A 53,272-nucleotide genomic window follows, 5' to 3' on the forward strand; every position below is an offset into this window, starting at 1 on the left:
AGTCGAGCCCTGCTCCTGGACTTTTCCATCTTGTGTCCCAATGAATGACTCTTTGGCTTAAGCCTGTTCGATGAAGTTTTCTGTCACTTTCAAACCCTCCCAGCAATGTGGTGAAATAGGCCAGGCATACGTTCCTCTCACTGTTTCATTCATGGGCAGCCCCAGGCCAGAGGACCTGTGTGATCACACAGCAAGCCCATGGCATGCACAAAACTGGTATTTGTCCAGTGACCTCATACAGGGAAAATCTTATTTTTATAGTAAAACAAACGCAGATACGTGAAACAGAATGGCATGGTCACATTAATTCAAGATAAAATAGGAAACTTCAGAAATAGTCTGTTGTTGTAGTGACTGCTACAGATTATAAACAAGGGCCCAAACTGTTAAAGGAGTTAGGGAATGCAGTTGGGACTAGAGCCCAGATATTCTGACGTCTAGTGCAAGGGGATTCTGTACCCCAGCCTCCTTCACCTTCCTCATCATCCTTGGGAGATTACAAAATTTTCTCACACCCATTTTCTCACCCATACAGTGATCCTGCAATCAGGCCTGGATTGTTATTTAAGAAACTCGGGCCCAGGAGAGAAGTGACTTGTCCCTCCAAGCTATAATGCTCAGATCTGATTCAGTGAGGGCTTGAACTCAGATCTTAACAGATGGAGTCCACTTTCTGCTCTGCTTTTCTAGCTGGGCAAAAGGTAGAATCTGTGGTCACAGAGCAGGACTGTCTCACCAGAGCCTGGCCTGCCTGGCACCGTGCTCAGACCACAAGCAATAAGAGTGAAGGTTTAAGGCAGAGCGAGAACATCCATCAGGAACCCTCGCTCATTTTCTCCACCCTTCTCCCTGCCCCCCCCCACCCCCGCCAAAAACAAGGGGCTTATTGCAGTGCTAGGAGGACATTCGGAAGGCCACCTTCAGCGGCATCAAGTAAAGGGGCTTGGAAATCAGACCAACCTATGTTGGAATCCCCATTCTGCCGCTTAGAAGCTGTGTGGTCTTGGGCAAGTCACTTTACCTCTCTGAACCTCAGCTTCCTCCCTTGAAATATGGGACCCTTGTGCAAGGTTTTGTAAGGCTTAGATTAGGTAAGACATGTGAGTGCATCTGATGTATATGTTTGGTGAGTGTCAGCCTCCCTTTCTAAGAAGTTCCTGCTCTGACCCCACTTGGCAGAGGAAGTTACTGGAGAAGTACAAACTGTTGTCGTCTTAGGAGGAGATGATAGATACAGCCCTCCTCGGCCAGCACTCCCTCCTCCCTGTTGCTGGGACTGTCAAACCCTACCTGTGTGGGTCCGTTTTGTGCTTCTCCTAGGTAAGCACGTTCATGTTTTTCAAATCCTCACCGCATTGTTGCAAAACAGACTGGGCACACGTTTCTCTGCCTGGTTCACAGAAGAGCAGGCCCCGGGCCTAGAGACTTCCATGGCTTGTCCAGGGTCACACAGCAAGCCATAGCATGGCCTAGAACAGGCTTCCTCAACCTCGGCACCACTGACGTTCAGGGTGGGATAATTCCTTGTTATGACGGGCTGCCGGGGGCCTTATAGGATGTTTAACAGCATCTCTAGACTCTCCCCACTACATACCAGTAATACCCCATCCCCAGCCAAAAATGTCTCTGGACATTGCCAAATATCCCCTTGGTAGGCAATACCAGCTCCACTGAGAACCACTGGCCTAGAATGCTGTTTGCTCAGCACACCAACCTAATCTTTTCTATGAAAACACAACTCCAAGGGCCGACAACAACATTTTTCTTCTTCCCCTAACACATAACATAATCTCTTAAAAGCAGATAGAAGCCGTATTTCAATATCCACCTTTGGCATTTTTTCAAAGTAGTGCCAGGGTGACAGGTGGGGGAAATGGAAAAAAATATTTGGACACAGGCCATTTTTCCATTGGGCTTGGAGAAAATCCCCATCTTGCATTCCTAGTGTATCTCTGGCAGATAAGTTCACTCATAAAACCAGGGCCTTAGCCAGGGCCACACATATCGGACTCCTACAGACACACCGTGATCAGAGCCCTACTGCTGCCTACATTGGTGGCTGGAGGTAAGTCCTGTCACCCAGAGGCACATTTTCAGTCTCCTGGTGGGACTGGGGATGGGACCTCCCTGTACCCACTGGACTCAGTCCTGTGGTTATAAGAAAGCTGGAGTGAAGTTCCAAATAAGTGGAGCAAAGGGCAGGACTCTGCAACGTGTGGAGATCCTTCCAGAACGGGGATTCTCTATTTGGGATTTGGGAATTCAGCAAGTGTAGGTTACATCGTTTGGGTCATTGCTTCCGGGGCTCACGACCCTTTCTCTTTTTACGGCCTTCAGCTGTGGGCTCCCCACCTACCTGCCCAACCTGCCCAGGGTGGTTGGAGGTGAAGATGTGAGAGCCAACAGCTGTCCCTGGCAGGGGAGTCCCCCCACCCCTCCACTTCTGCCCCCCTGCCCTTACCTACCTCACATCACCCCCTTTGCCCTCCACCACGGGGTCTACTGTACTGGCAAAGATGAGGATTGGTGGGGACTCAGAGGGCAGGATGGGAAAATTCGCCAATAAAAAATACATTTCTGTTGGTCAACCTTGGGGGTGGAGGGAGAGGTGCCTTCTCCAGCCTTGATAAAGACCTGCCCTACCCCACAACCCATACACACAAATTCACAAATACAGTCTTGCTCTGTTAACCAATCAGATGCTTGCTTACACATGTACTGTTATCCTACGAATCATTCATCACCCCCTATGCAAATATTCCTTGCTTTAAGGAACCAACCAGTGCAAATTAATTTTTTTTTTTTTTTTTCTTTTTGGCTGCGTTGGGTCTCATTTTTGTGCGCGGGCTTCTCCTTGCGGTGGCAGAGCACGGGCTCTAGGCTCATGGGCTCAGTAGTTGCAGCGCACGGGCTCGGTAGATGTGGCTCGCGGGCTCTAGAGTGCAGGCTCAGTAGCTGTGGTGCACGGGCTTGGCTGCTCCACGGCATGTGGGATCTTCCTGGACCAGGGCTCGAACCCGTGTCCCCTGCATTGGCAGGCGGATTCTTAACCACTGAGCCACCAGGGAAGTCCCACAAATTAATTCTTAACTACAGACAAGTAGATGTTACCAATGAAAGTAAATGCTTCCTTACCTTAAAATAATCCTAGTGATATGGAGACTAAAAATTCTGGTTGGGGCACAGGCACAAATTACCAGGACCTGTTAGTGGTACGACTCCCGAAGAAAATACATGACGCTGACACTGACATAAATAAATATTGTAAAATCTCTCTAATCTGACGTGATTGGGACTGAGTAATTGAAAGGTTGGTTATAGCGAAATTATTAGAAACCACACATACATTTTTTAAACAACTTATTTTAATTTAAAACTTGTACATATATATTTGTTCACCAGTCTGTCTTGTGTAAACCACCCCCCACAACACATCATCTATAATTCCGTTTCTTTAGAGTAGAGCAATGACTGTGAGACATTCAAGAAGCCATCGCAATGAGCTCTTCCAGATTTTTATGACCTATTTTCTCAATTTTTCCGTTTTCTCTTCGATGCCTAATTTCACAGCAATTTTTCAAAAGTCAGGGTTATCTGGTCTCTTCCAAGCATTTAACTTAGTTTCCATATAAATCACAACTCACTTTTTGAACTCACGTTTCATCGGTTACATGTTTAATCAATTTACATAATTACAATACAAGCACAACTGGCATACGGAGGATTGGGAACAAAAAGGTTGAATCGGGGTGAGTGCTAGTGGTGAGTGTTCAGGGTACCCCATACAGCCGTCAGTATGTTTCACGGAGGGAATGGCAACATCTGTTCATCTTCCCCTCGGTTAAGAGAGCTTCAATCATAGATGGTGACCGATAGCTCGCAATTTATACACTTGGCTCTGTGTATTTTGCCAATTCTTTTGGCACTTCTCTCACACTCACATAATATATTTTTTCTGGAAAGTTGGAAGAGCGATCCTATACCTCCCCCTTAAGCAGAGGTCACCCTTGTGCTGAGAACCAATCAGTGCCGCCTACCAAAATATTTCCTCATCCTCTGGACCCGCTGACACTGCTGGTACAAAAGCATCCTTGCCTTGGGAACTGATTAATGCTGGTCTTGGAAGTGTCTCTCTACACTTCCTGCTTCTGCTTCCCTGGGAGATTTTTTTATTGGGGTTGGTGGGCAGGTCAAGCAGGGTGGGGACCAGGGTGAGGCAAGCAAGGCACTCACTTTGGGTGCAAAATCTAAGGAGGCACCACAAAACTCTGTAACCAAAATGAATATTTAAATGCAATATTTTTTAAAAAATCAAACTTTTTCATAAAGAAAAAAATAACAAAATTTTAAACAGATATAATTTGCTCTGAGTTGCCTGAGAGGTCTCTTTTGTTCCACACTCACCCCAAGATTATGATCCTAGATCATAACCCACCAGACACTCGAAGATAAAGTGCTATGTGATTCAAAATTAAAGTAGGATGTGTCAAGTTTCCAGACAGATTGTGGAGCCAGATGATCCCTGCTCTACCACATAGTAGCTGTATGAGTGGAGCAACTCAATTTACCTTTCTCGGTGGGTAATATTAAAAATGTACAACAGCCCTTATGGCGTGGACCACATTGTACAAATTTCTATTGGTTGCCTTAGTTTACTCATCTGTAAAATGGGAATAATAATAGTGCCTCATGGGATTGCTGTGATTATGATGTAAGCTGATTCACACTCTGAGCTCAAAACAGTGTCTAGTATATAGTAAGTGTTCAAATTATTAGACATTTAAAGTGTTAGCTATTGTAATTGTTAATCATCCCAAGAGCCCCTGACAGGCATTATGGCATTATGATCCCCATTTTCTAGACAAGGTAACTGGGGCTCAGAAAAGTTACATAATTGCCCAAAGTCACCCCGTTAGCCTGGCGGAAAGTGGAGATTCAAATTTGGTTCAACCTTTGCTCTTTAGCTACCCACAAATTTTATGGCCACACTTAGCTACCCACAAATTATGTTTCCATATTATTTCAAATTTTCACATCTGTAGGATGGTTTCAGCCTATTTTCAGATTTTGGGGGTGGGGACATCCTTTTAGGTGTCTTTTTTAATTTTGTCTAATTTTAAGCATTGTTTAAAAAGCCAGTTCATCTAAGGCCCCTTAATGTCAAGCAAACAAGAAAATGCCACGTGGATAATCAGATGTGAGGATGTTTGGAGAAAATCAGGCATCATTCCTGCTTTTCCTCCACGGGAACCCTGGTCAGAGCACACAATGCTCTGCTGTCACCTCCCTCCTCTCTGCTTGGCCTTGGCAAGGACTTGAAAGGAAGGGGAAGGAGATGGGACAGCTTTGGCAGAGAACCAAGCAGTGCCAAATGCAACCGCCTTAAAGTTCCAACCCACACCTATTAAACTATCAAATCTAAATAGAAACACGTTTTTCAGGAATAAAGACACAGACTTACTGGAGAATGGACTTGAGGATATGGGGAGGGGGAAGGGTAAACTGTGACAAAGCGAGAGAGAGGCATGGACATACCAAACATAAGGTAGATAGCTAGTGGGAAGCAGCCGCATAGCACAGGGAGATCAGCTCGGTGCTTTGTGACCACCTGGAGGGGTGGGATAGGGAGGGTGGGAGGGAGGGAGACGCAAGAGGGAAGAGATATTGGAACATATGTATATGTATAACTGATTCACTTTGTTATAAAGCAGAAACTAACACACCACTGTAAAGCAATTATACTCCAATAAAGATGTAAAAAAAGATAAAAAATTTTAAAAAAAGAAACACGTTTTTGTTTAAAAAAAAATGAGGGACTACCCTGGTGGCGCAGGGGCTAAGAATCCACCTGCCAATGCAGGGGACACGGGTTCGATCCCTGGTCCGGGAAGATCCCATATGTTGCAGAGCAACTAAGTGTACACACCACAACTACTGAGCCCACATGCTGCAACTACTGAAGCCTGCGCGCCTAGAGCCCATGGTCCGCAACAAGAGAAGCCACCGCAATGAGAAGCCCACGCACCGCAATGAAGAGTAGCCCCCACTTGCCGAAACTAGAGAAAGCCCGGGCACAGCAACTAAGACCCAATACAGCCAAAAATAAATAAAATAAAATACATTTTTTAAAAATACAAAAATATTTTTTAAAAGTTGAGGAGCTGTAGGGTAAGGTACACTTATGTATGTTCATATTCCTATCAGTGGGTTTAGTCCTGAGGGAAAAGCTAGAGCAACAGGTGACAAGTTCCGCAGGAAAGACCAGACCCTTGCCTGGTGAGTCTACTTTCATTCATTCACTCACTCATCCATCCATCCATTCATTCATTCATTTGCTGATTCACTCACTTGTTCAATTTATTAAGGACCCACCATGAGACATGTACTGTTCTAGGCACCTGGAATACAGCAGTGGGAAGAAAATTCACAGAGCTTATATTAAAGTGGGAGAGACAATAAACAATTGAATGGGTAAATTCATAATGTCAGGTGATGATAGATACTATGATGAAAAATAAAGCAGGACCAGAGGAAAGGAGACGTGTGTGTTCATACGTGTGCATAGGTGTGTAAGGATGTACGTGTGCACATGAGCGTGCATACTCTGTTTTAGGTAAGGTCACAGAAGGCCTCACAGAGAAGAAAACCTTGAGCACAGACCTGTAGGAAGTGAAGGAGAAAGCTATGATAATACATAAGAGAAGAATAGTCCAGGCAGAAGGAACAGCAAGTGCAAAGGCCCTGAGGCAGAAGTGGGCTTGGTGTATTTCCAGAACCTCGTGGAGGTCAGTGTGGCTGGAGCAGAAGGGAGTGGGAGCCTATAAGGTCAGGGAGGTCATGTAGAGACTTGTAGAGCCTTGTTCAGTTTGGGGTTTCACACTGTGTAATAGGGGGAGCCACTGGCTGTTAGAGCAGAGAAGAGATATAATCATGCTTACATTTTAAAAGGATCATTCTGGCTGCTGTGTTGAGAAATGGGGTGAGGGAGGGGCCAGAGTGAGAGCAGGGAGAATACATAGGAAGCTACAATAATAATCCAGGTGAGAGTTAAATAAAGATGGTTGGGACCAGCAGTTGAGGTGGTAAGAGGGATGCGTTCTGTCTACATATTCTGGAAGTAGAGCTGGCAGGATTTGCTGGTAGTTTAGAATGAGGCATATGAGAGAAAGAGAAGCATCAAATTCACTGCCTAGTGTTTTGGCCTGAGCAGCAGGTACAGTGGGGTTGCCATTTACCAAGATGGGAAAACACAGACTTGGGGCGGGGCGGGGGGGAAATCAAAATTTTGGTTTACACATATTAAATTGGAGGAATATGTCCTAAAGAAATAGCTCCCAAGAAGGGAAAAAACCCAACAAGTCAGGTTGCCCAAAGATGTTCAAAACAATCACTTTTTATTTATTTTATTTTTGGCTGCATTGGGTCTTCGTCGCTGCGTGTGGGCTTTCTCTAGTTGCGGCGAGCAGGGGGCTACTCTCCCTTGCGGTGCGCGGGCTTCTCATTGTCGTGGCTTCCCTTGTTGCGGAGCTCAGGCTCTAGGCGCGCGGGCTTCAGTAGTTGTGGCACACAGGCTCAGTAGTTGTGGCTCGCGGGCTCTAGAGTGCAGGCTCAGTAGTTGTGGCGCACGGGCTTCTTTGCTCCGTAGCATGTGGGATCTTCCCAGACCAGGGCTCGAACCCGTGCCCCCTGCAGTGGCAGGTGGATTCTTAACCACTGTGCCACCAGGGAAGCCCAGCAATTACTTTTTAATACTGTCTTTATTTAAATTTTTGACACTTTGTTCATCAGAGATTTTTTGTGCTAATTTTCTAAAGATTATTAAAAATGTTATTTATCCTGATTACCGAGTTTCTTGGTGCCCCCTTAGATTTTGCACCTCAGGTGAATGCCTTGCTCACCTTACCCTGGCCCCGCTCTCAGGGCTGGGAAGCTGCAGAGCAGAGGAGCCTGGTCCTTTCAGTGACCAGAGCACCTGCACTTCTTCACAGGTCTCCCTGCAGTACAGCTCCTATGGCCAGTGGCGCCATACCTGCGGAGGGTCTCTGACAGGCCAAAACTGGGTCCTGACAGCTGCCCACTACATCAGGTAAATGCTTTTCCCCAGTCTCCCAGCCCACTCACCCCACTGGCCAATGCTCATCCCTCAGAGCTGGAGCCCAGATGGCCTGAACCACCCTGTGTAAAGGAGACTTGCACATAACCACTTCCTCAGCCGAGAAACAAGTTCTCATCAATGTATAGTTCAGTCTGTTGGTCAGTTGATGGGCCCATACGTGACATGGGTTAAGTATCCCTTGCGGGGCGCTGAGGGGGACTATGGAAAGGGAGGAGGCCCATTTCCTATCCTCTTGGGGGAACTAGATGTGGCCTCAGGATCTGGAACTGGGTTCCCTTGAGCAACTTGAACTACTACTCCAAGCCTCAATACCATCACCTGCTAAAAATCAGGCAACAGAATTTAGTGTGGATTAAATGTGATGATGCATTAAAGGGGCTGGCTCTTAGTAAGTGCTCAATAAAAGTGAACTGGTACCATTATAAAGGCCCACAAGGGACAGGAAAGGCTCTGTGACATTCGTTGTTCACCTGTCCTCTTCCCTCCCTACAGCCTCTGCTTATCTCACACCGGTTGGTGCTCACTGGAGTTTCTGCTGGGCCAATGTAATGCTTTCATAGCCAGGAGAGGTCCCTTCTCCTCACCTGATTTACAAGTTCTAGGAGGCAGGCGGGGGGAAATAATAGAGGCCTGGGCATCCGGAGTCCTGGTTCTAGCTCTGAATTGTCACTAATGAGCTGCAAAACTCTGGACCATTTCTCCTCCCTGAGCTTCAGGTTCCCCATCTAAAAATAGGAGGTGAAGGGTTAAATTAAAAGATGCCCTTGAGGGTAAATGACTGCTGTTATCTCTGTATGCATCTCACTTCCCCCATAGTAACACAGAGTTTATATTATTATAACTTTTATTTTATATCATAGTTTACAGTTGGTATAATATAGTTGCAATTACTGTTTGGTTATAGTTATTATAACTAACCGATTGCCCAGAGGGAAGAAAAATTCCCAGCGCCAACTAGTAGCTCTTGGAGCAGGCACTGACTTGGGCCCATCCCAGCATTGCCCAGAGCCAGGCCTCCAGACAGTGCATTGATTGGGGTGTCCCTGCCCATAGGGGCCCAGAGAGAGGAAAGGACAGCCCAGAGCTTACCTTCTCCGCTCGGCCCCCTTTCCCAGTTCCTCCAGGACCTACAGCGTGGTGCTGGGCCAGCACTGCCTCGCCACCCATGAGCTTGGCTCGCTGACCGTCAAGGTCTCCAAGCTTGTGGTGCAAGAGGACTGGAACTCCAACCAGCTCTCCAAAGGGTGTGTTCTGTCTGGGTGCACTTGGGGGGTGGGTTGGCAGGGGTGCAGAGCGGGGATGGGGCGTCTCCCAGAAGGCAGTGGGTGCAACCCTGCCCCATCCTTTGCTCCTTCTGTAGGGAGTGGGGAGGAGCTCTCGGCCCCAAAGATGCCTGGGCTGGGCTGTGACTAGGGGAGGGAGAGGCAAAGACTGTCAGAGCGACCTGAATCTCCTGCCAGTTAAGCCTGCAGCTCCCCTGTCTACCGCAGGCACTCACTGACCGTGTATTTATTCTGTGCCAAGTCCTGGGGACACAGGGATAGGTCTGCAGGTCCCACTATAAGTGGAGTCTATGAGTGGAGTAGGACAAGTCCCTCTGCTGTTCCCTACTCTGTGTCCCCTCCCAACACGCCTTTGACATTTTTCAAAGATTCCCTGATACTCTGCTGGGACAGCCTGGGGTAACACACACAGGAAGCTGGCAAGGGGCACAGAGCTCTGCAAAGCCCCCCAGTGATTGTTCCCCGACCTGCAGGGAGATGGCAACTCCGCTTCCCCCAACCCCTCGTAGACAAGCACATACCATCCTATGTTCACCCGCCATGTCCCACATGCCGTGCTGGGTGCTGGACGCACAGAGATGCACAGGTCACCACGCCAGCTCTCAAGGAGCCCACGGCCAGAAGTGTGGCTGGGAGGCAGTGCGGGGTGGCGGTTAGGGGTCGAGCTTCTAGAGCCTGGAGGCTTAGATACATTCGAATACTGACCGCGTGGCCCAGCACGAGTTCCTTAGCCTTTCTGTGCCTCAGTTTCCTCTTTGGTAAAATAAGGACAGTAATAGTGTCTACCTCTAGGGTTGTTGCGAGGATTAAATGAGATAATGTATGTAAAGCACTTAGAAAAAGTCCTGGCACACGATAGAAACCACATGTGTGGGCTATTAGCAGTAATAGTACAGTAATGGTGCAATGAAGAGGTGTAAGTGCTGGGATCTATGTCTGAGCCATCAAAGTAGAGGGGAGTGGTCCCAGGAAGTGGAAAAAAGGAGGGAGAGGAAGAAGAAGCAGGGAAGGTTCTCTGCCCGTCAGAAAACTGGCGGAATCAACCCCTTCCTCCCGCCCGGTCCACTCTCAAGGTGCATTAGAGATTAATTCACATCTAATTCCCCTTCTAGCCGGAAGTTTGCAAGGGCTGGGCCATGCCTGATTCAATTTGTTAATATGGTGTATCACGTTGATTGATTTGCGTATATTGAAGAATCCTTGCATTCCTGGAATAAACCCCTGAATCTCCACCCCCTATCCCAGGGAGCGGGCACATGTAGGGGCAGGGAATATTTGCTGGAACATCAGACGTCTTTCGTCATCACTAATCCTGAGATCCAGGTGGTGTTAAACAAAATTCAGAGCCATGGGTTCACTCACGCCTTCATTCCACAGGTATCTGTTGAGCACCTACTATATGTCAGGCCCTGTTCTAGGCACCAGGAAACAACAGTGAGTGAAACACACAAGGCCCCCAGTCCTGCAGGGTTTAGGGGGCCGCCTAAACCCGAGCATCTCATTGCAGCTCAGGGGACTCCCCCTTTCTGATCACACAAGCAAGAATAGGCACTCCAGTGACCAGCAGAGACTGTGCCCAGCCAGCCTGGTCTTCCACTAGGACAGGCAGGAGTGGCGGGGGTCGCCAACCCTCCAGAACCTTACAGTCCAGGTCGCCTTCCCAGTGAGCTCTCTTCCACCCCCAGGAGTTAGTTTGCACAATCACGCCAACGAACACTTAGTGCCTTCTTTGTGCCAGGCAATGTGCTAGGTGTTTCCTGAGCGTTATCATATTTATTCCTCACAACAGCCCCAGGCGGGAGGTACTGTTATTATCCCCAACTCACAGGTGAGGAAACCACGACCTGGGAAGTGAAGGAACTTGCCTGAAGATACAGATCCAGAAAGTAGCATTAAATCAGGTGTTATGTCCCCAGCAGAGGCCTGATCTGAGCACATCTTCAAAACACTTTCATCATCGTCGTCATGACTGTCCCCACTTTCTGGGGACAGAAAGTTGTCTTCCCTCTTCCTCCTTCCCCATCATCTTCCCGAAACCCAGAGGTATCCCTCATCCTCTCCCAATCCCCAAGAGCAGATCTGCAGTTCCAGAAAGGCCTTTAGAAAGAAGAACCCCAGCCATCTCTTCAAATCTGCATAATTTATCCACATGCAAGGGCTCTTCTGCAGCCCAAGATGCCACTCTTGAATGGCTGCCCAGAACGTTCACTCTGCCAAATCTTCCAGAAGACTCTGCATCACAGCCCTGGGGAGAGCGGGAGGATGCCCTGTGGCCATAACACCCTGTGATCCTTCATCCAGGCAGCCTGCTGTGGTCCAGCACCGATGATGGTGCACAAAGGATGCGGGGTGTCCGTGAGTCATGAGTCAGTCTCTGCCCCCAAAGGGACTTGTCAACTAGATGAAGTACACACAGACAAGACACTGGAAAGCCGTAAAATGACACAGAATGGGTCCAGGGAAGCCTTAAGAGATGGGGAGGAGATGGGTGGGCAGAGAGTGGAGAAGGGCCTTTTCACATACATGTGGACTCTCTATGTGGCCTGGGCTTCTTCACGGCACGGAGGTTAGGACCCAAGAACAGGAATCCTGAAGGACCAGACAGAAGCTGCATTTTCTCATGCCCTAGTCTCAGAAGTCACATGGTGTCACTTCCTCTATATCACAGTCCCCCACCCCCCAACCAGAGGGAAGAAACCCAGACCCCTCCTCTCAAAGGACAGGGTGTCAACATCACATTGCAACAAGCACCGATAGGATGGGAGATCTCACTGCGGCCATCGTGGAAAATGTAATCTGCCAATCACTAAAGGTTTCCTAGACAAGGACGTGAGACTAATGGATAAATCTGGCAGCAGAACTCAAGGTGGAAGGGTGAGTAAAGGCAAAAAGGCCTTTCAGCCTGAACATCTACTGTTTTCTAAACCAAACATAGGAAGCATACGGCTGGGACAGACATTACCAAGCAGTCATGGATTTATTTCCTTGCTGACCCTGGACAGAGCCTCAGAATCCTTGTCAACACAGCCTGCCAGGCAGCCACAAACTAATCCATCAGAGTGGACATTGCAAGACAAACCTATTTGCCCCCCCTGTTCTGTACAGTCCCCTGAAAGACCTCGGGGGAATTTAGGGCTCCAAGCTCCACCAGGGACAAAATGCAACCCTGGGGTTTAACCACAGCTGCTCCCCAACCCCTCATAGCCCCAAAGAAGGAAGATTCACCATCAGGCTGGCCGAGGAGGGGGTTTGATGGTCCCCGCTGGGGCTAAAATCAGAAATATAATTGGGGCAGGACCAGTCAACCCTCTCTTTATGCTCTGCCTCTTGACAAACCCAGGAACGACACTGCCCTGCTCAAACTGGCCAACCCCATCACCCTGACTGACAAGATCCAGCTTAGCTGCCTACCGCCCACTGGCGCCAATCTACCAACAACTACATCTGCTATGTCACGGGCTGGGGAAGGCTGCAGAGTAAGTGGGTGCTGGGAACCCCAAGGATCCCAAGGGAGGGAAGGGAGGCGATGTCACTCCTGTCCAGTCAGGGGCTCTCTCCCCACTCATCATCCAGGGAGTCTGGAAAAACTGGCTGCTGCCTTGGAGAAGCAGGATAGCGTAGATGGATAATCAAGTGGGATTTATCCCAGGAATGCAAGGATTCTTCAATATACGCAAATCAATCAACGTGATACACCATATTAACAAATTGAAGGAGAAAAACCATATGATCATCTCAGTAGATGCAGAGAAAGCTTTTGAAAAAATTCAACACCCATTTATGATAAAAACCCTCCAGAAAGTAGGCATAGAGGGAACTTTCCTCAACATAATAAAGGCCATATATGACAAACCCACAGTCAACATCGTCCTCAATGATGAAAAACTGAAACCATTTCCACTAAGATCAGGAACAAGACAAGGTTGCCCACTCTCACCCTCTTATTCAATATAGTTTGGAAGTTTTAGCCAAAGCAATCAGAGAAGAAAAGGAAATAAAAGGAATCCAAATCGGAAAAGAAGAAGTAAAGCTGTCACTGTTTGCAGATGACATGATACTATAAATAGAGAATCCTAAAGATGCTACCAGAAAACTACTAGAGCTAATCAATGAATTTGGTAAAGTAGCAGGATACAAAATTAATGTACAGAAATCTCTGGCATTGTTATACACTAATGATGAAAAATCTGAAAATGAAATTAAGAAAACACTCCCATTTACCATTGCAACAAAAAGAATAAAATATCTAGGAATAAACCTACCTAAGGAGACAAAAGACCTGTATGCAGAAAATTATAAGACACTGATTAAAGAAATTAAAGATGATACAAATAGATGGAGAGATATACCATGTTCTTGGATTGGAAGAATCAACATTGTGAAAATGACTCTACTACCCAAATCAATCTGCAGATTCAATGCAATCCCTTTCAAACTACCACTGGCATTTTTCACAGAACTAGAACAAAAAATTTCACAGTTTGTATGGAAACACAAAAGACCCCGAATAGCCAAAGCAATCTTGAGAACGAAAAAAGGAGCTGGAGGAATCAGGCTCCCTGACTTCTGACTATACTACAAAGCTACAGTAATCAAGACAGTATGGTACTGGCACAAAAACAGAAATATAGAACACGATAGAAATCCCAGAGATAAACCCACGCACATATGGTCACCTTACCTTTGATAAAGGAGGCAGGAATGTACAGTGGAGAAAGGAGAGCCTCTTCAATAAGTGGTGCTGGGAAAACTGGACAGGTACATGTAAAAGTATGAGATTAGAACACTCCCTAACACCATACACAAAAATAAGCTCAAAATGGATTAAAGACATAAGTGTAAGGCCAGAAACTATCAAACTCTTAGAGGAAAACAGGCAGAACACTCTATGACATAAATCACAGCAAGATCCTTTTTGACCCACCTCCTAGAGAAATGGAAATAAAAACAAAAATAAACAAATGTGACCTAATGAAACTTCAAAGCTTTTGCACAGCAAAGGAAACCATAACCAAGACCAAAAGACAACCCTCAGAATGGGAGAAAATATTGGCAAATGAAGCAACTGACAAAGGATTAATCTCCAAAATTTACAAGCAGCTCATGCAGCTCAATAACAAAAAAACAAACAAGCCAATCCAAAAATGGGCAGAAGACCTAAATAGACATTTCTCCAAAGAAGATATACAGATTGCCACCCAACACATGAAAGAATGCTCAACATCATTAATCATTAGAGAAGTGCAAATCAAAACTACAATGAGATATCACCTCACACCAGTCAGAATGGCCATCATCAAAAAATCTAGAAAAAGGGCTTCCCTGGTGGCGCAGTGGTTGAGAGTCCGCCTGCCGATGCAGGGGACACGGGTTCGTGCCCCGGTCCGGGAAGATCCCACAAGCCACGGAGCGGCTGGGCCCGTGAGCCGTGGCCGCTGAGCCTGTGCATCCGGAGCCTGTGCTCCGCAACAGGAGAGGCCACAACAGTGAGAGGCCCGTGTACCGCAAAAAAAAATCTAGAAACAATAAATGCTGGAGAGGGTGTGAAGAAAAGGGAAAACTCTTGCACTGCTGGTGGGAATGTGAATTGGTACAGCCACTATGGAGAACAGTATGGAGGTTCCTTAAAAAATTACAAATAGAGCTACCATATGACCCAGCAATCCCACTACTGGGCATATACCCTGAGGAAACCATAATTCAAAAAGAGTCATGTACCAAAATGTTCATTGCAGCACTATTACAATAGACAGGAGATGGAAGCAACCTAAGTGTCCATCATCGGACACTTTTATGGCTGCAATATTACTCAGCCATAAAAAGAAACGAAATTGAGTTATTTGTAGTGAGGTGGATGGACCTACAGTCTGTCATACAGAGTGAAGTAAGTCAGAAAGAGAAAGACAAATACCGTATGCTAACACACATATATGGAATCTAAGAGAAAAAAAAAAGGGTCATGAAGAACCTAGGGGTAAGATGGGAATAAAGACACAGAACTACTAGAGAATGGACTTCAGGACACGGGGAGGGGGAAGGGTAAGCTAGGACAAAGTGAAAGAGTGGCATGGACATATATACACTACCAAACGTAAGGTAGATAGCTAGTGGGAAGCAGCCGCATAGCACAGGGAGATCAGCTCGGTGCTCTGTGACCACCTAGAGGGGTGGGATAGGGAGGGTGGGAGGGAGGGCGACACACGAGGGAAGAGATGTGGGAACATATGTATATGTATAACTGATTCACTTTGTTATAAAGCAGAAACTAACACACCATTTTAAAGCAATTATACTCCAGTAAAGATGTAAAAAAAAAAAAAAAGAATTCAGACTGCCTGGCTTCAAATCCAGCTCCTCCACTTACTTGCTATGTGACCTTTGGCACATTACTTAATTAGCTTTTCCACACTGAAGTTTCCTCATCTGTAAAATGGGGATAATAACAGCACCTGTATCACAGAGTTGTCAATAATCCATGGGAAGCACTTAGCCCAGCGCCTGGCACATAGTAGGTGTTGTGTGTTAATTGTTGTCACTGTCAGTATGACAGAATGAGGGTTACATTGACTACATGACTTCTGGCACAGAAGTCCCTTTTCTTTTTCTCCCCTTTTTTGGCCATGCCACGTGGCATGTGGGATGTGGGATCTTACTTCCCCAGCCAGAGATTGAACCCATGCCCCCTGCAGTGGAAGTGCAGAGTCCTAACCACTGGACCGCCAGGGAAGTCTCCAGAAGTCCCTTTATATGGCCCAAAGCCAGAGTCCAAAATAGCATTCACTCTGTGATCTCAGGATTCCAGAGCTCCACAAAGGTCCCTGGGGCCCTCATCGGACTCTCTGCTCCCCATCTCAAAACTCATCTGTCCCACGTGCCTCCTGACCTTGCTGTTCAGACCCTGGCTACATGTGGGTCTCCTTTTGACGTAAGCCCTAAGGGTCAGAGATCCAATGACAGTAGGCCACCAAGAAGGAACAGAGGACCTGCCCTCCCCTTGTAAAATCACCAGAGGTTTGGAGAACTCTAGGAAGGCTCATGCAGATAAGTGGTTTTTTTTTTTCATAATGACATATATCTATAAGTGACACGTTTTCTCAGAGGTACATCAACACACATACACTCAAATTAGTATCACCCTCTTGCCTGGCTTATCTGCAAAAACATGGATACATGGAAACTCAGGAGAAGTAAGAAGTGGGAAGTGTATCTCATGCTTACTGAGATACAAGCACAACCACTGGTTCATTTATCAGAAAACACCCAGGCAGAAAGTATTTCACTGGAGGCAGCAAGAGCCAGGGAAGGGTCCAAATGCTTGGCCTTATCCCCAGCTCTGTTGGTCACTAGCTGTGTAATCTTAGCTTCAGTTTTCTCATCTGTAAAATGGAAATACGGTTGGCAAAGGTTAAAAGAGATGACAAAAGAGATGTGAAAATGCTTATACACTTGCAAAATATAATACAGGTTAGACTAGATTTAATTAGGATGGTCTTGGGGAAGCTGCTTAACTTCTCTTGGCTTCAATGTCGCATCTGTCCCAATGTCCAAAATAGGAATAAATACTTACTGTGAGGATTAGCTTAGTATTTTGAACGGTCTAATAAAATGCAAGTGAAGAATATTATTAGTCTTTGACATGAGTAGCAGTGATGATAGTAATGAAAGTGATGGTGGCAGTGTCGTTGGGAGCCATTAGGAAAGCTCTACTTTCAATGCATTCAAATATTTTTCCCAAGCTGGGTCTCCAGATGCCAGCAGGCTCACCGTCATATTTAAGGTAAGTGGTAGAAACCATGGAGCCAGCACAACAAAATGGAGTTTGTTATAAGGATTTAAGAGACTCAGCCAAGGACAGAGACAGCCAGGCTTCAGGAAGAGGAGAGAATCAGGGGCTGAAAGACTATGAGAAACTCAGGAAACCCTCTCTCAGAATTTCTTTTCTTCGTGGATCTACTTCATCCTTCTCTCCCTAGAAGAAAATGGCAGCCACTACCCACAGCTCCCAGATTTATATCCTCTCTGGCTGGGATTTCTTAGTCCCACCCCCAAATTCTCAGGAGAAGGAGCTCATTGGCTTAGCTGGGGTCAGGTGTTCACCCCTGAACCAATCAGCTGTGGCCAGAACACTACCCAATCAACTGTGAGGATACAGTATGGGCAAACATGGCTGCTCTCATGGCAACCCTATGGATGGAGGAAAGTAAGAGGGACCATAAAGAGGCTGGGCATCCACTACTTGCTTTTTCTCAGGAGTCCCTTTGTCCCTGTAACACCTTCTCTCTTGTCTCATGCAGCCCGCGGAGCTCTTCCTGACATCCTGCAGCAGGGCGAGCTGCTGGCTGTGGACTCTGCCACATGCTCCCAACCTGGTTGGTGGGGTAGCACTGTGAAGACCAATATGATCTGTGCTGGGGGTGATGATGTGATCTCCAGCTGCAATGTGAGTGCAGGAAGTCAGGTGACCCCGCATACACACTGACAAAATGAGGCTGAGGATGGGGAGAGTCTCTCAGGGTCCTGGACTCCATCCTCCCAGCTGCTAGCAAAGCACTGGGAAACAGCTTCACACATTTGAACCCTGACCTTTGTCCTTGCAGTCTTCAGAAAAGATATTTTGAGATTCTCCTTGTAGTAGTGTCCACCCTCTCACTGCTGGGAAGTCCTTCCTTGGGTCTCATTGAGGTCTCTCATGACTGTCATCTCTCTTATTCTTTCCTCTGTGTAGTAAGGGAGCCAAGGGGACATATTTGCTGGGTTAGGACCTTTCTAAGGTGATTTCAAGTTTATCTGTTGAATTAGTCCCATTCATGACCCAACGTAGCCCTTCATGGTAGCTGCCACAGAGCCTTTCTGATACAGTGTCTTAACCAAAAGGACTTGCTATGTGGTGGACTTTGAAGCAGAGTGGGGACAGAGCGGGAAGGAGCTTCACGCATCCTTCAGATCACACTGGGCCCCTACACTCTCTGCCCAGGCAGACGGGCCCCCAGGAAACTCCGTCAACGGGAGGATGTGGCCGGTGGTGATTGAGCGCGTGGCATTCTAACTCTGGGTCACGTCCCAGCTCCTCCACTTTACTGCTTGCACAGCCTCAGTCTGAGGGCTTCTGTTTTCCTCTCTGATGAAATGGGGATACTGCAACACTTACCTCATAGGTTTTGGTAAAGATTAAATGAGATAAGGCCTATAAAGTGCTTGGCACCATTCCAGGCACACAGAAAGAATAAATGCTAGCTCCTGTTGGTATTATGGTGCCATCTTGAGCTGTAACCGCAAGGGCTGGCCTCTGAGAATATGGCAACCCACCGTAGAACAATATAAATGCACTGCCAACATGTAAAACACAGGGCTCTGAAGGGTAGCCCCTTCCCCTCCCCTCCCATCGCCCCACCCAAGCTCAAAGGCCCCTCCTGACAGACCACTGGCCTTCCCCAGGGGGACTCCGGCGGACCACTGAACTGCCAGGCGGCTAATGGCCAGGGGCAAGTGCACGGCGTGGTCAGCTTCGGGTCCTCCCTTGGTTGCAACTACTACCACAAGCCCTCCGTCTTCACACGGGTCTCCAACTACATTGACCGGATCAATTCGGTAAGAACCGGACCAGCCCTGTGCCCCCCAGGCCCTGCCCTGGCCCTGGCCCCATGAGGGCCATGCCCACCTGACTTCTGAGGACCCTCTCCCTCCTCTTGAGAGCTAGGAGGCTGCAGACCTGGGCAACCCCTGCAGGATCCCCCATAGGCCCCAACATTTCTGCGTGAGTTGAGTGAAAAGGCACATAGAGGGTGGACTTATCCAAAGAGGTTGAAAATAAAGGTTACTCCTCCAGCATTAATAGCAGGTTCCCTAGGATTCATGGGGTATTTTGGTTTTGCTTATCTACGTGTAGGCCCAGACCCCACTGCCCAATGCTATATTCATCTGCAAAGCCCAAAACCTGGTCGTTTGAGATCCTCACAGCCTTAATTATTGGAAATTAGTCATTCTAAAGGGCCCCCCAGCTGTTCTGCAGGGTGACCAATCATCTCAGTTGGCGCTGGACTGGGAAGGTGCCTGGGATGCAGGACTTTCTGTTTCAGACCAAGGCAGCCCAGGTAAGTGGGGCTGAGCTGATCCCACTATGACTGTGAATGTGTCCCCAGAGAGCTTTAGCCTGTGAGCTCAAAACCAGTGCCTCACAAACTTCCACACCAGCTCAATTCCTATTTTTAAAAAACAGTGAATAGGGCTTCCCCGGTGGCGCAGTGGTTGAGAGTCCGCCTGCCGACGCAGGGGACACGGGTTTGTGCCCCGGTCCAGGAAGATCCCACATGCCGCGGAGCAGCTGGGCCCGTGAGCCATGGCCGCTGAGCCTGCGCGTCTGGAGCCTGTGCTCCGCAACGGGAGAGGCCACAACAGTGAGAGGTCCGCGTACCGAAAAAAAAAACAAAACAGTGAATAAACATTCATTTATGATGAAAACCAGAAAAACATTTTATTTAAAAAAAAAACCAAAAACTGGCACCAATCTTGGGAGCAGCCATGGATACAGGGAGAGTTGTCACAGGAAGGGCAGGCCTTGGTGGGGGGGACCTGGGGGAGGGTGGAGGAGGCATCGTGCCTGGTAATGGATGCTGGAGGGGAAAAGGACACCGTGCCGATCGGGGGCACTTTTTTACCCACCTCCCAGCAGTGCCACCACCTGGGTTTGCTCTTCTGTAAAATGGGACTTGAACTAGACCAGGACTCATCCACTTTTTTAGGAGGCAGAACAAGTCGGGGTTGTGGTGTTTGTGACAGAGCCCCCAAAGAAGGGAAAGCTGGCATCTGGTTTCATTATTTCAAGTTGAATTTACAGAGAGCTGTTTAATTAAATCAAACCGACACTCTATTATAAAATCAAATATGATGTCACAGCCGTGAGCTTGCAGTCCCAGGACAAAAACAACGCTGTCAAATGGGCACTGTCAAAATAAGCAGGTGGCTGCCTCCGAGTTTTCCCATTAATACTTGAGGGCTCCTTGTTCATTTGTCTGTCTGCTGGCATTTCTCTACCAACAAGTGGTTACAGGCACCAGAAGTGCCAGAAAAGTTTGTTGGAGAAAACGGTAAAATCAAGAAGAGAGTGGCCATTAACTTACCAGGTTTTTTCTGTCCATTGGGGGAAAGCTCTGGTTCCCTTTTGGCAGAGGAAAACCTGAGTCCAGCTTTGGAGGTGCCACCAGCATTTCAAAAGAGCCTGGCCCGAGACGGATTAGATGGGAGGATGCTTATGGCCTTTTCCCAGCCAAATCCGAGGGTCCTTTCCAGCCCCAGCTGCCGCGTGAGTCACCATGCGGCTGGCCCTGGCAGCACCTTGGGGACCCCGAGCAGGGCCAGGAGCAATTGTCCTATCTTTTGGTCCCAGCATCAGCTGTTCCCAGCCACAGACACAAGCACAACAGAGCAGGTCTCAGCCGAAAGCCTGGCCAGATGTCAGAGGGGATCAATGGGGAAAGCAAGCCTTTCGAGGCAGCCGGGCAGAGGCCCTAGGTTCCCGGGACAGCAGCCAGGGCAGGCTCATGTGCCTGTGACAGGTTCCAGGAGCAGCAGAGCCAAGCTGCCAGCTGTCCTCTGGTAGAGGCCGCCCCGGCAACTGCAGAGGGGCCAGTGGAGCCTTGCAGTGGTCCCAGCCCAGGGGCACACCGTGTGTAGCTTGGAGTTCCAAACCCAGACAAGTGACGAGCCAAGGTCAGGGGCTGAGAAGCGATAGGAGACAGGTGGCCAAGGGCATTCATCCTCTCAACAGGTGTTCGCTGAATGACAGCAGTACATGAACCTTTAGCATTCACCAGCTGTGCTTTTATTTTTAGTTTAGGAGGTAATACACACTCTCGGCAAAAAGACTAAAAGCATAGCAAGTGTATTAAAAGTATATCAAGGAAAAAAGCAGACATCCCCCTTGTATGACATCTGCAGTTCTACCCCCCCAGAGATAATCATAGCCAATGGCTTGGTGTGTGGTCTTCTGGATTTATTTCGGTGCATCTATAAAATATCTATGTACATACATATAAACATACTGTCTTCTAACCAAAAATAGGATTTGACTCTCCATTACTGCTCTGCAGCTTCGTCGTTTCACTTAACACCATATCATATTATACATGTGAGCCCGTATATCTATGTCATTCTTTTGAACAGCTAAATAAAATTCCATAGTATGAATATAATGAATGACGATTTCATCTGTTTCCTATTTTCCACTCTCACATGGCTGCAGTGAACATCCTTGGACGTATATCCTTGCACACTGATGAGAGCATCTATGCTACAGAGATCCAGCAGCGTCACTGGATCATGGAGTCGGCATGTTAGGATGTTCAGTAGATGCCAAACCGCCTCTGAAAACGGGTTACAGCCCCACTCCCAGCACGTGATGGTGCCTTGACAACAGCAGGGATTGTTACCAATTTAGGGGCTCTCAAACCTTTTGAGAAACAAACGAAATCTACAAACATGCCCGTCCGTACGTTCGGCGTATAATTTTTTAAGAGTTCCCAGGCCCCCCGCCCTGAAGTCCAAACTGAACTCCAGGCTAAGACTCCTTTTTACAGGAAGCCCCAACAGGTCAGTGTAAAGCTGTGATGACATCTTTTCTCTGGAGCATCATTAGAGCCCCTAGGGAGAGCTGCTTCAACGCGGGCCGCCTGATTCACACGGGCAGTGCGGAGCCGGGAGGGGGAAAGCTGGGAACCTGAAAGCAAGGCTCTGCTCTGCTGGGTTAACCGGATTATTTTCTTGTGTGTGTCCTGCAGGTGATTGAAAATAACTAACCACCAGAAGTCCCTGGGACTGTTTCGGACTTGGAAAGGTCACAGGAGGAAAATAATAATAAAGTGACAACTACATGAATCACATCTTGGTGAGAGTCTTATTAGCAAATCGTCCTCATATCTAGGGCCCTGAAAGCAAGAAACAGGCTGGGGTCGAGGCAGCTTAAAGGCCTTGGCGGCGGGGGTAAGGGTGTGGGTCCTGCAGCCAGGAAGGCACCTGGAGGGACGGGATGGACTCAAGAAGACCTGGGCCTGGCCAGGTCTCTCCACTGGTTAATTGTGTTCCCTGGACAGGTGACTTAACCTCCCTGAACACACGGCTCCCACCCCAGTCACCTTCCTGTGATGGGGTAGGGGGGAAAGTCAAAAGAAATAAGAGCTGGGGAAATGTTTCCCAAAAATCCGAAGTCCCCTTTATATAAGGAAGAATAAAGAGTTAGAGCAAACTGAGGGGGGGCAATAGGTGAAAGAGAGTCCATATTCACCTAAGGTTTTGTTTTGTTTTGTTTTTAAGAACACTGCAATATAGACAAAACTTGATAATTTTTGAAACTTCATTTAGGATTCACAGATTCTAACTCTTCAGACTCTAGCAGCCCCAAACTGCTGACCTAAAAGAGATGCTGGTCTGTTTGTCACCAAAATGTCCTGTAGCTCAGTGGTTCTCCAGCGGGGGCCCACCAGGAAGATTTGGCAACGTCTGAAGACAGTTTTCGTTGTCACGACTCAGGGAAGGGGTGCTGCTCGCATCTAGTGGGGAGAGGCCAGGGATGCTGCTAAACATCCCACAGTGCAAGGACGGCCCCACAACTAAGGATTCTCTGGCCCCAAATGTCAGCTGTGCTGAGGTTGAGAAGCCCTGATGTGGAGAAAACACAGAGGTCACAGGCCACAGCCACTAGGCAGGAACGGGCCACTGGCGAAGAGCCCTGTGGTGTCCACGGCATTCTGCTCTCCTTCCTCCAACGCCGGTCATTCGGCTCCAGTTTGAAAGCTGCTAGGAGCCTGTCTGCAGCCCGGGGGCGGGGAAAGAGCAGACCTCTACAGGCTACAGAATCTTTCAATGGGTGTCAGCCACAGTTGTAGGAAAGTCCAGGCCTCAGCCGCCACCAGGGCTGGAGCAGGAAGGTTTGGGGGTGAAAGGTAAGGCAGGGTGAGAGACCCCAGCCTCACTACGTTTTAAAGAAAAGTTTTTTCCGGAGGAAATTAAAACAGCCAGGAATCTGTTTGTAAACTCCTTTCACTGAAACAGCATTAGCAACCTGTGAAAACACGACCACAGGGAGGCCTATGAGTTCTCTTGACTGAAGTAAGAATTCCAAAGAAGGGCTGGGGGAGCGTCCACCAAGTCAGAATTTTATTTTATTTATTTTTATTTATTTATTTGGCTGCGCAGGTCTTAATTGTGGAATGCGGGATGTAGGTCTCTGACCAGTGATCGAACCCGGGCCCACTGCATTGGGAGCACAGAGTCTTAACCATTGGACCACCAGGGAGGTCCCCACCGAGTCAGAACTTTAAAAACAACTCTAGGGACCTCCCTGGTGGAGCAGTGGTTAAGAATCCACCTGCCAGGGCTTCCCTGGTGGCGCAGTGGTTGGGAGTCCGCCTGCCGATGCAGGGGACACAGGTTCGTGCCCCGGTCCGGGAAGATCCCACATACCGCGGAGTGGCTGGGCCCGTGAGCCATGGCCGCTGAGACTGCGCGTCCAGAGCCTGTGCTCCGCAACGGGAGAGGCCACAACAGTGAGAGGCCCGCGTACTGCAAAAAAAAAAAAAAAAAATCCACCTGCCAATGCAGAGGACACGAGTTCGATCCCTCGTCCAGGAAGATCCCACATGCCGCGGAGCAACTAAGCCCGTGTACCATAGCTACTGAGCCTGTGCTCTAGAGCCAGTGCGCCACAACTACTGAGCCACGTGCCACAACTACTGAAGCCCACGCACCTAGAGCCCATGCTCCACGACAAGAGAAGCCACCGCAATGAGAAGCCCACGCACCGCAATGAAGAGTAGACCCCGCTCACCGCAACTAGAGAAAGCCCACCTGCAGCAACGAAGACCCAATGCAGCCATAAGTTAATTAATTAATTAATTTTTAAAAAAAAACTCTAGCTGCAGCCTCCTTGAGTGTGTGTATGTGTGTGTGTCTGTGTGTGTGTGCACACACGCGCGCTGGGCGGGGGGGGGATGGGGGAGGGGTTAGAGAACAAGCATCTCAACTCTAAGTTTAGAAAACTCAAAATTCAGAATTTCAAAACTCAGAAATTCACAAAGTTCAAATCAGACTGAAAGGTTTGCATGAAGGAAAGCTGAGAGAAGAGACTGGGCCCAGGAGCCGAGTGCACTGCTTAGCCCTGATGGGCCCCCAGCTGCCTCTGAGACCTGCTCATCCGTGGCCATGGCTCATGGCGCCCCCTGGAGTCGGGCTGCGTGGTGGCCCTGCATCTGCTTTTCTTCTCTCCTCTGCTCAGCAAAGCTCAGAGCCAGAGCCTCCCCAGGAGGAGGTCCCAGCCCTTATAGCTCCTTCTCACGGCACAAAATACCTGAGCAGAGCAGGAGGGGCCCATGCGTGCTCTGAGTAACTGCTCTGAGTGGGGCCCTATCCGGCTGTCATTCCCTGTTTTCACTGCGGCCTTCCAGAAGGGGAGACACTAAAAGGATTCATGATTCTCGAGGGTCAAGAGTAGAAGGCCGTGCAGTGGGGAAAGGGTGCAGGCCCCGCGACCTGCCTTCATGGCCACGCTCAGGCACTGGGCCATCCCACCCTGGCGCTGAGGACTGGCCCCATCAGTGGGCACACTGAGGTGTCAGCCTGGGACCTCAGAGGCTGGGGAAAGCAGTCTTTTGCATAACGGGCAAATGTCACTGAAGGCAGTAATTTCCCGCATTAGAAGAAGCAAAAGCATCAACTCTCGGGGCAAGCCCGGTGCAGAAGAAACCTCTGGCTTGGGCTTGGGGCCCTGCTCAGCCCCACCACCTGCCCTGGGTAGGACACACTGGCCCTCCCACCAGCCTCACCCTGAGCAAGAGTGTCTGAAGGTCCTCGCAGTGAGCCCACTGCTCAAAAATGCTGTCCAGGGTCTCGATGTACCAGGAGCCACTCTTGGTATCCCTCCAGGAGACAAAACCTGCCGAAGGAGAAAGGCTGAACTTCATTGGGAGGCTGCCCCTCCCCACGTATGCAGATGGGCTCACCTCCACACTTTGACTGATGTACACAGCCAGCAGCAGCCCACATCTCTGTGCTCTGTCCCATCGTGATCTTATTTCATCCTCACCACTACCCTGTGACTTTGGTCACGGTTCCCATTTTCCTGACAAGGCAACCAAGGCTCGGAGAAGTCAAGTGACTCTCCCGAGGGATAAGAAAGGAAAGAAACTAACACTTGTCACACCTGCTATGTGCCAGGCACTGTGCTCAGTGGGGGAGCAGCCACCTTGTTAAAAAGGTACAATGAATATACCCATTTTAAAGATGAGAAGACTGAGGCAGGGCCAGGATGAGGGTGAAGCCAGTGAGGCACACCAACGCAAGAATGCATGCTTCCTTACATTTTGCATTCTAGGCACCTTGACTGCCTCACCCTGAGCTGAGGCTCAGAGAGGTGAAGTAACTTACTCAGGGTCACGAGAGGCAGAACGAAGTCTCACACGCAGGTCTTTTCTTCACAACACAGCTGCTTCTAGGGCAGATGGGGGGACCTGCTGGCTGGAAGGACAAGCTCTCACACGATCCACTCACCTGGGAAGGTGGAGTAGGACACCAAGATGTCGCTAGGTGTGGGCAAACTAGACACGGCATCCGGCTGGTCGACGGTGACTGGGCCTTCCTGGAACGGGGTAGCATCTGGCTCAGGGTCACTGTCAGGGGTCCTGTCTTCAGGGGAAGTGGAGGCCACCTCAAACCCCTGGTCTTTCTGCTCTGCAGGAAACAGAAACAGACAACACTTGCCAGTGAAAACACCCAGACCAGAGCTCCCACGTCTTGGTGCCACCAGCCTGAGAGGCCTGGTTTCCTCTCGAGCCAGGGGCCTAGTGCTGGACAAACATGGGCAGGAAACCAAAACAGGAGCTTTACTTTTACTATAACAAGAGTTTTCCACATTCATTAAGCAAAGCTGGAAGTGAGGGCAAGAATGCAGAAATGTTTAAAACGGCTATAAAAATAAGTTACAAGGTATACACCCAAAAGAATGGGAACCAGGTGCTCAAGCAAGAACTTGTGCAGCAACGTTCATTACATTATTCACAACAGGCAAAAGCTAGAAACCACTCACGTGTCCAAAGACAGGTGAATGGATAAACAAAATGTCGTATAAACATCCAATGGAATATTGTTCAGGCTTAGAAAGGAATGAAGTAATGATACAGAAAACAATGTGGATGGGCCTTGAAAACATGCTAAGTGAAAGAAGCCAGACACCAAAGGCCACAGAATATGATCCCATTTATATGAAATATCCAGAAGAGGTGAATCCAGAGAGGAGAAAGCAGATTGGTTGCCAGGGGCTGGGAATGGAGTGACTGCTAACGGGTAAGGAGTTTCTTTTGGGGAAAGATGAAATGTTCTAGAATTAGATGGTGATGATGGTCACACACATTGTGAATGTACTTAACGTCACCGAATTGTACAATTTAAAATAGTTAAAAATGCTAAATTTTATGTCATTAAAAAGTCACACTGGCAGCTTCTCTGGTGGCGCAGTGGTTGAGAGTCCGCCTGCCGATGCAGGGGACACGGGTTCGCGCCCCGGGTCCAGGAAGATCCCACATGCCGTGGAGCGGCTGGGCCCGTGAGCCATGGCCGCTGAGCCTGCGCGTCCGGAGCCCGTGCTCTGCGATGGGAGAGGCCACAACAGTGAGAGGCCCTACCGCAAAAAAAAAAAAAAAGTCACACTGGGACTTCCCTAGTGGTGCAGTGGTTGGGAATCCGCCTACCAATGCAGGGGACATGGGTTCAATCCCTGGTCCGCGAAGATCCCACATGCTGTGGAGCAACTGAGCCCATGCGCCACAACTACTGAGCCCACGGGCCACAACTACTGAAGCCCATGCGCCTAGAGCCTGTGCTCTGCAACAAGAGAAGCCACCACAATGAGAAGACCGCGCACCGCAACGAATAGTAGCCCCCGCTCGCCACAACTAGAGAAAGCCTGCGCGCAGCAACAAAGACCCAACGCAGCCATAAATAAATTAATTAATTAAAACAGCATATAGATTAAAAGAAAAAAGTCACGTTATACAGCCTTATAAAGGAAGGAAATTCTGACACATTACAACATGGATGAACCCCGAGGACATTATGCTGAGTGAAATAAGCCGGTCACAGAAAGACAAATACTGCATGATTCTGCTTACATGAGGTGCCTCGAGTAACCCAATTCATAGAAACAGAAAACAGAATACTGGTTACTAGGGGCTGGAGGAACGGGGAATGGGGATTAGTGCTTAATGGGTACAGAGTTTCAGTTTGTTTTGTTTTGTTTTGTTTTTGCGGTACGCGGGGCTCTCACTGTTATGGCCTCTCCCATTGCGGAGCACAGGCTCCGGACGCGCAGGCTCAGCGGCCATGGCTCACGGGCCCAGCCACTCCGCGGTATGTGGGATCTTCCCGGACCGGGGACGAACCCGTGTCCCCTGCATTGGCAGGCGGACTCTCAACCACTGCGCCACCAGGGAAGCCCCAGGGTTTCAGTTTTGCAAAACGAAAAGAGTTTTGGACATGGATGGTGGTGATGGCTGCACAACAAGGTGAGTGTACTTAATGCCACTCCAGAGCTATACACTTAAAACTGCTTACCACGGGAAATGTTATGTTTATTTTATCACAAGGTTTTTAAATTAGAAAAAATTACCCCCCAAAAGGTCACAGAATAGTATATAATGTATGACCTGTTTGGCATAGATATGATGGATAAATGGACAGGAGAGAAAGAGAAAAGCCTGGAAGGAAACAGCAATTGTTAACAGTGGCTTTTCTGAAGAACAAGAATGGGAGTAGGGATGGGCCCGGGACTTTGACTTTTCACCTTTATACACCTCTGAGGACTTTGATTTTGTTTGTTTTTTAATGAGCATGAACTTTTTTTTTTAAATAAATTTATTTATTTTATTATTATTTTTTTTTGGCTGCATTGGGTCTTCAACCACTGTGCCACCAGGGAAGCCCCAGTGGGGGCTACTCTTCGTTGCGCTGCACAGGCTTCTCATTGCGGTGGCTTCTCTTGTTGCACAGCACAGGCTCCAGGTGCACGGGCTTCAGTAGTTGTGGCACATGGGCTCAGCAGTTGTGGCTTGCAGGCTGTAGGGTGCAGGCTCAGTAGTTGTGGTACACGGGCTTAGTTGCTACGCAGCATGTGGGGTCTTCCCAGACCAGGGCTCGAACCCGTGTCCCCTGCACTGGCAGGCGGATTCTTAACCACTGCACCACCAGGGAAGCCCAGCATGAACTACTTTTGATCTCATGAGTTTACCGACCAATTATTATGCATTTTGATCATTTTGTCCTGTTGATTTTTTTGTAACCATATTTGTGGCTTCTTCCCCAAACACACATTAAATCTCAACATTGTGATTCAAAACAAAACAAAGCCTGGCCATGTTGGCAGCAGCCAAAGACAACCATGGCTAATGGTTTGCTGCACCTCCTTCCAATCTTTTGTGTTTTGTTTTTACCTGCTTATTTGCAGGTTCAACTAATCATGCTTTATTCCCTTATCAGGGCATCGTGAGGATTTTCCTCAGGTTACGATAAAGGCTTCTTTAAAATCATGGTTTATGACACAGATGGCAGAGACACATACACACGGACTACCCCTGGGGTACAGAGCACCAACATGGGCACTGAGGAAGACAGAAAATAAGAAGATGGGGGAATTCCCTGGTGGACCAGTGGTTAGGACTCCGCACTTCCACTGGCGAGGGCCCAGGTTCAATCCCTGGTTAGGGAATTAAGATCTTGTAAGCCAAGCAGCGCAGCCAAAAACAAAAGAAGAAGATGGGATCCTGTCTGGGGAGCTAAACACCCAAACTGAAATAACTCTGCCCTCAATTTACATTGAGACTTGGATTTTTTTTTTTTTTTAATTTAAAAAAAGGACTTCCCTGGCATTCCAGTGGTTAAGACTCCGTGCTCCCAATGCAGGGAACACGGGTTCGATCCCTGGCTGGGGAACTAAGATCCTGCATGCTGTGCGGAACGGCCAAATAGATAAAATTTTTTAAAAACAAAAGATATAAAACTGATCTCTTTTATTTTTTGGTAGGTATACAGTTGCGGCACCTGTCCACTATCTTACAGTGTCCCCTATTAAGACAACCCAGGGGAGAAAAACTGCCATTCTTGGCAATTCTGTCTTACGCGTACCAAATAAGGTGGATCTTATTAGCGATTCTACCTCACCCTATCGTGCCTCAGCGGCTGGAAAGCACAAAGCCAATCTGCGGGCCACCTCTAGCAAGCATGCAGAGCCTCACGAGATGCACTTCTAGATGCCAAACTTACTCCTCTTCTTTCCTTGCATTTCTATTTCCTCCTTATTTTCTTTTTCTCTGTATTTTGTTCTACTACATCACTTGTACTTCCTTAAGTTACTTCAAACCCTTTTATGGAAACCAGAGAAGGCATTAAGTCATAGGTAATGGGATCCATGGAGATGTTTACACCCCTGACTCTGTAATTTCCTAAGGAAATAATTCAAGTGAAGCCAAAAGCCCTCAATACAAAGACATTGGTGGTCATGTGAGCCAAAAATTGGATACCACCGAAATGGCCAACACTAGGGAATGGTTTAGTGAGTGAGTGCGTATCACTACAATGCAAGATCATAAGCCATTTGAACAGTGACAGTGGAGACTGTGGAGACGTGGGGTGGTGCTTCAGGGATAAGGCTCAATGAGAAATGCAGACCGCGCCCCTCGGCCAAGATCCAAAGGTAAAAGGCAAAATGAGGCTGCCATGTCGGGCTCGTAGGATTCTGGATGTTTCTTTCTTTAAGTTGCCATATTTTCTGTCTTTTCTGTTTTAAAACCCAAACTGCCCCAGAGCAGTGGCAGGCCTGGAAAACAGAGGGTTAGGAGTCAGGGCAGGACTCGGGCCACACACAGCTCAGCCACAGAGTCACTGGGGCAGTGACGCTGCAGGACATGTCCTGGGATGAGTTCCTCCAAAGCAGAGCTCACTGCAGAGTACAAAGTGTTACTTCAGAAAGGAAGCAGCTGAAAAGAGCTTCAGCAAAGACAGGCAGAGGGCCGAGGGGCCCGGGGTTCCGCAGGGGAGGGTTTCTGGAGCAGGCGGTTATGACCCAGGCTCCCATGTGAGAAGGGAGAGCAATCCTGGTGGGAGAAACAGCACCTGTCGGACAGGTCTCTGGGCAGGAAAGCTGGAGGGTTTGTGTGGCTAGATCCACGGTGGGTAATAGCAAGGAGGGAGGGAGGTCACAGTTCACCCAGGGAAGCTGGGGTCCCATCCACAGGGGACAGAGACAGGACAAAGACGGTTCTGGAAACCCCATACTAATAACCCCAACATCTACCGATCGGACTTCCCTGGTGGTCCAGCGGTTAAGACTCCGTGCTTCCACTGCAGGGGGCACGGGTTCGATCCCTGGTCGAGGAACTAAGATCCCATTTGCCGTGCAGCGTGGCCAAAAAATAAATAAATAAATAAAACCTTAAAAAAAAAAATCTATTGACCTCTCACCGCATACAATTAAAGCTCAGAAAACTCGGTAATTTGTCTGTGATCTCACACCTAATGCGCAGGGGACCAGGACTCTGCGCCTCTCAACTACCCTGCTGCTTCCCAAGCCTGCCAAGGGGGCCTCTTAGATCTGTGAAAGCTGGACTCTGGCATAGCTGTCTCAGGTCACTGCTTCCGGTTGTTTGCTTGGTGGAGATTCTCGAATCTGTCCTAGGGGAAGTCGGACAGGGGAGGGGACCTGAGAGGGGAATCTGGGGCTGCCACTGGGTCTGCCCGGGGAAGCAGGGTGCAGTGGGGGATGGAGCACTTCAGTGGGGGATGCCGTAGGAAGGGCCTAAGGAGATGGGTGGGGGCTGCCTGTGAAAATGGGACGATGGGATCTGAGAGGGGAGGATCGGGGTCAGAGGAAGAAGGGGTCAGACAGGGGATGCTGGCTGTGTCTCCATCCACGTGTCATTCTCCTACAAATCTGCTGGGAAGGCCTCGCCTACGGGTTATGCATTTAAGCCATTGCTTTCTTCTTAAGGAGCCTTATTGATTCAAAACTCCCTACAAGGAAGAATAACATCCCATAAGAATTCACAGTGGGAAGAGGAGCCGTTCCCTCAGCACATAAAATCCACAACCACTATCGTACATTATTCTTCCTTTCCAGCTTCTCAGCATGATTTCTAAAGTTCTGGAGGGGTCACCCCAAAATTTACGCCACTCAGCTCTGGCTGAGTTCATCATGCTAACACTGAAGTTTCACACCAAAGTTACTGACTTTGAGGCACGTTCTTCGGTGTTGGTGTCCGCACTACCTCTTAACGAAGGGGCGGATGACATTTAGAAGATTTTTTAATTGATTTAAATTGTAACAACAATGAATCTTAAAATAGCAACACAAGAGTCACCAAAATCCAGGGCAGACATTCAGAGACCTGTAAACAACATGACACCAGTCACCAGACACCAAACAACAGTCACTGACATTTGGGTATTTCTGTCCTCAGCTGATGGTGGCGCCACCATGTGGTAACAGCGTTAAACACAAGATCCCGCAGCAGCGAGCTAAGCAGAGACTGCCGCTCCACAAGTGGCACCTTAATCACTGCGTTCCAGCTTTGGAATCCTGCTGTTGTCAATGAATTGTTTGGTTTTGTTTTTAATGGCAGGAGTCCACATTACTTCAAACCCTATTTTTATATGGTTCTATTTCAAATTCAAACAATTAGAATGCACATAAGATGCAAGTATACTGTGGGCTTTGTGCCAGGCTGGGGACCCAGCTGCAGGGCGGATGTGATTGGCTCTGCCCTCAGAGAGCTGACCAGGGGACGAGGCCATCTGAATGCAAGGAGAAAGTGCAAAGACAAGGAAAGAACGGGGGCTGTAGGAGCACAACAGCCGGCGTGAACCCTGACTTTCTGCAAGGAAGGAGGTGTTCAGGGAAGCCTTCCTGGAAGCAGTGACAATAAGCTGTAACCAGAAGGATGGATGATTAAGAGGTGGCCAGGAGACAAGGCAGAGGAATGGCACATAGAAAGCCTGAGGAGTAAGCCAGACCCTGGTGTCCTGGGAAGGCTGAGCAGCGCTGGGGTGGGCACAGCATGCCAGGCGGGGGAGGCGAAGAGGTCGGGCCCAGATCAAGGGCTCAGCGGCCCCACTAAGGAGTCCAAAGAGTAACACCACAAAGATCCTCCTTCGCTGCTGAGAATGGACTGTGGGGTGGGTCCTGGTCCAGAAGACCAGTTATCTTCCCCAGAAAGCTGGCATCCCAGCTCACCCTTCAGTCTGTTTTTCCTTTGATTCACAGGAGAAAGAAGGACCACGCACTTCTGAGTAAGAACATCACTTGACCACACATTCAGGATCATAAGAAGAAAGACAAGTTACAAAGGATTTCAACCCAAGAACAGCAGCCTCTCCATCTACCTGTCATCATCACTCTGAGATAACTGCGCTGGTGACAGGGGTGGGGCTCTTATGTGACACTGAGTCCTCTGGGGTCAGCAGGAGGAGGGAGGCCAGTTTTCCAGTTAGGAAAATGAACCAGGCAACGTGTTAAGTGTGTTAAGAAACAGACTAGGGTTTCCCTGGTGGTGCAGTGGTTAAGAATCCGCCTGCCAATGCAGGGGATACAGGTTCGGGCCCTGGTCCAGAAAGATCCCACGTGCCGCGGAGCAACTAAAGCCCATGCACCACAACTACTGTACCTGAGCTCTAGAGCCCGCGAGCCACAACTACTGAGCCCATGTGCCACAACTACTGAAGCCCGTGTGCCTAGAGCCCGTGCTCCACAACAAGAGAAGCCACCACAATGAGAAGCCTGCGCACCGCAACGAAGAGTGGCCCCCTCTCGCTGCAACTAGAGAAAGCCCACACACAGCAACAAAGACCCAACGCAGCCAAAAGTAAATAATAAATATATTTTTTTTAAAAAAAGAGCCACACTGATTAGTATGTGAGAGATAGTAACACTAAGAGCTAGGCTCTGTTACTATCCCTATTTGCCAATACTTCTAGAGATTAACTGGCCCGTGGCTATGCAGGGAGTAGCTAACGCAGGATTTAACTCCGTGTTCTCCATCCCTCGTGGCCAAGTTATAGGCCTGGGTCATGATAGTGACTTAACACAGTTCCCGTCAAATTATAAGTTCCAGGGGACAGAGACCCCACCTCTGCATCTCTACAGCCTGGTGTATACAGCAGGTGGTCAATAAACTTACTGGATGAATCATATGACCAGAGTCTGCCCTCCTAGACAATCTCTCCCATGACTCCCCCGCCAATATGGAATAGTATGGGACAAATCACCGTGTGCAGAAGAACATGCCTCAGGTGTCCACGTTACAGGTCACTGGTGTGCACACTTGGCATGCAAGCCGACAGCTCTATGGTATAACAATACCCGCTTCTCTGGCAGATCATACCAAGGGACAAGGAAGTGATATGCCTTTCAGACATCCCTACCCCTGGAGATGCCATCATGTCCCATAATCCAGGACACACAATGTTGTTCTCTCTTCCCTCTTCTTTATTTTATAAGAAAACCAGGTAACGTTGAAGTAGGGCTCAGGTTTAAAATCAGGACATATAGCAAAACTACAAACAATCTAAATAATCCTTAAAAATCACTGAATCCCCAGAACCAAAGCCTTTGGAAATTCCAGTAGTTAATTCAGCAATGGCCTCCCTTTCTCTGCGAAAGGGGGAAGGGAGTCTGGTTGATGGAGGTCAGGGGAATGATGATAAGGAAAATGAAAGAGGTTTTCTCTCTCCTCTGCATTGCTTGTTTTTGCCAAGTCTCTGGGGTTGAAGTGGCCACAGCTGAATGATCCCCTGATGCTATGGCACTGTGAGACGGAAGACACAAACCTCTAAAGGCTGGACAGAGCTGAAGCTACTCCAGCTAGATGGAGGTGCCACATTCGGAGAGCAGTGACCATGTTTGGGACGCCCCCGGCTGCCTGGATCAACCCCTGGGACATCGAGAGGAGCAATGGAGAAGGAAAGAGGCGGTGGCTGCTTCCCCACTAGACTCACAGGGGCAGGGAGGCTGAGGACTGGCCTACCTCCGCCACAGGCCTGGATGAAGAAGAGCTTGGGCTTCCCTCCCAAGCTGGGGCAGCCAGTTCCATTGAAGATGTTCACAATTCTCTCGACAGACACGGGATATCCATCCATGCCATAAACAGCGCCCGGGAACTGGAGGTGGCTAGCCTAGAAAACCATGAATCCTGGTGACAAACCCAAGAAGTCAGGGTAGGAATCCAACAGCCTGTTCAGAGGCTTTGTGGGGGCCAAGCATTTAGAAGGTCGCACCCAGGGGCACAAGGCTGAGTTACAGCAGGTCGGTTCCGGGCAGCCCCTTGTCCACCTCTACTGCAGGGGTCTGAAACTCACATGCCTATAAGCACCAGATAGCCTAACTCGAGGACACTGGGCAGCTCCCTCCAGATCGGCTGCTCTCAAAGTGTGGTCCCTGAAGCAGCAGCATCAACATCACCTGGGAACTTGTAAGACATACAAATTCCTGGGCCCCACCCAGACTTCCTAAATCAGAATCCCTTGTAGTGGGACCAGCAGTCTGGTCCTTCAGGCACCTCTCTTGCAGTGAAACATTAAGAACTGCTATTCTAGACGAATTCATCTCAAACTTTATGTGCACAGGGATCTCGTTAAGGTGCAGGCTCTGAATGAGGGTCCGCATTCTCGAGAGCTGCCAGGTGATGCCCAGGCTGCCGGTCTAGGAACCACACTGTGAATGAAAGAACCAAACGGGCAGCCCCTGCCCTGCCAAAGGCCAGAGCTTTGCTCCATGAGGATGCTGGCCTGATAAGGTCAGACCTTTGGGGCTTTTCAAGAGAAGCCAGAAATCCTGATATTTGTGCTAAAGTTGCCAGTTTTGAAAACACTGTGCAACCCATAGGGGTTGTTACCTCTGTTCTGTCCAACCCCTCAACTCAAAAGACGGGGAAACTGAGGCCCAGGAAGGGGGAGGGGCGTGGCCACAATGACCCAGCACATTAGTGGCCAAGCCCAGAGTGGGTCCCAGTGTCCCGACTCCCAGCCAGCAGCAAACGGCCCGGAACAACACCAAGCAGGACCGAGGCAGGAACTGGGAGCTCTTATGAGCTGAGCCCAGCTCTGAACAAAATTCAGCTTGTCTTTTCCTGCCTCTCCCAGACAGCTTCTCCAAGGGACACCGTGCCACCCAGGAGGAGCATCAACCCCTCAGAGGGCAAATGGCTCCCGAGAAAACAACAAGAGGTGGACGGGGCCCCGCGGCTCTTCCTACAGGGCCAGGGTGTCTTGGACACAGGAAAGGATGGGGCTCTGCACAGCCTCTCAGGGCAGCCTTCCCAGGCACCTGCCCAAGGAGGTGAAGCCGCCTACCTGACAGCCATGAGAGAGGATGACCACCACGCAGCAGTCCAGAGCACTGTGGTCCCGCCGTGCCAGCTCCACCAAAGCCTGGACCATTTGCTACAAGAGAGGGCTGAAGGTGAGCCAGACCGCTGACGGATCAGGTCCTTGTCCCGGGCCTGCCCCCTGCTCCCAGGGCCAATAGTGAAATAATGACAGTCACAGCAATCACAATAGCCACCATCCTTGGGGAAGGGATGCTGGGCTAGGCACTCTTTATTTACTCCTACAATGACCCTAGGAGGTGAGCATGGTTCTCGCTGTCTCGACAAAGAAGCTAAGAGTCACACAGGTAGTGGGAGAGCCAGTCCTCAACCCGGGTCTCTGAGTCTGAAGCTTGCACTGGTAACCACTGAACCATACTGCCTCTCACGGTCCTACAGACCGAAGGGGCTCGTGTTGGGGAGTCATTTGTTCCCAGGGCCCCTCGCAGGACACTACCCCGCCCGCCCCCCATCTCTCTCTGTGCACAGGGACCATACCTTGGCAGCCAGGTTACACTTCACATCCACCATGAAATGCAGCAAGTGGAAGCGTTGCTGCATCCTCTCACAGTCAATACTGGAGCCCGTGCGGGTCCTGAGCCCCGACTCGTGGCAGAAGTTCACATTGTTGATAATGAGGCAGTGTCCACAGGGGTCTGCGTTCAGGACGTATGCCTGCCCAAGCACGGGGACCAACGTAAACCGGGGTCTCGTTGCACTCCTCGGGAGAGAAGGCGACCCCCTGGGTTTCACTCGTGGGGTGGACAGTTTAGAGAGATGGGACAGAGCATGCAGTCTGCCTCCCTCTGAAGGAGGGGTCTGGGATCTACACCCAGCATTCCAGACTGCGAAGAAGAGTAGGGTGCGTGCTAGCTGTGTGACAGATGAACAGCTAAACTTGGGACCGAAGACTAGCTCCCATCGCAGTATTCAGGGATAGGAGCTGCTAGCTTAGAAATCCAACTCCCCTAGACATTCATCCCAAAAGGACCTAGAGGTTGCCCAGTCCAGGGGAGCACCTGAGAATCGTGTGGTCAGATCTGCCAGCAGACTCTCGCCCGGGCCACCCTCGGAGAGTCTGAGGCCACTTCCTCCAGAGGTTCAACGTTTCCCTAGTAATTCTCTCTCACAGCAGCCTGTTCTTTTTGTTTATGGTACTTAACAGTATTTATACTTATATATTTCTTTGTGTGACTAGCCTCTGCTAGGCTGATGGCTCCATGAGGGCTAGAAACTCGAGGGGTCTGTTCCCAGGAGTCCTAGCACGAAGCCCAGGGCTGACACACAGGAGTCACACGATAAATGCTGTGACTAAGACAGAGACTGACTTGGTCTGGGGTGGCTGCTGCAGCCGATTCTGGTGCCCACCCTCGTTAGATCTAAACTTCGCAGACGAGGAAAGAGCAGAGTTAGACTATCTGCCGCAGGAAGAGCTGTACCAGGGCCAGGGTGCTGTAGAAGGCCTGGGACTGGGACCCTCTCTCCAGCTGAGCTGAGTTCCCTGGGCTCCTGACACAGCTGCAGGAAGGATCTGGGAAGTGGAGAGCAGAAGAACCCAAAGCCAACACAACTGGCCCCAAATCGCATGAAGACTCACCAAGTCGGCATTTCCCTTGGCTCTGTCCTGAGCACCTGGAGAGAGAGAAAGAAGGAAAATTTGAATGTCAGGGTCCAACAGGGGAAGGGCAAGGGACACTGTGAGGACAGCTCCCACAGAAACACAGAGAAGCAGGAACTCAGGAACCCTCAGGAACTGCTGGTGAGAGCCAAGTGGCACAGCCACCTTGGGGAACTGCTTAGAAGTTTCCAATAAAGTTAAACACACACCTACTCTCTGACCAGCAACTCCAGTCCCAGGTATATACCCAAGAGAAATGAGCACAATGGGCACAAAAAGACTTGCCCGTGAATGATCACCGAAGACTTATTCATAATCCCCAAACTAGAAACAACCCAAACGTCCATCAACAAGTTGATGGGGGGACTTCCCTGGTGGTCCAGTGGGTAAGACTACATACTACCAATGCAGGGGGCCCGGGTTCAATCCCTGTTCAGGGAAGTAGATACTGCATGCATGCCACAACTAAGAAGTCCACGTGCCGCAACTAAGAAGCCTGTGTGCCACAACTAAAGATCCTGCATGCTGCAACGAAGATCCTGTGTGCCACAACTAAGACCCGGCACAGCCAAAATTAATTAATTAATTAATTAATTAATTTAAAATGCTAAGTAAGTACTAGGGACGTAATGTACAACATGATAAAGATGATTAATGCTGCTGTATGTCACAAATAAAAGTTGTTAAAAGACTAAAAAATAAAAAAAACAAATTGATGGATAAGCAAACTGTGATACAGCCATACAAAGGGATACCACAGAGCCTAAAAAGGAACGAGTTACATGCCAACACCATGGATAACCGCAAAAACCCAGGCCAAGTAAAGAAAAGCCAGCAGAGTATATATGGTGTGATTCCATTTATGTGAAATTCTAGAACAGAAAGACATAAGGAAGCTCCAGGTCTGCTCCCTCTCTGTGGAATCCATGGAGCCCAGCACGCAGTAGGTCCTCAGGAAATAGCTGAAGAATGAATAAATAAGTAAAGATGGTCATTTTTCCTTCAGTATCAAAAGAGTTTTCATTTCAACTAGCAAGAAGTCAACTGGCCAGCAGCCTACAAGGTTACAGGACTTTTTCTTTTTTAAACAAATAGAACACATTGACCATCTCCAAGTCACACTGGAGACTATTCTCATGATCCAACTATGGTGCCATTCATTGCTCAGACTGGGCCTGGACCTCGTTGGGAACTATTCTTTTGCCAGTTTAAAAGTCATGCCAGGGGCTTCCCTGGTGGCGCAGTGGTTGAGAGTCCGCCTGCCGATGCAGGGGACACGGGTTCGTGCCCCGGTCCGGAAAGGTCCCACACGCCGCGGAGCGGCTGGGCCAGTGAGCCATGGCCGCTGAGCCTGCGCGTCCAGAGCCTGTGCTCCACAACGGGAGAGGCCACAACAGTGAGAGGTCTGCGTACCACAAAAAAAAATACTAATAATAAAAAAATAGAAGTCATGCCAGAAAGGCATTTACATTCCATCTTTTAAATTGGAAATGGTTTTACCTAGCCTGAAGACTGCTATTAGGCCACAGACTTAAATCTTTAACAACTGCTCATTTCCAAAATTCCACTGCACCCCAAAAATATACCATTATCTACAACTGAAAAATGTATTCATTTCCTGAATTAGCAGTAATGATCCCTAAAGTGAGAGAGTAACATCATCAAAATGGCAGAATAAGAGTTTTCTACCGCCTTCCTCCTCCCAAAGAACACCAATTTTCACAATCACCCATGGACAAGAGTGCCTTTGTGGAAGTCCAGGAGTCCAGCAGAGAAGTTCCAGTACACGATTGGTGCAAAAATCCAATTATATAGGACACATTGAAGAGTAAAGACTGGAGGAGGTTACACCTTCTTCAAATGCAAAGACAGCGACATAAGACTTTGAAGAACATGAAAAATCAAGGAAACAAGATTCCACCAAAAGAATACAAAGTTTTCCACAGTAACTGACCCCAAAGAAATGGAAATCTATGATTTGCCCAATAAAGAATTCAAAATTGTTTTAAGGAAGCTCAGTGAGCTATAAGAAAAGACAGAAAGACAATTCAACAAAATCAAGAAACCTATACACAAACAAAATGAGGAGTTTAACAGAGATGAAAATCTTAAACACATACACACACAAAAACTGTGGCTCAGAAAAATACAATGAATGAAACGAACTATGCAATAGAAAGCATCAACATCAGACGTGACCAAGCAGAAGAAAGAATCTGTATAGAAGACAAATCATTTGAAATTACCCATTCAGAAGAAAACATAGAAAAAAAAATGAAATAGAACGAAGTAAGCCTATGTATGTAAAGCCTGTAGGATATCATTCAAAGAAACAATCTATGCATTATTGGAGTCTCAGAAGAAGAGAGGGACAATGGGACAGAAAGCTTATTTAAAGAAATAATGGCTTAGAACTTCCCAAATATGGGGAGGGATTTGGAAATCCAAGTTCAAGAAGCTCACAGATCCCCAAACAATTTCAACCCAAAAAGATCTTCTCCAAGACACATTACAATAAAACTGTCTAAAATCAAAGACAGAGAGAGAATTTTAAAAGCAACAAAAGAAAAAAATTCCTCACATACGAGGGAACCACCTTACAGCTATCAGCAGACTTCTCAGCAGAAACCTTGCTGGCAAGAAGAGAATGGGATGATATATGCAATGTGCTCAAAGAAAAAAATTGCCTGCCAAGAATACTTTACCCAGCCAAGCTGTCCTTCAGGAATGGAAAGACTTTTCCAGGCAAACAAAAGCTGAGGGAGTTCATCACTGCTAGACCTGCCTTACAAGAAATGCAAAAAGAAACTCTTCAGGCTGAAATGAAAGATGCTAATTAGTAACGTGGAAACACATGAAAATATAGAACACACTGGTACCTAGTCAAAATCAGATACTCTAATACTGTGGTGGTGGAGTGTTAATCACTTAACTCTAGTATAAAGGTTAAAGGACAAAAATATTATATATAACTATTGCTATAATAATTTGTTAATGGATACACAATATAAAAGATATAAATTGTGACATCAAAAACATAAAATTGGGATCGACAGATTCAATGCAACCCCTATCAAAATCCCAACAACATTTTTCACAGAAATAGAAAATAATCCTAAAATTTATATGGAATCACAAAAGACCCCAAACAGCTAAAGCAATCTTGAGAAAAAAGAGCAAAGCTGGAGGTATCATATTTCCTGATTTAAAATTATACTACAAAGCTATAGTAATCAAAACAGCATGGTATTGACAGAAAAACACACAGATCAATGGACCAGAACTGAGAGCCCAGAAATAAACCCACATATATATGAACAATTAATTTATGGCAAAGGAGCAAAGAACATACAATTGAGAAAGGAGAGTCTCCTCAATAAATAGTGTTGGGAAAACTGGATATTCACATGCAAAAGAATAAAATTGGACCCCTACCTTACACCATTCACAAAAATCACTCAAAATGGATTAAAGACTTAAATGTGAGACCTGAAACCATAAAACTCCTTGAAGAAAACACAAGACCTTAACACTAGTCTTGGCAACGATTTTTTGGGATATGACACCAAATTACAAGCAACAAAAGCAAAAATCAACAAGCGGAACTACATCAAACTACAAAGCTTCTACACAGCAGAAGAAAAAATCAACAAAATGAAAAGGCAACCTACAAAAGGGGAGAAAGTATTTACAAACCGTGTATCTGATAAGGATCGATATCCAAAATATATTAAAAACTCATATAACTCAATAGCAAAAAACCCAAATAATCCAGTTAAAAAATAGGCAGAGGAACTGAATAGACATTTTTCCAAAGAAGACATACAAATGGCCAAGAGGTACATGAAAGTTGCTCAACATCACTAATCAGAGAAATGCAAATCTCTGATATACCTCATACCTGTTAGAATGGCTATTATTAAAAAGACAAAAGATAACAAATACAAGAGATAACAAATAACAAAGACAAGAGATAACAAATGTTGGCAAGGATGTGGAGAAAAGAGAACCCTTGTGCACTGTTAGTGGAAATGTATATTGGTACAGCCACTATGGAAAACAGTATGGAGGTTCCTCAGAAAATCAAAAATAGTAATACTATATGATCCAGCAATTCCACTTCTGGGTATATATCCAAAATAAATGAAACCAGGATCTTGAAGAGCTATCTGCACCCTCATGTTCACTGCAGCATTATTCACAATAGGCAAGACATGGAAACAACCCAAGTGTCCACGGAAGGATGAATGGATAAAAAATGTGGTATATATACAATGGAATATTATTAGGCCACGAAAAAGGAGGAAATTCTGCCTCTTGCGATAACATGGATGGACCCTGAGGGCATTATGCTAAATGAAATAAGTCAAACAGAGAAAGACAAATACTATATGATCTCAGTTACATGTGGAATCTAAAAAAGCCAAACTCATAGAAACAGAGAGTAGAATAGTGGTGGCTAGCTGGAGAAGTGGGGAAATGTTGGCCAAAGGGTACCAACTTCCAATTTTAAGATGAATACATTCTGAGGATCTAATGTAGAGCACAGTGACTATATTTAACACTACTGTATTACATAGTTGGAAGTTGCTAAGCAAGTAAATCTTAAATGCTCTCATGACACATACACAAAAAGTGTTAATTATGTGAGTTGATGGATGTGTTAACTAGCCTTATCGTGGTAATCGTTCCATAATATATCCATGTATCAAATCATCACCTTAAGCTTACACAATGTTATACGTCAATTATACCTAAATAAAGCTTGAAATTTTTTTTTTTACTTTTTACTTAAAAAAAGGTGGGGGGGCTTCCCTGGCAGTTCAGTGGTTAAGACTCCACGCTTCCACTGCAGGGGGCAGGGGTTCGATCTCTGGTCGGGGAACTAAGATCCTGCGTGCTGCATGGCGCGGCCAAAAAAAAAGTAAAAATTACAAAAATAAATAAAAAATAAAATATAAATAAAAAATTTTCAAAGGTACACAAAGCAAAATGGTTGCTCTTGAGAGGTCCATAGGCTACAGGGACATGTAGAAGGAGTAAACGGACAAAGGTACCAAAATAAAGAGGTAGGGAAGGCTCGAGGCAGCAGTCACAGCACTAACAAAGGCAGGGAGGGGTACAAGAGCACGGCACGCTTGCGGACCCTCACGGAGGACGACATGGTCAGATGTACCATGCGTGAAAGCCGTTTTTCCCAAAATGACAGCTCCCGTGGGGACAAGAAGCACATATGGACAAGTGTGTGTGCAAAGAAATCAGTCATAGCCTGAGCATTACTGGGCATATGCCCATGTCTCCAGCACAAGGAGAAGGGGGGAAGCACATCCTCTCTGCTGCCCAAGGGAAGCGGGGGTAGATGTCCTAGCGCTGGCCCTTGCCAACTCAGAAATCACAGAAGGAAGCCAACCAGCCTGAGTGCTCGCCCGAGGCAAGGCCCCACGTGAAGTCTTTTCCAAGAATGGCTTCACTGACTCCTCGGAGCAGGCCTTGCAGCTGCGAAGGACTGTCATTTATCACCAGCTGCCAGAGGGGAACTGGAGACTCAGAGAGCTTGACTGTTAATAGAAGGTGAACACAGTCACCAGCTCCACGGTGAAGGGGCCAGGAGACCAGGTAGGGCTAAAAAGCCAACTTTCAAGAAAGTTTTAGCCCAGGTAAGCAGGCCACCATGATGGCCAATTTATGTTTATGTGTCAGCTTGACTGGACTACAGGATGCCCAGGTATTTGCTTAAACATTATTTCTGGGTATGTCTGGGAGGATGTTTCTGGATGAGATGAGCATTTCAATCTCCAGAATGAGTAAACAGATCACCCTCCCCACGGTGGGTGGGTACCATCCAATCCGTTGAGGGCCTGAATGGAACAAAAAGGTGGAGGAAGGGAGAATTCACTCACTCGCTGCCTGACTTTGAGCTGGTCATGGGTCTTCCGCCCCAGACTAGAAGGTACAGCATCAGCTCTCTGGTTCTCAGGCTTCTAGACTTGGACCACAAATATACCGTGGGCTTTCCTGGGTCTCTAGGAGAGCAGACTGTGGACCTTTCAGCCTCCACAATCACGTGAGCCAACTCCTTATAATAAATCTCTTTATACATCCCTATATCTGTATTCTGTTTCTCTGGAGAACCCTGACTCATGCCGCCACCAACAGCTCTCCCAGCCCGCCCCCTGCAAGCGGTCCTGGCTGAGACAAGCAGTGACAAGGCATCATGTCCAAAACCAAGAAAGTTAATTCCATTCTGAAGGAAAAGGCATTTCCCACCGAACATCAAAAGACAAAGCCACCCACTCTGTAAGTCCCCCAAAGCACTGTATTCAATTTCTTTGAGGCACTAACCACAGCGGTGATTAAAGACCCAGCTATGCAGGCATGGATTGAATGTCTGACCCTCCCACGTGAAGGCATGGATTCTGCAGCTTTGTTTAATGCTGCGTCCCCAACACCAGGCTGATGCCTAGGTCTCAGCAAGTGCTCAGTAAATATCTGAGTGAACTAATGAGTAAATGGCACAAAAACAGGAAGAAGAAAGAGAATGAGAGAATGAGTTCTTTATGAGGCAGTAGATGGAGTGGATCTGGACTTTGGAGCCAGAGTCCCCGGGTTCAAATCCCTACTCTACCACTTACCAGCTGCGTGACATTGGGCAGGTTATTCAGTCTCGGGGCCTCTACAGTTCCCATCTGTATTATTGGATAAGAGGAGCAACTACCAACCTCATAGGGCTGCGGTGATGCCTCAGTTCTTTAGTACATGTGAGGTACATAAAACCCGACACGTCTGACAGCTTAATAGAAGTGAGCTTAGCTATGATTATTATTAACACTCATACTCCAGAGCAGTATGTATATACAAGCCCAGCACTCTTGACATTTTAAGCCAGATCATTCTTTGTTATGGGCCTGTCCTGTGCATTGTAGGATGTTTAGCAGCATCGCTGGCCTCTACCCACTAGAGGCCAACAGCACTCACCCACCCTCAGTCGTAACAACAAAGTATGTCTCTAGACATTGCCAAATGTCTCTTGTGGGGAGGGGAGATTGCCCCTCCCCCTTGAGAAACCTTGACCTAGAGCACACTTTCCCATATTAACTTATTAAAGGCTCTGAGAAGTCCAGCTGATGGCCCTAATCCTACTCATCCACTGGTATGACTACAGAACTCTTCCTTTGTGGGTCACCATGAAACCTACCTTGGGAAACATTCCTGTGCAGTACTTAGGAGCATCCAGCCCAGCTCCTAAAAGGGACATCCTTCAGCAGATCATGGGTGGATGGGGCAGTTGCTCTATTAAGCCAGGAGACCAAGGCCCAAGTCCTAGCTCTGACCTTGAACTTGCTTTGTGACTGAGCTATTCTCAGAGCCCAGCTTCCTCCCCTGTAAATGGGGCATGATAACAGAAGGGCTTGCCCTGTCTACCACTGCCCAGGGTTGTTCTGATGACCTGAAAAGCACTGTGTATCAATAGATACATTTTAAAGTGATCTTATTATTGTTATTATCATTTACCCTTCAGATGTAAGCTCCCACTGGGAAAAAATATTCACAACAAACAGGAAATAAAATAACTCACACAAGACCAGGAAGCTTTAAGCCAAGACTGTTGGCCCTAAATGACTCACACTGACATTTCCCCGAACAAGATAGCAACAGTTGGACTTTGCATTTTGCCTCCCTCCCTAATGGTAGAATAATAATACACATGAACAGTTCCAGAACTGGCTTTCTTCCCCAGACCCTCAGTATGTATGTTTGTTTCTCTGCGTTAATAAGTCATCCAAAATCATGCAGTTATCCAGCACAGAAAACAGATACCACTTTTTGCCCATCACATAGGAAAAAATGTTAATACTCATTGTTGGCAAGAGTGTGGGAAAATGGTCTCCTTCACTTATGGTTGGTGTGATTATAAAATGGCATGTGTTTGAAGTCCAAGTTGGCAGCATCTATCAGATGGGAACATGTACACTTTAACCCAGTAATTCCATTTCTAGAAATGTATCCCCAGTCGGAGATAGATGAACATGGAAGGCCACTGCAGAAACAACACAAATGTCCGTTAACAGAGGTTGGATAAATGAAATACAGTGCAAAGTACATGTGAGACCATACAGCAGAGCAGACAGTGGGGAAGCCTGGACTGCAGTCCTGTTTCCACATCTCACTAACTACGTGATTTGGGGCTTCCTGGTCTTGTATGAGTTATTTTATTTCCTGTTTGTTTATATACAGGTGGGGGAACTAAGATCCTGCAAGCCGAGCAACACGGCCAAAAAACATAAACAAAACAAACAAACAAAAAAAAAACAGTAAATTGGGAAAACTGTAGTACCTACCTTACAAGAGAGTTGGTAAGATTAAATTAAATCATTTATTGAGGGGACTTCCCTGGTGGCGCAGTGGTTAAGAACCCGCCTGCCAATGCAGGCGATACGAGATCAAGCCCTGGTCCAGAAAGATCCCACGTGCTGCAAAGCAACTAAGCCCGTGCTCCACAACTACTCAGTCTGCGCTCTAGAGCCCGCGAACCACAACTACTGAGCCCACGTGCCACAACTACTGAAGCCCGCACGCCTAGAGCCCGTGCTCCCCAACACAGGGGAGACATCACAATGAGAAGCCCGAGCACCACAATGAAGAGTAGTCCCCGCCCGCCGCAACTAGAGAAAGCCCACGTGCAGCAACAAAGACCCAACGCAGCCAAAAATAAATAAATAAATATAATAAATCATTTATTGAGCACTCCAGACAGTGCCTTGCAAAAAGTAAGCACCCAGTAAGGTTAACCATTACTACTATTATTATTATTAGCATCCATGCAATGGCCCACTAGGCATCCATGAAAAAGGATGTGCTGGATCTCCATGTGCTGCCATGGAAACGAAGCCCTAACAAAAAAACATGTCCATCAACAAGAGATGGTTAAATTAATTGTGGATGATTCAGAATAAGAACTACCTTGTAATGAAAAAGAACTAACTACTAATATGCACAACCACATGAATGAGTTTCACAAACATAATGATAGCAAGAGAATCCAGACTCAAAGTTTACATAGGATTTCATTGATATTGAAGTTCAAGGACAAGCAAAAGGGATCTATAACAACGGAGCTCAGAATAGTGATTCCCTTGGATGGGATAAGAGTGGGAATAGACTGGAAAGAGGTACAAGAGAGTGTGATAGGACACCAGAATGTTCTATGTCTGTTTTTTGTTTTGTTTTGTTTAAATTCCTTAAGTAGAAAATGCAATTTTTTTAATTTAACTTTATTTTTTTTAATACAGCAGGTTCTTATTAGTTATCTATTTTACACATATTAGTGTATATTTGTCAATCTCCATCTCCCAATTCATCTCACCACCACAACCCCCCACCACCCCCATAGAATGTTCTATGTCTTCATGATCTGGGGTTTGGTTATCTGTGTGTACACATAGGTAAAAATCACCCAGCTGCACTCTTTGGATTTCTGCATTTTACCGGATGCAGCTTTGTGAACTTGGGTGATGATTTAACTTCCCTGAGCCTCAGTTTCCCGTGCCTTGCAGGGCTGTTGTGAGGGAAGGAGGTAAGGGTATGTACGGTGCCTGCTTGGGGCAGACACTTAACAGGCAGCTGCCTCCCTCCTGCCCCCAGGCCTGGGCTAGTCCACACCACCCACCTGGAACCAAAGGCAAAATCCTAAACAATAGCTTGATCTGGAAATACTGATCAAAACCTCCAACATCCAAAACAGACTTCAACACATGCTTTTCAGAGCAGGGGCTCTCCTGAAGACCTACCGGAACAGTCCACCCATCCCCTACGAGTACTCAGAAAGACAACACCAAAATTAAATTAAACCTCACCCTACCCAGCTGTACCACTGGTCACTCCTCAATGACCGCTCAGTACACCCACCCACCACCCACTCTTGGTACTCACAGATTTCACTGAATCCTCCAGAACCAATGTCCACTGGCCTGGGTGCCTCTGGTCTGAGAACCTCGGGCCTGAGCTTGGCTGGCCAGAGCTCCTCAGGCCCCAGCACCACTGGAGCGAGTTTTCCTTGGCTCGGCCTCGATGGATCCTGCTTCGCCCCTCTCAGCTCCTTTGGTTTGAGGCTCACTGGTCCGAGCACCACAGGCTTGAGGTTCAGGGGTCTGATGGCCTCTGGATCCTGCTTTGCTGTTTGTCTGCTGGTTCTCAGTAACGAAGCCAGAGTCTCCTGGCCTGTGTCCTCTAAGCAGGAGATGAACAAAGGAAGGGCCTGACTCCCTCGGGTCTCTAGATCTGTGATCAGCTGCCTGGCCTGATCTCGCCGAGACCCAGAGCCTGCCCGCTGTTTGGAAAGAAAGACATGGCACTATTACCCACGTGCCTTCCTGTGAATCTCACCCTGTCCCCCCATTCCCCATCTACCTAAGTCTAAACAATCAGGCACCTCCGCAAACATTGAGCCTGTAGTTGCACTGAGCGTGTGCCACCTGCCAGTCTTTATCTCTTCGATCAGTATGTTGGAGGTGTCTGCAGTGTGCCCAGCACCGTGCCAAGTGCTGAAAATGCAGCAGCAAAGCGTCGCAGTCTTCAGGGACCAAACGTCTAGCGGGGGATGTGAACAGACACATCAACGACACAGCAAAGAGAGAAGTGACAGAAGGGAAAGCACATGGGGCTGGAAGGGTACAGGGGCACCCAACTCAGCCTTGGGGCGTCAGGGAAGCCTCCAGGAGGGACTATCTTAGCTGAGACCCCAGGGAACATTAGGAAGTGAGTAGTGAATTCAGAGAAATGAGAGACATAGGGGGGAGACAAAGTGAGAGAGGAGACCTTTGCACTGTTGAGTCAAGAAAGCTGTGGAAGCCACTGAAGAGTTTTAAGAAGGGAGTAACGGGGACTTCCCTGGTAGGCCAGTGGCTAAGGCTCTGCGCTCCCAATGAAGGGCGCCCAGGTTCGATCTCTGGTCAGGGAACTAGATCCCGCATGCCACAACTAGGAGTTCGCATGCCGCAATTAAAAGTTCCCGCAAGCTGCAACGAAGATCCCGAGTGATGAAACTAAGACCCGGCACAGCCAAATAAATAAACAAATAAAAAGAAGGGAGTGACAGAGTCAGATGCCTTTTAAAAAGTCATCCTGGGACTTCCCTGGTGGCACAGTGGTTAAGAATCCACCTGCCCATGCAGGGGACACGGGTTCAATCCCTGGTCCGGGAAGATCCCACATGCCGCGGAGCAACTAAGCCCAAGTGCCACAACTACTGAGCCTGTGCTCTAGAGCCCACGAGCAACAACTACTGAGCCCGCGTGCCACAACTACTGAAGCCCGCATGCATAGAGCCCGTGCTCCGCAACGAGAGAAGCCACCACAATGAGAAACCCGTGCACTGCAATGAAGAGTAGCCCCCACTCGCCGCAACTAGAGAAAGCCCGTGCACAGCAACAAAGACCTGTCACAGACAAAAATAAATAAATAAATTTATTTTTAAATTAAAAATAAATAAATAATAAAAATTTAAAAATCATCCTGGGGGTAGGGTGGACAATGGCAGGGAGTGGGCCATAGCCAAGTCAGGTGGTGGCAGAGACTTTGCAGCTGGAATGGAGAAAAGCGAGAGGACATACCAGAGAAATAAGGAGCGGAAATTGACAAGACTTGGGCATTGATCGGGTGGACTGTGAAGTTGCAGGAATGGTCCAGGTTGACAGGTGTCAGGATGGTGGTACCAGACAACGAGACGGGGATCAGGTTATCTGCTGGTTGTCCTTTGAGGCCCAGCTCTGGGCAAGTTCCACAGGGATAAGACATCACCCTGTCCTCAAATATCCTACAGCACCGTGGTCCAAGAGAACTTTCCAGGATAATGGAAATGTTATCTGTGCTGTCCAATATGGCAGCCATCAGCCACACGTGGCTACTGAGAACTTGGGTCATATGACTGAGGAGCTGCATTTTTTGTTCAGTTTTAATTACTTCATATTTACATTGAAATAGCCACATGTGGTTAATGGCTCCTATATTGAATAGCACAGACCTATACTATCATTGAGAAGGTAATTCTCATTAGCAAAATTAGCTGCATGCTTACTTCTCTGCAAGTAAATCGTGGTGTTTTGGTTTCTCTCAACATTTACTGAACACTCACAGACACTGTGTTAAATGCATCACTTCATTTAGTCCTCCTCAACAAACTTAAGGGGTTAAATTACAATTATCCCCACCTTATGGATGAGAGAAACTGAGTCTAAGAAAGGTGCTGCAACTTGCTAATATGTAACAAAGCCAGATGACAGCCCAGATCCATGTGGTTCCGCCATACTAGGGGTGGCAAAATGGTGGCCCATTGTTCATAAGACATTCTTTAAAAATTCCAAATTTGTTGCTAACATTTTTTTAATATTGGAGTATAGTTGCTTAACAATATTGTGTTAGTTTCAGGTGTACAGCAAGGTGATTCTGCTATACACATACAAGTATCTATTCTTTTTCAAATTCTTTTCCCCTTTAGGTTATTACAGAATATTGAGAAGAGCTCCCTGTGCTATTTTTGCTAACATTTAAAATCAGGGAACTCGACATCGAAATCAAGATTTCCAGCTTCTCGGGAATTCCCTGGTGGTCCAGTGGTTAAGACTCTGCGCTTTCACTGCCAAGGGCCTGGGTTTGATCCCTGATCAGGGAACTAAGATTCCACAAGCCACACAGCGCAGCCAAAAAAAAAAAAAACCCTGACCTGGCAACACTGGGCCAACATTCTGGTATAACCATACTCATCTGGAGCTGTGGGGCAGGGCAGAGGCTGCCTGCTCTAGTGCCCACCCATTGGGCCTCCAATGACATTCGAGTTTATGACTCCTGTGAATGTACCTGATGGCAACGGTATGGCCTCAAATCACTTCCACTCCTCAGTACACAGCAGATGCTCATAAGACTTCTTGTAATATTATTATTCATTGGCAATTTTCCATATGATATTTATCCTATTAAAGACTTCCTCACTGGATCAGGCCAAGTTCCTGGATGATGCAGAAACTGGCCTGCAAGCAGCCCACAGGGCACTGTGCAAGGGCCTCTAGGAAGCCACACATTCCCACTGTATCTTGTGGTAAAAAAATACCTCCTGTGGGCTTCCCTGGTGGCGCAGCGGTTGAGAGTCCGCCTGCCCATGCAGGGGACACGGGTTCGTGCCCCGGTCCGGGAAGATCCCACATGCCGCGGAGCGGCTGGGCCCGTGAGCCATGGCCGCTGAGCCTGCGCGTCCGGAGCCTGTGCTCCGCAACGGGAGAGGCCACAACAGTGAGAGGCCCGCGTACCGCAAGAAACAAAACAAAACAATACAAAAACCTCCTGTTCCCTCCTGACCTCACAGGCCTGTGGGGAGAGTCAAATAAGCCAAAGACATGACAGTGCTTTTAAAGAGAACCTCAAATGTTTGACTTTATTATTCTCTTCATTACCTGCAGTAGGCCCCTCATCTCCAAACCCCTTACAAAACATAATCGTAACTCACGAGGGGCTGGCCAAGGAGGACAGGGCACAGCCAGCTACCATACGATGTGCCCTCACTCTGTGCCTGAAACTTTACTGTTTCACACCCGTTATCTCTTTTAGCCCTCAGGACAATACTGCTGTTGTCCCCACTTCACAGCCCAGGACACTGCAGATCGAAGAGGATACAGCGTCAGGCAGTCTGACCGCCCAAATGGGTTTCCTGAACCTCCACGTTAGAAGAGGAAAAAACAGTACACCGCTGCAGCAGCTAACGGTGTACTCTGATGGAATCGCTTTAGCAAACCCTCGAAAAGGCGTTTGGGGTTGTTTGGTTCCTCTGGGCAATTTAGTGGGCTCGACGCCCTGCGGGAAAACGGGGTTCCCTGACAATGGTTCCCCAAAGGGAGCGGGTACTGCGTGGCACAGACGCGAGAGGAGAGGGCGGGAGCTCGGCCATTAAGTCACGGTGTGGCTTCAGCAACCCTCTCCGCGCGGCCTCGCTGTCCCCATCTGTGACCTGAAGTGTGCGCGGCGCGGGAAGATGGGGGCGCCGGCTGGGGGGTGGAGGTGGGCCGCACCTGGATGTCCTCGATCATGTCGGGGGTGAAGAGCTCGCGATTCAACAGAGCGTCCCAGAGCGCGGCCACCTGCAGCTCGCCGACCAGCCGCACCCGGGACTGCCGCAGGAGCCGCCGGTCGGCCTCGTTCATGTCGGGCAGACGGCAGAGGTCCCGACCGCCTCTGACCGCTTCCGGGTTTCGGCCGCCGAGCCCCGCCCTCTCCTCAGGACCTGCCCCAGGACCTGCCCCGGGACCTGCCACCGCGTTCCGCCCCGCCCCCATCTCCCCACGCCCCTGGGTCCCGCCCCCAGGCACCGCCCTCGAAACCCACCCCAGCGTTACTGCACCGCCCCCCGGCCCCGCCACCTCACTACCTCTAGCCCATCGGCTCCGGCCCCGCGCCCTGCCACGCCCGCAGGGTGCGACCCGCCCCCAGGGCACACCCGCGCAGCTCCGTCAAGGGCCCCTGCGGGAATTCATTACCCCTTCGCTTTCGCAGACTCGGAGTGGGTTACTCTTCTAGTAAGAGACTGTCATGCCTGGAGCGATGGTCTGTCCCGCCCCATTCGACCCTCTCCTGGGCATGATTCCCCTCTAGCCCCCTGCCCTGCCCCCAATGAAACCATAAGTCTCCGCCCCGTGCCCAGATATCCTGGTTTACTTTGCCAAACTTGTCTCATGCAACCAAGTCCACCTTATAGGTCTCCCATTCCCCTCTTCCCTCCCTCCCACCCTAGCACCTCCCACAAAGAAAAAAACCGGCAGAAATCATGTCCTCTGATCAGTTTGTACGGCTCATTTCCTCATTTCAAAAATTGCTCCTATGTCAACTATATTTCAATTAAAAAAAACATTGTGCTAGCCACTTTACATTGTATTACCTCATTTCTCCCTGACCTACAATCCTACCAGGGTGATAGTCTTTTCCTCCATTTCCCAGATGTGGACGCTGGGGCTGTAGGAAGTGAAGTCACTGTTCAAGATCACAGAGGTAGTAAGTGGCAGAGGCGAGTAGGATTTAAACCCGAGCCCAACTCAAGGTCCACACACAACCGGGAATCCACTTTAGAATGTCTTCTCTTGAGCAGTGAAACCTCAGCCCCATTCATCCATTTATTCCCAATATTTGTCGAGATCCTATCTGTGCCAAGGTCTGTAGAGGCACCAAGAATATAGAGACGAACAAAACAGACTTTAAAAGGCCTGCTTTTATTTATTTATTTTGGGCTGTGTCAGGTCTTCATTGCTGCGCGCGGGCTTTCTCTAGTTGCAGCAAGCAGGGGCTACTCTTTGCTGCAGTGCGCAGGCTTCTCATTTCGGTGGATCCTCTTGTTGCGGAGCACAGGCTCTAGGCGTGAGGGCTCTAGGGCTCATGGGCTTCAGCAGTTGTAGCGCGCAGGCTCAGTAGTTGTGGCGCATGGACTTAGTTCTTCCGCGTCGTGTGGGATCTTCCCACACCAGGGATCAAACCTGTGTCCCCTGCATTGGCAGGTGGATTCTTAACCACTGCGCCACCAGGGAAGTCCAAAAAGCCCTGCTTTTAGGTGCTTACATTCCAGTGGGAGGAGACAGATTATAAACAATATAAATAAATAAAAGATACAGTATGTTAGATAGTGATAAATGCAAAGGAGATAAAGACTAAATAAGCAGGGCAGGAGGACATGAAACCTCTTTCTTTACATCCCCAAGGAACCTATGTCATTGGCTCAATGAAAGTTTACCTCACTCACTTGTGCCTCTCCTCCACCGCCCCCACCAGCATCACCATACACATATCTCTTTCCCGTGCTTAGGACAGGACCTGGTACATTCTAGAGTGGAGATCG

General features: G+C 48.1%; 2 protein-coding genes across 3 annotated transcripts; one reads left to right on the top strand and one right to left on the bottom strand.

Annotated features, from left to right (window-relative positions):
• The first annotated feature begins 1,620 nt into the window (after positions 1-1,620).
• LOC116753406 (chymotrypsin-like elastase family member 2A) lies at positions 1,621-19,662 on the top strand. The gene is given in 7 exon segments (XM_032631181.1): positions 1,621-1,651; positions 7,789-8,086; positions 9,232-9,360; positions 12,740-12,831; positions 12,834-12,875; positions 17,694-17,839; positions 18,835-19,662. Coding segments are annotated over 7 exon segments (948 nt in total). The 3' UTR covers positions 19,045-19,662.
• Positions 19,663-21,194: 1,532 nt separating this feature from the next.
• Positions 21,195-51,709, bottom strand: CASP9 (caspase 9). 2 transcript variants are annotated; one of them, XM_032639098.1, is made up of 10 exons: positions 51,462-51,637; positions 47,338-47,734; positions 37,387-37,421; positions 36,288-36,464; positions 35,776-35,865; positions 34,452-34,599; positions 25,936-26,115; positions 25,212-25,321; positions 23,854-23,952; positions 21,195-23,452 (listed from the first exon to the last, which is right to left on the bottom strand). In XM_032639098.1, the coding sequence occupies exons 1-10, from the start codon at positions 51,591-51,593 to the stop codon at positions 23,363-23,365; spliced, it is 1,458 nt and encodes a 485-aa protein (XP_032494989.1). In that variant the 5' UTR covers positions 51,594-51,637; the 3' UTR covers positions 21,195-23,362. The 2 variants fall into 2 exon arrangements, with proteins under 2 accessions (XP_032494989.1, XP_032494999.1); XM_032639108.1 differs by lacking the exon at positions 23,854-23,952 and having other exon boundaries at positions 51,462-51,709.
• Between the last annotated feature and the right edge of the window lie 1,563 nt (positions 51,710-53,272).

Source organism: Phocoena sinus, chromosome 1 (assembly GCF_008692025.1).
Source record: "Phocoena sinus isolate mPhoSin1 chromosome 1, mPhoSin1.pri, whole genome shotgun sequence".
Taxonomy (NCBI): domain Eukaryota; kingdom Metazoa; phylum Chordata; class Mammalia; order Artiodactyla; family Phocoenidae; genus Phocoena; species Phocoena sinus.

Coding starts and splice junctions, on each gene's coding strand:
- CASP9 (XM_032639098.1), bottom strand. CDS start 51,593: ATGAACGAGGCCGACCGGCGGCTCCTGCGGCAGTCCCGGGTGCGGCTG. Junction 25,322..25,935: donor GTCCTACTCCACCTTCCCAG/GTGAGTGGATCG, acceptor CTCCTTCGGCAG/GTTTTGTCTCCTGGAGGGAT. Junction 23,453..23,853: donor ACGGGCCCAGCCACTCCGCG/GTATGTGGGATC, acceptor GTGTTTTCACAG/GTTGCTAATGCTGTTTCAGT.